General features: G+C 37.5%; 1 protein-coding gene across 1 annotated transcript; it reads right to left on the bottom strand.

Annotated features, from left to right (window-relative positions):
• Nucleotides 1–3,370: 3,370 nt before the first annotated feature.
• OTUD7A (OTU deubiquitinase 7A) lies at nt 3,371–56,825 on the bottom strand. Its single transcript, XM_009978540.2, has 11 exons — nt 56,675–56,825; nt 38,487–38,669; nt 35,292–35,510; nt 26,567–26,668; nt 24,908–25,035; nt 23,709–23,821; nt 15,589–15,716; nt 13,587–13,736; nt 7,091–7,205; nt 6,766–6,850; nt 3,371–4,804 (listed from the first exon to the last, which is right to left on the bottom strand). Exons 1-11 carry the CDS (start codon nt 56,823–56,825, stop codon nt 3,371–3,373), a joined length of 2,808 nt encoding a protein of 935 aa, XP_009976842.1.
• Between the last annotated feature and the right edge of the window lie 15,264 nt (nt 56,826–72,089).

Raw genomic sequence — 72,089 nt, forward strand, 5'->3', positions numbered from 1 at the left:
GTTTCTTTCAGCGCTGGTGAATACAATTCATGAGTAGTTGAGAATGCTCCCTGAAAAAAACAGGTAGAAAATTTCCTCTTATAGCTAGACTCTTCTTTGAATGGGACAATCACTTCTTCAGGAGAAGGCACTCTTTCTGTATGTCTGGACTGTTTAATACCAACTATGGTATCCCCTTCAGACAACTGCCACAAATAGTTCAGAAATGAAAAAAAAAAAAAAAGAATCACAGTTATTACTTATCCAGAAAAAAAGGACAACTACTAGGAAAAGATGGGTGGATTTTAACTAGTAAATTGCCATGTAGGCAACTTATGTTCAATATCAAATGTTAAGGGACAAGAGAATAGTGGGACATTTCAAGACAGTTCTAAAAGAAAACAGCAATATTAAGCAAATTATTTGAAGAGTTTCAAAAAAAAAAAGGATTCTGAGGAAACAGGCACAACTAAAGTGTTTCATCAGTATTTCATATAACAGATATTTTAAAATGAACAATCTAGTAGTGGTAAATGTTTATGGAAATATCTGAGTGATTTGGGAATGATACGGAACGCTGAAGTTTGAGATCCTATACAGACAGCCTATTACTATTCAGAAGAGCAATTATTTTTTCAAAATAATCTAACATACCGGTACAATCTAGTCAATAATTTGGAACAGAGCAATTTGTCCAAATAATGACCAGCTGTAAACGTCTGTCTTTTGTGAGCAGTAGATCTTAAACACATACTATAGAAACAACTAATTGGGGGTTGGAACTAGATGATCTTTGAGGTCCCTTCCAACCCTAACCGTTCTACGATTCTATGATTGCGAACCCCTTTCAAAAATGGGAAACAGCAAATTCTCATGGTAATTGCTTATGTTTACATATGTGCTGTTACTTTTTTCCCCTCATTCAGAAAGATACAACTGACTTAGATACATGGGCTGGTGGAGTTTGCTGCTAATGTAATACTTCTTAAGCACAACTTTATACAGAAACAATTCTCAGAGTATCAAACGCTACTGCTACTCTAATGCTCTAAGAATTCTTAAACATTTACTTATTTTATGAAGTTCTATCCTGACAGTTTTCTTAGTCTCAGCAACAAACACCATCAAGTACGAGATTTGATTTGTTCTAAAATCAGCTATCTTGTTTTAGCATAATCTGCAATCACAGATTTCTTTGGCAATAAGAACTTACATGCAATCACAACAGTTAACCAGAAAAGGACACTGCTTACCAGTGTACACAACTGGAGACATGAGTTTTAGAATGTGCTTACCTTAAGTCACACTGATTTTTAACTTCTCATTACGCACGCCAATATTTCCCTTTTATGAAGAAATGCAAATTCAGTAACATTCAGTGTATACTCAGTATATGGCAAGAAATAAGAAGTACAGGTCTGGATTCATGGAACAGCTAACATGGCAAAGACCATGACATTTTAGGAGTGGCTAACGGACTTAGTTTGAAACTGTCCTTCATATCTCCCATTCAGCAAAAAACTAAACATATGGTCAATTTTAAGTATGTGCTCAGTTCCACAAATTTCAGTGGGACATTAGCAAAAGCTTATGTGCTTTTCCTGAAAGCCAGTACACATCAGCGTGAGCCTGTGTGTCTTGTTTCACAGACTACTCTACACTTGGTTTCAAGGCTAACTAGGATTAACTTCATGCAAGTGAAATGGTGCCACCCACGGCAAGAGTAAAAAATGGGGTACAGCAGAAAAGAATGAGAAACTAAGACTGTTTGGCAAAGAATCTTTCCTGAGTGGGCCAGAAAAGTGCTATTCCATAATGAGTAGGGCAGAACTCATGTTCTGCATCTTCAGGTGGCAGAGTAAGCAGTCTCAAAGGCAGGACTTCATTTATTTGTGGAAAATGAGCTCTTTTTTTTTTTTTAAAAAAAAAAGTAGGTAGGCAGTAAATGAGCCATTGCTTACAAGTGTAAGACTAAAGATCTATTCTTACTACATTATGCCAGTTGATGGTGGAAGGGTGCAAAATCAGCACGTACTATATTCAAGAAAACTTCCTAATGTCATACATCTACTTTAACAGCATTTGCAGTGTCTGCTTTACAGAAATGTTTCTATGAGCAAAGCTTTATTTTCAAAAGTATCACAAATACTTATGTAAACACTTGGGTATCAGACTTGTGCAAATCTGTGCTAGGAGTTGCCATTCATACTTCATGGAGGAATTTTTTATCCATCTCGGAACCTCCTTGCGGGTACATAACTCACTCTAGGAGAAGACTCAGAAATAGGTGGAGCCAATAGTCTTCAAGAAAGGCTCAGAAGTAGTTATGCTTGCAATAACTATCACTTGATAATGTTGAGAAATAAATAAATAAATAATGATTAAGTTCATGCAACGGCTAAGGGAATCAATTGATGCAATACATTTGTTTTGACAAGCAGTTCATTCAGCCAATTGATGCAATATATTTGTTTTGACAAGCAGTTCATTCAGCTCTAAAATGATCCTAAGTTTCCTAGCTGGTTGTCGAGTTTTCCAAATGTAATACAAATTTCATATTTTCATTTTATTTCAACATTTCTCTCAATTTTAACAGCGATGAAAACAGTACTGAAATTTAGATGCCCAAAACTATACTGTCGGGGGTTTTTCTGTGACATAAAGTCTTGCAAGTCATAATGTATTTTTTTATAAAACCTGTTTAAAAATTCAGCACAGATTAAAGTGGCTCAAATCTCCTTTTTTATGGAAATGTGGAAACAACTGGTAAGAACTTTAAATTAGGAAGAGCTACAGCCCTCCCGAATTCAGACCTTTCACTCCTATTTTCCCAGAATCATTCAATTTCAGACTAAAGTGAGTACAAACATTAGTAACGCAATATGCTCCCATGTTAAAAATGTGCAGTATGCAAAATCACTACCCTCCTGAAAAAAAAGGCTATGAAAAATTCAGATTTTACTGAGGAAAAAATACTCTCACAATAGCTATAGAATTTCAAATGTCTGCAAGGCAGATACTACCCTACTACAACACCACACTCCGGTATTATGACTTTCCCCTATCATTCTACTACCTGAGTGATGTCAGTGTAAATTCAGGCACCATTAGTACATTTTTGACCAAACATATACACAGCACTGACAAAGGAGTAAACAACCCTTCAGCTTACCAGTATATGTAAAAAAGACACTGACAAAAATGGAAAATAATAATTTTTTTATGATAAATTAATCCTATTATTTCCTCATTGCCCCGGAAAAGCGAAAAGCTAGACACTATTTACTCATCAATCCTTTATTCTTTTTTTAAGGATTCCTTTTACTGCAATTCAACACTGTTTACTTTGTAAGTAAGAAAATGGTAAAACTAAGTAGTCACGGAAGAATCCTCAATGCCTGTGTCCCTTGCTTTCTCGATCCCTGCGCTTTAACTCTTCTTTGTAGCAGTATGAACAGTAATTTTCAGTCTCAGGACGACCGTAAAAGGAACAGTTCTCCTTCTTACAGCGGTTCTGCTGGATGGAATATATTGGGCAAACTGTGCTTCTGCCTTGTGATTTATCATTGTTCAACCAGGTCTGAGGAGCATCCTCATCAGCGTATTCTAAGCAGTCCCTAATATCGCCAGTATTGAATCCATTTGTGTATGTCTGAGACTTGTGTTCAGTAGGCATGGCGTAGCTCAGCGATTCCACTGTGTTCACTGTACGGATACCGGATATTCGGGCTGGGCTATAGCTTTGAGAAGACAGTGACCTGTTTTGTTGGGGATAGGTGGCACAGGTTTTTAAGGTGCCAACCACTGGCTTGTAGGTATCATCTTGGAAGCTCGATGGCTTGGAGTTGACATCATGCAGATGGATGACACTTTGCCTTTGAACAGGTGGCGTATGGCTATAGTGGGCAGATACTGGAATGGGTCCACTTTTCTTAGCACCATTACTAGGTGAAGAAAATGACCCAGGAGTGGGACTAGTGCGATCTTTAAATTTTAAAACCAGTTGAGTTGTATGGCTTTGAGGCAAGATGGGTGATGCCCTATCCTGAGGAGACGTTTCTAATTTTTCTTTTGAATATGCTTCTGGCTCCAGTTTCCTACTAGACGACCCATTCAGTGCAGCCTTTTTCTCAGCATCCTTTCTTTTCTGTTCCTGCTCTGCGTTGAAACGCTCCTGTGCGCTGGTCAGGTAATAGCCTATCATCTCCTCGTGGAACTGATGCCTGTGACTGGTCAAAAGGAGGCCGGCAAAAATAAACTTTCGTTCCCCCTGCATGGCAGCTCTCAAAATATTTAGGCTGAGTTTCACGTCAGTGCTGTACTTCCACGGGTCAGACTGCTTGTCAGAGAAGGATTTAGTGTTCGTCTTTTCAGTGGGTGAGTTGCTAGCCCTGTCAGTCGGAGATGGAGTGGTCTTTTCAGACGGAGAAGTGCTCGCAGACTGCCCAGATTCCTCTTTGCTCCCTTTTCGAGACTTAGACTTCTTCTCTTTGACTTTCTCTACTGTGTCACCATTTTTTCCATTCCCTGAATTGGCTCTGCTCATTTTACCGTGCACCAGGCCTCCAAGACCACCCATATTCTTTTTCAGTTTAATTCCCAGGGTTTTACTGAGGCTTCCTATTTTATTGGCAACTGAATCCGTCCTGTTTTTGTCTTTATCTTTCCTCTGTTTGTCTTTTTCTTTTTCTTTACTGTTTTTGCCATTATTGCCATTGGAATTACTACAGATGGAATCTCGGTCTGAGTCCATTGAGTCAGCCAGAGACTGAACGTCTTCCCCGGCTGAAGCTGTAGGGGATTCTGGTTGAGCCAAAGGGGCCTGCTATGGAAAAGTAATTATAATTAGATATGGCAAAATCAGTTTCATACAGGGACTTGGTACAAAAGAAAAAAAAAACAAATCCAATATAGATTTTGACATTGATTTTAAAGGTACTTTTTAATTTATGCACTGACATTTGAGACTGGTTTCTTCACCAAATAAAGTATATTTGGCTGTGCTCACTATGTATCTTGCTTGTTCCTAAAGTAGCTTTTGGCCTGTTTCAAGCACATTTGTAGAATGGAGGTCAGTCATTCAGAGGTTCTGTGAAAATCAGAGTCTGAATAATGAAGAGATGTGAGTTAGTGCTCCTGTCTAGGGGAAGGCTGCAGCACAACCTCCCTGCTTGTGCTGGCCAGCATGCAGAGATCAGCCATTCAGTGGGAAGCATCTACAATACAGGCTGCTTCTCAGCTGGGGAAAGACAGAGAGCATGGAAAGAAACGAAAAATATCGTGATGGAAGGGAAAATGAGGCTCTGCTGAAAGCTGAGGGGGATGCAGCACACAAACCTGTATGTAGCAATATTTCAAAACTCATTATGTGCAAAACGCAACTTATTTAAATTGATTTCTTCGTTGCTCAGGTCTCTGGAGCACAAAAATCAAAGGCATGATGCACCAGAGCTAAACATCTTGCCTGAAATATTAAACATTAAACTTCAGCAAGTAGATTGAGGAATATAATGAGGTGTATTCATTCGTACTGGAAATACAGCACAGATAAAACTGGTGTCAGAAGTTTGATTTCCAATATATATTTTAGGTAAGGTGATAAAACATTTTTCTTGAAAATGCAATAACAAGGATCCTAAAACACTTTAAAAAGTGGCTTTGTTCGTTTACTTCTGCAATACTTAATCTTGCTTTCAGGCATCATGAAGATAAAATCTGCTAGAGATAAATACACAAACACTTAACTAACCATAATGATTCAGAGACGGGGGGGCGAAAGCTCTGGAGATGTATAAACTTCCAGTATAGAAATGCATGTTGCTTCTGTCTCTGGGTCCTTCAATGTCCTCTCTCTCTCTGGAATCCCTGAGCACCCCACCACCCAGCTGGGAGCAGAGCTGTTACCCTCATTTGGCAAAGGAGGAAATGAGTGCTAAAGTGGCCTGACCACACACACGTGGCAAGTGTGAAGCAGGGAGAGGTAACCCAGGTCCCACAAGTTTCAGGCTCACAGCTTGCAATTATAGGACTGTTTTGCCTTTCCTTTTTCTGATGTGGTAGCTACCGTTGTAGAAACTGTAGAAAAATGGATTTTTTCCCCTCTTGCAGCTTGTTAAATGCTTTCTCCTTTTGTGTTCTGTTGCTCCTTTCAAATCCCATCTGTGTAGGCTGTCTAAATCACCTCCACCCTCTCCTAGCAACCTTTTGCCTCCAGACTAACCCCTCAATCTATTCAATATAATTTGCAGAGAAATTTGCAGCTGACTAGGTGCCAGCTGGGCATGGTTCTAAAATAGCTTTCTGAAAGAACCAGGCTCCAGTTCAGTGCCAGTCTGTGGCCTTCTGTCAGCCACTCTAAACTGGGAGCTGTCCAGGGGTGCAAACATATTCCAGAAAGAGAAAGGACTTGGGACTGGTGACCTAACAGTGGCATTAGAAGAGCAAGCCAAAGTTCTGAGAAAACAATGGTGAGAACAGGTCTATTTTAAGGTTCTTCTGAACTTCATGGACTACTGAAATAAGTAACAGAAAGTTAAGCTAGAAAATACATTTCAGAACAGAGTATGAGTTACAAAAATATGCAAGTTACTGCGTTATTAAAACAAGTAACTAGAAAAATCTGTAAGCCTGATTGCAAGAACAATGAGCCATGAGTGACCTGTGCCGGCTGCTGGGACACTTCAGTGTTTCCAGGCAGCTGGCCAGTGAGGCAGTCTGCCCTACACAACACCCTGTAGTGCCCAGTATCTCTCATCGTGTTTAAACCGAGGGGGAAGTTTACCTTACCCGTGTCTCAGATGGTATGCGTATCCACGTTACATTCATATAGCTGTGTAGAAGATTAAGCTTTGCCTCAAGAGACAGAATCAAACTAAGGATGAAAAAGAAAGGAACAGTCAAAAACAGTCTGAAAGAAAAAGGAATCCTTAACAGGGAGAAATGTAACAGCAGCCTGAAGTGTGACTGTCAGCTGGAGACCCACCCATGTCTTCTCCCACGTAACTAGAGAACACGAACAAACCCCTGTCTGTTAGCAGTTCTCCCAATACTTCAATCAGGTATGGCTCAAGACGTTTTACTGCTTAACACTGAAGTTACAGAAAGGTCTTACTTGGCCAGTCTGGTGTTATCATTGTCATCTTTTCCCCACTCCCAGTCTTTCCCAGGATCGACCGCAAAGTGCAAAGGCAGTAACTTGTGTTCAGAGTCAGTCAGGGGGATCACCGCTGAAGTAGAGAAGAAACGAGGATTGGGGTGGGGGGAACAAAAACAACAACAGAAGATTTAGCTGTGAAAAACAGCATAACTGGTTGAAGAAGTGGCGCAGAATTTGAGTGTGCTGCAGAACTGCCTCATCCAGAGCACTGCAAATGATTTATACCAGGCTCCATTTCCCTATTTTGACGTTTGTACAACAGAAGAGGAGAGGGAGAGCTTAATACACTGATTGCTCCTGCTGTGAAAGACAGCCACCTGTGGAGGAGGGGAGACCTCTGGGAGAACGACATTGCCATTTTGTAATGCACAATAAACATTTCCTGGAGGCAGAGCCATTAGAATAGCAGAAAGCAATAAAAAGTTGAAATATTCCTGCCTGTCTCTCACACAGATGAACATACTTGTTAATTATGTCTTTCCAGTTTAGTACCTTTTTGTTTTCCAGTGTCAAAGAAACAAAAAATATATTGATAACAGCATTAAGAAACAAAGCAAAACACATTTACGGTGATTTTGGACTCAAACTGTGAATTAACATAATTGGGAAGCATAGATCAATGTATATATGGGTTAAGAGGTCAGTTTGAGGCCATCCTGAGTGTAGTGAAAGACCGTCACTGCTGTTACATCCCAGCATTATCAGCTAGCTGTTTTGGCTCCTCTGTCCTTCCCCCTCTCTGCCAGGGCTCTGCCTTCTGACACATCTTAATGACTCTGCTTTATACTCAGTGTGCAGGGACTGTCTATAATTCATCACCAGCAAGAAACTAAGGGAAAAAGACTGTCAGCTTTAATTAAAGCCAGCAATTTGCTTCCATTTCATTAGAAAAAAAAAAGTAAAAGCTGTTGAGGGACAGGGTGGGATCCTCAGCATGGTGCAGGTCACTGCTGCCTCTCTGACAACCAATCAAGGAATTTCATTTTCTGTACTAGAACCCTTAGGGACTTTGCCTAGGCATTCACTCCAGCAAAGCCAAGGGGAAAAGACACCTGGAGAAATCACTCCAACATCATGGCACTGAATTATTGAAAATTAATTGCACTTACTGGCTATATGCTGTTTATCATCTTTTCTGCAGTTCAGAAAACATACATCATCGAAACAAAGATAGAGCATTTTAATTTAAATATTGTTCCTCACGTAGCAGAATGCAGGCAATTTAATGTGCATTTTAGATTAACACAGTGACGTATTTGGTTCAGATAGTTTGACAACAACTGCAGAAAGCATATACATTTTTTCACCTTTGCAGACTGGAAACAAAAAGGTCAAACCTCTACAAATGTCATGGAAACGTTGCCCCCTACTGCTTATAGTAGGTAATTCTGGAAATATTTTCCCCATTTTAACTGCAAATACAGTATAGAACCGCTGGAAATTCATCAACTTCAGTTGCAGATACCGCTGAAAGATGCAAGCACAGCAATTGGTATCGCAAGAGAATTTTGCTTCTTGAAACTCAGTGTGAGTAAGTAGCAGAGAGCCTAACCCCCCAGTCCAAAATACACTGCAAAGCAAGCTCCTGACGCAGAAATGTACAGTAGAGGTGACGACTGAACACACTTTTTGACACTCACTGATGTAATATGAGGGCTTACCCTGCTGCATCCAATTAAATTATTGCAACAAAGAGGCTGGAATAACTGAGAACACAACTAACCAGCCACGTTTCCCAAGGAAAATACATATTCTGCCAATTAACTGAATTATTAGCAGGTACTGATTGGATTTACAACTGACCTTACAATACAATATATCAAGCATTTAAAGGAAGAAGGCAACTTAGAAAAGAGCAGGATTGTAAGTTTACAACACAGCACTTCCACTTCTGGTAGCACCAAACCTTTGGGGTACAGCCTGGTAGAGAACTGGGAATGTGATCCTGAGGCAGGTGATGTTGGGAAGCCCGGACCAAAGAACTGTGAGAGAGCTGAATCAGTCTCTTTGGGATGTAAACCTCAAGAAGGAAATTTGTGTTTCTTTTCTAAGGACAGCTTGAAACTAACTCATTTTCACATAGCTCTAAAGTAATCATTTTTATAAACAAATTTTAAAGGAATCCTTTTTAAAGTTGGCTGTTTTTACTGATACTGAAAATATACCTATTAAAAATGTTTCGTGATATTCGATTTTATTAAAATCTGAATATCTAAGTGCAAAACAAAGCTTCGAGCTGATTGTCTACAGGATGTCACTGTTGTCTTAATGTACACGTTATGACACGTACTGTCTCCATCTTCACACAGAAATTTGTTAACTGTTATTTTTCAAACTGAGTTCAATGGGCGCTGTATGCTCATTCTAAGGGGTAGTCTGAGGCTGGCATGAAGCACTAACATCTTCATGCAAAAAGTATCTGTTAAAGTAACAGAGTTTTAAAATTCTGTCTTCACTGAAGGAGACTTCCTTTCTCAGAGAATTCTGTTTGATAGCCGGGGTTTCTTGTAGGATTTCTCCACATTCCTGACAGAAAGGTATTTTAATGTTAGGACCACAAGCAGAATCCATCACATCCAAACCCAACAGACTGTAGCATCTTCCTGATGCCCAGTCACATCAGAGTTTGCAACTTTGGTGCAGCAGTTTGGTTATGCTTGGGTTTGGATGCTTTATACCTGAAACCACACTGTTTGGAACACTGTCTTCAAATCCTAATGCCAACAGATGGGATACATCAAAAGTAACAGCAGCTATTTCATCATAGCAGTTTTAAGACGCGCAGTGAGGACTTTCACGTCATTCCTCAGTTGGGCGTATTGCCTCCTGTGCTCTCAAGTCACAGCATTTCCCAGCACTCATCTTTGTGCCTCCAGTGTCATTACTCATCTTCTATAAACATGACACTCGAACTATTTCTGAAAATACTAGTAAAATAAAATGCCGACACAGATACTGACGTACTGCTGTTAAAAACCACTGTCACACTTCTCGTATTTGTTACTGCAAACTGTGGGCAGCCGCGTCACTGCTGGCTGGCTGACAAAGCGCGGGAAGCTGGGAGTTCAGTGAAGCAGTCTTAGGGGCAGTTGAGAACTGGTCTTTGTTTTCCATAAACAAGTTGCAAAATACCTGGATAAATATAGCCTGCATGTATACAAAAGTATTTATAGGTTTTTAATCAGACGTTGTGGATTTCAAAACAAGAGGGCCTTGGTGACCATCACAATGCCAGCTCTGTGCTGGTAAAAAGACGACATGTCAAAATGTGTTTTAAATCCTCTCTAGACAAGAGGATGGTAGCATGTTTTCTCTCTTTATATGCATTTACAACAGTGGTCAAAACGATCTGATAAATGACTATATGCCGAAGCAGAACTTCAGGCATTCACATCAGCACTTATTAGACCACACACACTTCACAAACATAGGACACACTATCTCCTCCATAAGACAGCTTCTCAGCAGCTTAAACACGTATCTATGTACATGCAGCGGTTCAGACAGCTTCAGATGCTGCTCCTGACATCCAGGTACATGGTTAGAGTATAAATACTATGGCTGTAAGTTATGAGTGGCCTGGCTATCAGAGATGCTCCTTTTAAGAAGCTCTAGCCCTAAGCTCTCAGCTGCATTCTGATAGTTCAAAATTTGGCCATGTCCTGTGGCACCTGTGCCATTGTTTTCTGACCCTTAACAATTGTGGTTTTCCCTTCCTCTGTGCCAAAGCTGCCAACATCCCCGTGCTGACAAGGTACAGAAAATAGGCATTATTAGACCATCCTTGTGCCAATCTATTTCCTGTCACTGCATTTGAAGAACAATAGCAATGCTGTGTTAGCTGTTAGACTGCTGCAGTCTCTAACAGCAACCAGCTTGGCAGCTGAAAGCTAAAGCATTCCCTTCATCCCAGAGTTAATGCCAAGTGCTCTCTGCTGCTCCACAGAATTGGAGTCTGTGTATTCAAGGCCCTGCAGTAAAACGTGTAAAATCAGATCATACAAAACAAATACTGTTTTGATTCAACAGCCCTTGTAAATTAACCTGGATGAACTTACACAGGAAAAAAAAGCCTATACTTAACATTACTGATGCTGTGCTGGATATTTGGTAGTTTTTTCTCTCCCAGCATCTTTCCTGTGCAACTACAGGTGTTGGAAAATCCTGCAGAAAGGCAGTTTCTAACCACAAGAAGTATATCTAACGTTAGTGCTAGCACTTGTGGAAGAAATCAAATACGTGACCTTGTTATCCAAGCCAAGATCTTGCAGTGTGTAATTAACAGGAATTAGCTTGTCATACCGGGAATATTTCAGTAGGTGGCACCAAAGTGTATCACGGAACACTTCAACACTTAGTGAGAGGTAGGGTCAGAGCATCTGAAGAGTAGTTTCCCTGTCTTTTGTCAATTCTGTCACTTAGACAAGGCCACAATAGCAAAAGGTTTGGCGGGTGACAGTTGCTCTATCTGCAGCGTTATTGCAGAGATAGTCAAGTTCAGTGCATTCAACCAAATTTTTTATGCACATAGGCTCTTGTAAGACCTGCGATAATGAAGTATTGCATGAAGGCAGACAGACGTGCCTGAAATAAATGAAGTTACCCTCAGTCTAATGATTTTATTCCAATCCCAACTGTTAGAAAGGAAGAAATAGACTCTGCCTACTCCAGAAATTGTCTTGTTTCACCACCAACAGAACTCAGACCTAAAAAGGGTCAAGACCAAAGACATGGAGGCATGTTCTACAACAAGACAACTCTACAATTTGTAACATAGACATATATGCAGGAACTGCAAACTTAAATAGCATGCTGACATTACGGCCCTGGCTGCAGCGTATCATCAGCAACCATCAGCAGTGAAACAGTATCCTTAAAAAGGCTCTAAAAACTCTGTCTTCATTCATATCACATTATTGCATTAAAATCGAATGAATTTGCTTTGCAGACTTTCATTTCTCACAAGGCGTTTCATATCGTACCTCAGTGTACTGCTTTGGAAATGGTTCCTGTGTGAAAAGCGTTTTGCTAACGGCTGCTCTTCTACAGATTGAGGGCTGGAAGGAGCTGCAATGTTACAGCGTATAATGCAAAGGCCAGACCTATTGCCAAGCATCTACCTACAAATCCCTGAAATAGCTGTGTGCCACTGAAGGCTGAATAGTTGGACTGTATTGATTTTCCCATTCAATATCTGGCATCTAGATCCACCTTTTTTTCCATTACTGTCTTATGATTCAGTTTCCTCTTCACCAACACAAAGTTTGCCAATACCACATGTTTGCCAATACTCTACCTTTGTAGAGTGTTTCCTCATGTAAAAAACTCTCCGCACCTTCCAAAAGCGATGACTTAACTAAATGTCAAATTCTTGCATGAAGATCTCTACAACAAAATCTGCTGTTCAAGAGCTTCCTTCTCCCTTTGCATCATTTTAATGAACATCTTTCTCTCTACTTAGCGCAGCTGCAGCATGCTGACTGTCTCATAAGCACAGAAAATGCCTAATACATCCAAAATCAGATGAAATGCACGTAGGGTTAGGGAATTAAATGACAGATATTTATTTGCCTCTAAACTACTCCCTAGAAAGGAGGCCTAAATGAAATACACTCAGAAGATCTCAACAACCAGCACGCATTCCATGTTTACAGGTATATGCATTCACAAGGGATTTAAAAGACCTCTGCAGTGTCATCAGGCAAAAAAAAGGAGGACTCATACCTAACAGCAAAACTCCACTGAATTTTTCTGAAGTCTTGCCATGTTTTTGGCAAAACGCTTTTTCCTTCCCCACAAAAGAAGCGAAGACACCTAGGAGTTCATCTCACAGCTTTCTATTATTAAGCAAACAGGTCTTCCAAATGAGGGCAGTTATAGCTAGCCCCTAGACTACTGATCCTGAAGCTCTTGCCACTCCCAATCCCATATGCAGGAAGCTCAAACTTGACACAGAAATATCTGGTCAGACTTTGTTGTCACTGTTCCGAAGTAAAACAGAAGACAGCAAGATGGTAAGATAAAAACATTTCAACTAAATGTTTTTAACTGAGAAAAGTGCATTTAGCACACTAGAAGAGATATTTTTCCATTACATGAGTTTTCAATAGTAATCTGACTCACACTTAATCTTCTAAACACTTTACTAACTAAAATTAACAAAGGCCTTCAAGAACCCAGAAGCACAGGAGGTAACTATAATTATACCTATTTACATATATGGAACTAATAGAAAAGTTTTAAGTGCCAAAACCAGACAACGATAGCACAAGGATAAGGACTGAAGAGTTCTTGGCTCCCAGTCTTGTGATCAGACAGACTCCTGAGAATACAGCAATAAAATCTAGTGGATATTGTTTCCTTTGTGATAGATAAATACACCTACGGGTAGAAGAAAGTACTTTGTGCATTGTATCAACATGTACCCTTGGGTTGCTGTGTTAAAGCATACCTTGTTCTCTCTGTTGATCTTTCTGTTCCATGGAAACAAGAGCAGAGAAATGGGCCTGATCATAGGCTAGCACAAGAGGTGAGCAATGGCATCTGTTAGGTAGAACTTCAAGTGGCAAATAAATTCCTCCAAATGGTATAGGTGCAAATGCTGCAAAGAAAAATAAGATTTTTTTTTGTCTTAACTAGGTAAAAGAACAGACAATAATGTCAGTTCTATTGTATGTAACAATTGTGCTAACAATGTTTTTAGAGGTCCAGGAGAGCAGCCTGAAGTGGAATAATCAATGCAGAAAACAGTCATAGTATCAGGTAAAATTTCATTAAAAAACCACCAGGAACCACCAGCATACCAAGAACATTAATGAAAACATTCTGCTCTTACATTTATTTTCCTTGCTCTAATCGTTTACTAGTAAAGATATTAATGTCTTACAACAAAATCTCGATGACTCTCACACATGTATGCAGATTTGTACCTTCCTGTAATACTTGTAAGTAGAAGGACATTTTCTAATAATCAGCAGTAAATACACTACCAGTTCTCTTGGTAACATACTCTGCTCATGCCTTGGCTTAACGGATTTCTGCAAGAAACACTACAAACACGTTTATAGTCCACACGCACATGCCATCACACACACCATATATGTATGAATATAAATAATAATGATGAGGAAAGATTGAAAAAATTGTGCAAGAAGAGTTTGAATGGGATGTTGCATCTAGCAAGGGCAAAACTCTTCTGAAAGATTCTACACTTGTTTATATGTAATTATGGGAAACAGCAAGTTTGGGCAGGAAAATTCTCTCAACGTGTTTGCTTCTGACCAATTATTTTTCTTTTTGCTGTGAAATATGAATCCTTATTGCTGAAATATTTCCAAAATGAGCATAAGGAAAAAGTAAACCCAAACAATGCACTGTTTTTAGTAGAGGCTGTTTCTTTGAAGAGGTCTGCTGTCCAGACTTTGGGACAAAGAACAGTACTGGTTTTGAGGCATAAATCTACATTTTGGTAAGTCTACCCAAATTTGACCAAGTTATTAGTCATCTTTGAAAATCTGTGCTTTGTACATACAACAATTAAATGCAGATAACTTGAGGTCCATGAGGCCAGCAGTGAGAAAAATACTGGCATTATTGTGACAGAATCAGGCTGGGTCAAGAAAAAGAAAATATGAGGGTAGGGCAATTTGGGATAGAAAAAGTTATGATGAAACAAAGCAAGAGTGATCAAGTCTGTTGGAACAGATAGCAATCATACAACCATTACTTGTAGTTCACAATTTTAATGGAAACTGAAATCACCCAACATTTTCCTGTGGAAGTAAATTTCTGTAAACTTCATCCTGTGTTTAACATCCTCCTTTAATCAACTGAACATTCCCCTTTAGTTAAGCAACATACTATCCTTAATTAGCATTCTATTAGTTCATGGTAAAAAGTGAGAGAGATTAATTTAATCATTCAAGTCCTGCTCAGACAGCTGTCCAGCTGACTCCACATGTGGATCCAACATTTGTGTGCTCACACGTGCAAGCTGAATAAAACATTCTGGAAACTTTCGAATGAGAGGCTGCAAAGGAGTTAGTTAAAAAAGAAAAAGCCAAGATATACACATTCAAAATTCAATTTTTCAAAGTCAGATTAGATTGATTTATGCAGAGTTTTAAGGGGCACCAATATAACACAGGAAAATTAGAGCCTTGTTAACCTATACCAGTAAGAAATGTATGGTGTTCTGTAATTTGGTGGTTATTAAGTTAATAGTAAATATCTAGGATAAACAGATTTTCAGCAAGACATACATAATTACTCTGTATTTTTTACTTTTATCTAACAGAAATAGATTATTATTCTGCTCTTTTTTTCCTCCCAGAAAAAGGCAGCAGCTATCCCATAACCACTCAGTTACATTACAGCTGAGCCTTTTTGTTTGTGATAGTTTACAACTGATTTGATTTACCCAGGTGCATAGATTTCTAATTGAAAACTCTTACCTTCTCCCCCTGAGTCTCGTAACATTGTGTCTGCTACTACAACAATAGGTCTTCTCAAAATATGGGCTAAGACAAAAACGTGGAACTCTTCTAAGCTCTCATACACTGGATCCTCTGAATTATCCACTCTAGAAGACACAGCATTGAAACTTTTTGAACCAACTTGAATGAACCATTGAAAAGTAGTGAACCAACACACCACAGCAGCTATTTCTTCTTCCTTGTCACTCATATTCCCACTCTTATGAAACACATATTCCAATTATTGAAATAGGTAACATAAGTAATTGTAAAGGAAAATATATATTTGGAAACAAAATAATAGCAACTGAGAAAATGTTTTCACTTACAGACTCCACACTAGTTTAGTAGTCAGCAAAATTCATTACTTTCTGATACTGTTTGGTAGCCTGATGCACATTAAAAAAGGTAATTCTTAGCCAAGCTCCTGGTGTAAATCTGCTTTTGTCACAAAAACCATAATTTCATGTGACACCCTTGACGCACAGACTCTACAATGAAAGGTAAGTGTTTTTCTGGTTCCTCTAAACTAAATACAGGTGAGTTTATCTTGGCAATTTAAGAAAGCGATACCAGCTGGAGTAGGAGAAATTTATCTTCTAAAGTTCTCAACATTTTTATCTGATTATTACCAAAATATGATTTTTTTAAGATGAGGAGGGCTACCTGTGTAAGGAACTGGAGATACATTTTCCTATTGGAAATAGGATTTCCAATGAGATGATTTTCGCCTACTTTCAGACATCCACAATCAGATGTCTAAGCATTTCACCTTGACTGCCTCTACAGGTACCAAAAAAAAATATTAAAAATATACACTTAAAAGCCACTTAAAAATATACACACAGAACACAGCTTCTGTGAGATATGACGAACAAAAGTGAGCGACATAACCTAGGCACACTCTTAAATGAAGGCAGTGATTGCCCTCTTCTTGTTAGGTGTGCAGAGAACTTCCATAATTAACTATCATTGATTTTCATTATATGCAAGAAATAGTAACTGAACATAACTGTACAGCACTATTCTAGAACACGTGGGACAAACACAGAAACCTTCTCACAGGTCTGATGGCATCCAGCCCATCACTGAGGCTTCAATGTTAAGTGTTTCATCCCAACCTAGGAGCACAGCAGGATGGAAATTATTAACAGTAGACTGATGCAGGACACAAATTCTCTGATCAAGCAACGACACACCTCTCCTTCCCTGTATCCCTCCTCCTGTTACCCAAACTCATCAGGAAGTTTTTCCTGATGTTCAGAATAAATTCCTCATTTTGTAATTTCCTCTTATATTCCTCACTTAAATTCTTCTCCATTGTTAGCTGCAACAGCTTTTCAGCATTCGCAGTCCATTACATCACCCTCAGAGCAATTTGTTAGCCAAAAGGAAATCAGAAGAATCATGTTATTGGCAAGAGAACATGCTACAAAGATTTCCAGCTATTTTCTCACGTTAGTATTACCAGACTATTAGTCCTACAGTTTTTCTTCAAATCCTCTAATTATTCCTCATCTCCTAGTTAATGAGGTTCCTAGAAGTGAAAGGCATATTCCAAATGCAGCTGTATCAGAAGGACCTTTATCTCTTTGGTCAGCTGATGTCAAGCCTGACTGGTCAGCCTGACTGCACATGAAGTCCAAAACTCCACTGGGCTTTTTCTACTCTTCAGTATCACATCACCAAGTGGCTTGATTCACTATTTATGATCATATTCACACATTTCAAACCCTTCTCTTCTATTACACATCTGTTTTCCATTGCTCATTTTCAGAGAATCACAGAATGGCTGAGGTTGGAAGGGTCCTCTGAAGGGCACCTTGTCCAACACCCATGTTCAAGTAGGGCCACCTAGAGCCAGTTGCCCAGGACCATGTCCAGACAGCTTCTGAGTATCTCCAAGAAGGAAGACTTCACAGCCTCTCTGGGAAATCTTTTTAATGTTCAATTTTATTTCATCATTGCCAGTCATTCATGTGGGCCATCTTATATTATTTCAGTGCCACTGCTGAGGATTCAGTACGAATTTTCCTAAAGATTAATGAGAATGAAAAATCATCATTAACAAGTATCCATAGCAACCTGCCACCTCCTCTGATCCACTTACCATTCCACTTTTTTCATAGACCTTTATTTATGCTAACTACATGGCCACGAAAATTGTGGACAAAATTATTTTGTCAATATAACATGGAAGCAAAGGAAATTTAAGAAACTGAAATTAATTCCTGTGTTCACGTAAAGTTAATTTTTAAATAATGAAAACCACATATATAATAGCATATGACTCTGCATTGCAGAATCCGGCTCAACCAGGGCACTCTAAGTAATTTCTGTTGCTTGTCATAACAAATTAACAAAAAAGAGGGAAAAAAAATCTCAGTCTATCCTGCAGGACCACTGACACCTCAAATCCAGAGTGGAAACCTACTCAGCACTCCAAAGAGATTCCTTCACCTAAGGAAAATCCAATTTGTACTGCAGCCAGTAATGAAAAAGAACTCAAAAAAGTTGAAGTGGGAAAGTCACCTACCCTGCTGTTCCATCTGACTATCTGCTCTCTGTTCCTCTCTCTTGCCTGTAAACTCTGAGCAAGATCTGTTTTCACATCCTTGGATTTCCTTCTAAACAGCTCCCTATGGCAACCTTGCTTTTCTTTCCTGTACATAGGCTCCAGATTCTCACTTTGTCCAACAGACTCGTAACAGCTATTCCAAGTTTAAATGAAGTTTCAGGATTCATGCAGAGCAAGAGACTAATGCCTGCAGACAGTTGAGATGTACTGAAACAACACATCAAGTATGAAGTTCTTCAACCTGGTGATGAGGTATAAGCATGAGACTAGAATGAAATCCGAGTTTATATCTCAATCTGCTACCATTCCATTTCTGAAACCTCTTCTTTCCCTGCTTAAGAAACCCAAAATTAAAACCAACATACACCACAGCTGCAGCTTACTAGCAAGTACAGATTGCTGCTGTAGATAGGTGTAGGAACGTGTCCGCTGATTTCCTTACACAGTATTTCAGTAATGAGCTTCAACTGAAACACAGAAAATGGCACAGTAGGAACTAAATGATCTTTAAAGTCCTTTCCAATCCAAACCATTCTATGCTTCTATAATTTCCCTCCTTTTCTTCAGGGAAAATTGAATAATAAATGGTATACTGCATTGACTAAGGGAGATACAGAACGTAAATGTTTTGAGTTCCAACTTTTACTTCTTAGTCTTTAAAAATATCAATACTTTTTTCTCAAGCAAAACCAATACACAGGAAGCAGTTTTTTCAAGGCATATAATAAAAGCGAAAACCTAAATCAGCTTTCCCTAGATTATTTTGGTTTGAATGTTATTTTGTATTTAGTTGTGTGAAATGCATGCTTTTGTGTAAAACATCTTCTGTTGCATGTGAGATGCAACCATCTGTCAAATAGGAAACATCTAGAATTCAACAAAAACTTGTTAAATAAGGAAAAACCCTATCACTACATAGGTACTAGTTCTTAATTTTAACATGACACAATTATGATCCCTCTTTTGCCTTGAATTTTATCTTTTTTCTAGAGTCTGTGTGACATCCACTCTTTTCAGATCTGAAGGGCTGTCTGAACTAGCATGTTTGAATCACCGTGGCAATTTGCTTATTTCCAGACTGTGTTTGGCTTAAGTACAACTTACACCAATTGAAAATAGGCCAGATGAAAAGATTTATTAGCATTCAAAAACTTCAGCTAATAAATAAAAGATATACTGTTATAATGAACCTTTCTCTATCTGCACCCTTCAATTACTGCATATACTGAACAGTTAAAAAGGAATAGCACTCCATAACAGACAATCAGATCAAATAAAAATAGTTTTAAAGCAACGTCTTTGTTAAATGATGTAAACTAAATTCTCTACAAGATGAAGGTCTTTGATGGATGCAGTAGTTTTGTACGAAGAATCGTATGTTGAAATACTCTGAATATCTAACCAAGTCAAAACCTCAGAGATTACATGCATTTGAGAGGTATTTCCTGTTTAAATGTCCTGGTTTTCTGCCTTAAATAAAACTCTAATAACATGTGGAAAGATTACAGCAATATTGCCTCCCTTCTTCCCCATTTAAAAATCTCTTGACTTTATTAATAGGATAGTGCCAACAGCATATGAGACAGCTAGCTAGAAGGTGACAGTTCACACTAAATAAGAAACCATCCACTTTCCAAATCAGTATTAGTTGACACGTCAAGACAACAGGGCATTTAGTTTTCAGCTCTACTAGGTTTTCAAGAAGTGAATAACACTGTTATATTCAATCTAGCACTAGAACAGGCTTTGAACAATGGATTGAGAGCAGCCCTGAGGAAAAGGACTTGTGGTGTTGGTTGATGAGAAGCTCAACATGAGCCGGCAATGTGCACTGGCAGCCCAGAAAGCCAACTGCATCCTTCATCAAAAGCAGCGTGGGAGGGAGGTGATTCTGCCCCTCTACTCTGCTCTAGTGACACCCCACCTGGAATACTGCATTCATCTCTGGAGTACCAAACACAAGAAGGACATGGAGCTGTTGGAATGAGTCCAGAGGAGGGCCACGAAGATGATGCAAGGCCTGGAACACCTCTCCTATGAAGACAGAGAGAGTTGGGGCTGTTCAGCCTGGAGAAGAGAAGGCTCCAGGGAAACCTTCTAGCAGACTTCCAGTACTTAAAGGGGGCCTACAAGAAAGCTGGAGAGGGACTTTTGCCAAGGGCGTGTAGTGATAAGACAAGGGGCAATGGCTTTAAACTGAAAGAGGGGAGATTTAGATTAGATCTAAGAAGAAATTTTTCACTCAGAGGTTGGTGAGGCACTGGAACCGGTTGCTCAGAGAAGCTGTAGATGCCCCATCCCTGGAAGTGTTCAAGGCCCAGTTGGACGAGGCTTTGGGCAACCTGGTGTAGTGAAGGGTTTCCCTGCTCGTGGCAGGGGGGTTGGAACTAGATGATCTTTGAGGTCCCTTCCAACCCAAACCATTCTATGATTGTATGAAATCTCTGACTGACAGTAGTCTGCAAAATGAAGGAATGGGTTGGAATTTTCTCTTTAGCAGGATTGCAATAGTTCAGTTCTTAACAAAAACAGAGGATACAAGACATTTTCCTTTTTCAAAGCAGTTGCTTCAATTCAGTACCCCTAGTTTTGCTTGTAAATGGAAATAAATTAAACAATTATGTTAATCTGAAATTTACTTTTTTATGTTTACAGAAAGTTGTGCATATCTGTTTCAAAACAAGAATCTGCTTCATAGTTAATTAGTTTGCTCTGCTTTAGTGCTTGAAGGATTTTGCCTGTTGGAAACAAGAACTTAAGAATCAGGTTTTTCTGTGTTCCCTTTATCTTTTTCTTTTCCCAACTTCCAAGCCTCAGAACGAGAGCGCTCTCAAAGAAGACATCTTTGGAGATTTAGCAATAATTGCTCATCTCCTTTGCATGTAGCTCACATTGAAAAATAACTAAAAGGAACCTGCAGGTGAATGAGGCACCATAAGTCCAGACTTACGATTGTCACTGAGTTCTTTTGAAGCAGATACAACTTCTGAGCTTTAGTTAATTCTGACACCAAAGGAGAATGTCTCATCTACAATTCAAAGACTAATTTGCAAGCTTTTTTAATACATAACCTAACTAAAGAATGTAATATAACCCATCTCAAAAATACTATTTTTACATTCCTTTTCCTTCTCAAGGGCTCTATTTTGAACATGGGTACATTAAACTGAGAAAATAATTAATTCTATCACATTCATTCTGTCTTTGGAGTGATTCTAAAGAGAAATACATATTCACGCGTTTAATAGGCTAAATTTCTTTCCTGATTCTTCTTTCAATATTTTAAGGGAAAAATTAACTGTTGCCTACTTATCTTTACTTCATTTTGATTTGCAAAAAGATAAATGCAAACCATGATGAGAACATTAAAAACAATTTCTAGTAATTCTTTATGTAATAGCGATAGTCCCTGTTTAAGTATCTGGGAACTAAAGGTAAAGAAGGTCGACGGACTGTCAAATACAACATGCGAGGACATCTCTGACTGGTAGATACTGAAACGTCATAGTATGTGAAACGTGTAGAGAATGAAAGAGACAGAAGGAGGGCAAAGAAAATTGGTGGTGAATGGCCAAATTTCATAGAAATATTAACTGAACTGCATTAGAAGACTAAAGCATATCAACAGAAAAGTATCCGCAAACACAGGAAACAAACTAGAGAGTAAACTGAAAACCAATCCCTTTTTTTCAGCCTCAAAATAGAAGAAAATGAGACACATTAGGGCTGACAATTTTCTAAACAATATCCTCCTGCACTAGTAGAATTACCTATCCTCGACATCACAGGGTTAAAAGGAAAATGTAATATTCTTTCAAAGCCCAGAGAACACTTCCTAAAGATTTTATTTCTCTCATTATGTTGTATGCCCTATTTTGTCTATTTACTTATCACCACATGCAATTTTCTCCAGGGGAAACAGTAGCTAGATAAAAACATGCACTGAGTAAGCAAACACTAAATATTTTTAGTGATAAACACTAGATACAAAACCTAAAGCTTCTGCATTCTTAGGGCTGGTCAATAATCCTATACTTTGGGAGCAATTGCACTGGAAGTGAGGGATGCTTTATCATACCAGCTATTTAAAGCAGATTCTGTATGTGCATCAGGGGTATTTAAACGTTGTAGGTACTATTTAATCCCAAACTTTTTCACAAATGTGTTTCTATCAATTTTTTCCAATAGCTTCTAAACATCTAAACTAAATGCATGCTGGCAGTAAGGTAGACAGTACTGGGGTTTTCCCTGCAACCATTAAATTTTCTGGTACTGTTTATAATAAGCTAATTGATAAAAGATTAAACATGCATATGAAGCTGGTCTTCAAGAAAACTCTCCTTCCTTGCTTGCTTGCCTGTTAGCACTGGGTAGTAACTGGCAAACATTGCAACTTTGCAGAGTGTAATTGAAGTACCTGCCATCAGCCATACTCTTACGGAAGCAATCTAGATAAACAGATACGAAATTAAGTAAGAAAAGAATCCTATGCGGTTCTTAGAAATACAGACATATCCTATGCCAAACCTTCCAGCAACTTCAAACTTTATTAGGATAATAGTGAATCAGTTTAACATGAAATAAATCTTTAAATAATTCTTGCATTTGAGAGCATTATTTATGTTACATGGGTTTCATAAAACTTGAATGGTCAAAGAAAGGGCAACTGTTCCTATCTGTGCAATAATAATTATCGTAATTTTTCGTTGAAGTTTTTTTTATAACTCTTCAAAGATTGAAGTAGTACATTGATTTTTCAGAAGGATTTCATGAGACTACAAAGCATAACTCGATATTCTACTTTCTATTTTAAAAGACGCTGCATCCAAATATTTAATCTTTAGCTTTAACATCAAAAATATTACTTTTTTCCCCCTGTATGTTTACGGTTAACAGCATTTTAAAAGTAGAATATGTGAAGAGTTACTTAGTGACTTACCCTCAAAAAAGATTTCTCAAGATTTTCTGTTTGAACTACCAAGCAAAAAGGGACTGAAATAAATGTATGAATATGAGAAGATGGCATTAAAGCTGTGCTAAAGCACAGAAAAGGTGATATCTGGGCACAAATTACTTTCTTCTAGAATGCTGTTAGAAGATGCGATGTTATTCTGTCATTCCATGTTTTAGTGAAAGTATCTGAGCAGTGGCTTTCTGCTAAGTTTTCCTCAAACAAAAAGCTACGTATCTTCAGTGAGACGAGACACTTCACTCCCTTGAAGGTAAATGCTATTGCTAACATGTTTGTTCCAGAAACCAAGAAATTAGGATTTGTGAAATCCAGACTCTGTTGGATGCAAAGTAACCTCAAGTTAGTGCAGTAACTGTACAAGAAAACTTAATCAAAACGCTAAATATTATAATCGGATGCTTAGATAATTATATTCTACCATGCAAAAAAATGGCAACCAGTTGAAAAGGCAGCTTGATGATCCTGTAGACATCTTAATTCATTTCTACTGTATTGTTTTCCTACTGAGAAAAAAAAACACAAAATGATTTTGTTATTCTCCAAACTTACCCACCACCAGTGCCTCCATTTTTGCTGAAGTGTGTACGAGGCTCGCTTGATGCCAGTTTAAGCAGTTCGTTCCACTCCCGTTCCCATTCTTCTTCTGTATACACTAAACCTGACTATGGGAGAGAATGAAATGCTTTCATGATCGTGCTGTCACAAAACGTAAGCAGAGTTCTGCAGCAGTATTTACGACTAACTCATTTTGAGTTTCATACACAAAAAGGTTTAACGTCTTGGATCATTAATGTTTCAACATTTCTATGCAGATGCAAGAGTATTAACTTATTTTAGAAAGATCTAAACCACTAACTGTATACTGGATAACATTTCCAGACATGGGTCTGCTGCTGCTAACACAGTGCTCCACTACTGGAGATCCAGTTATTCATACCCCTGTGAATCCCTTGCAACCACAGTTAGCATGCTTTTCTGCCCATTTCTGGAGATTTGCTTTCTTCCCCACTACATGGAACCAGTAGGAATGCCCTGCTTGGCAGACAGGTGATGCTTTCTCCCTCTGCTCAAGAGCAGAAAGAATATACAAGTGCTTCTGTGCCCCTGTGTTTTCAGGTAGCCTGAGGTAGCTGAGTCAGTCACATTCTCACTGACTGCTGCCAACAAAAAGCAGATTACAAATGAGTCAAACACATTCAAGCACATTTACTTGATCGCATTCAGGATTACTCCTCAAACTGGCTTTTCTAGCCACTCTTTAGGTACAGACATCTTGAGAAAATAATACATGCTGCAGTACAGCTTTTAATCAACAGTCAAACCAAATCTACAGAAGATTTTAGTTAAGAAATGTCTACCCAATATTTGGTCACAGCTCCAAGAATCCCAATTCAGCATTCTGGGGAATCTTTCCTAAATGGGGTTTTCTTTCTTTTGTGGATTTCGTCCACTCATTTTATAATGCTTGTGACAGCTAAATTATACATTTAATTTTGCAGTCCAAAATTTTTTACAGGTTCCAAACTCATGTTAGACCTTTGAAGGCACAAAACTGTGTGTATTTATGCCCACAAAGCTACAAACACATTTGCATTCTGATATAAAAATTCTAAATACGCGTATCGCTTTCCTCATGCAAAATGGAAGTACAAGGAATTTGATAGCAATGAAAACTTTCACATCAAACTTCAGAAGAATGCTTTTGACCCTAAATGGTATTAACAAGACTGTCTTCAGGCCATACAGACCTCCTTATTCTGCTGGGTCTGTTGCCATCTCCATCTTCTTTTCAGTGCTTCCCTTTCAGCTCCACTTCTCATCATAGTATAGAGTGCTTTACGTAAAACAAGGTCCCGGTCATGAAACCCCCACATGCCTGAAGTAGCACAACACGACATTCAGTTTTAAAGAAGCTACAGTAAAATAGAAACAGTAAGTACTAATACAATTAATATTGCTCTATTAGCAAAGGAAACATAGCCTATACATTATTTAAGATTCTCCTTGGCAAATAATTCACTCATTTTTAAGGTTTCCTAATGAAACAGTTAAAATAGATAAGCTAATGAACAACAAGAGGGAATTCTAACAAAGTTTAAACTTTGACTAAGGAATGACTAAGGATTTGAGTTGTTCCAGTGTTTGCTTGCAGGCAACTTCAACTTTGCTGCAAGAAATGGAATTTTCAATGCACAGGCTGGTTTTAGCTGTAGCTGCCAACAGAGCTTGCAGGCACAAGAATGCTAATGACAACTGCAGGCACTTTTGTGAGTCGCAGATGATACCAAGACCCAAAGGCCTCCACTCTTACACAGCACGATGGTAAATTTCCTTTGGCTTCAACATCCAAACAAACAGATGAGCATTCAAGATGACTGGAAGTCTAAAAATACCACCAGCCACAGCTTTTCAAACTCATTTTAAGATAACAAAACATCTTCATGTAGTTGAGAATACTAACCTACAAGAAAAGAGAGCAGAGCTCTCACCAAGGCATGTGCTAATAGACAGCCAAATTTCAGTTACCATATTTTCAGCTACTGGCATTAAATACATTTATTTAAGACTTTGCAAGTCAAAATACTCCAAATATTTGCTGTAAATAATGTGCAATTCCTCCTAATTAAAAATGAAGTGGATAAAGATGAAAGGATCCTTGGAAACTGCAAAAGCTCTTTTCTTACTACTTCTTCGAAAAAGAAGAATCTCTTTAAAATATTAAAAAATCTCAGTGTTTTTTAAAAAGTCACCTATTGGAGTTCTGCTGGTGGAAGATTTTAGCAACTGCAGCAAAAGAAAAAGTTCCCTCATAACAGGTTAGGATGTAGAAGGCATATCAAAGACTTTCAGCTTCACAGGTTTCTATTTATTTGATTTGAAGAAAGGCTTCAAAGACCTTGTATTTACAATTAATTAATCAATTGGAAATTACTTTAATTCACCCCAAACTCTGTTTCCCATATACTTAAACTCTACAAGGAACCAACAGATAATAGCAAGATATTGCATTCTTGAAGACAGCAAGAGAACTGTTTAACCAAAGCCAAAGGAGGAACGCAATTCCTCGCCCACAATGATGACAATCCTGCAGAAGCACCAGGAATTTGCCCGTTCCAGAGCTGTTAGGTTGGGCTCTAAGGAAAACGCCAGTCGCTGCTATTTACGACATATGGTTTTTGATACCGTTCCAATTATACTTCTCTTATAATCTGATGAAACTTTTACCTTCCTCCCTCAAGCATGCCTAAAGCAAACAACACTGAAGTGAAATTTGAAGAATATATTGCTCCAGAACCAGGCTTTTAATGAAAGTCTTTGCATCCCATGTGTTTCTGAGCTTTTGCTGGAGATAGAGAAAAGTGGTAAATATTTTTGGCAGAAGGCTTCAGGTACAGACTCTCCCTTACCTAAAGAGGCAGCATGCAAGAGGCAGTTTCCATCACCCGTTGTAGCCAAGGGAAGAAGACGTTTGCAGCTTGTACACACTGTGGACCACCAGTTTAGTCGTCCTGAAAAGAAAGCATCTATTAAAATGGTGGAGTGGATACTAAGACAGGACGCGTACTGTGCAGAGGCATACAGCGATGATGTGTGATGTTGAAGGTTAATCATGAATATCCATACTTTCTAACAAATAAATTTAAACGTAATGTCAGAAGTGAAAATGGAGAAGATTAAAAATAAGAGGCAGATGAACTTTAACTATTCTCTACATTTATTTGGAATAAGAAGAGAGCAACTTTATTTCATTTGCATCTTCCGTTCTCATATGCTGCATTCAGGGATGGATTTCCAAGGAGTTCATTGCCTAAATACCATTACGAGTCTTGGTATCAGTTCCCAAACATAACAGATTATGTTACAGTAATAAAGTCTCAAAAGACAAAACTTATATGCGAGCGTTAATCAAAATACGTTACTGCCAGGTAAGTTTATTAAGCAAAGTACTATTGTTTCAATTAGATGGATTGCTTCAACAGCTGATTCTCCTCTCATTTACCATAACATAAATCATGATTAGACCTACTAAAAAACAACAGCTACACTACCAGAGAATTAAAATGAAATCAAATGCATAGACCAAGGTGAAGGATAGCATATGGCTTTTCTCTTTGAGAATATTTAGAGAACCACTTATCCATCATTGCTACCTGAAGCATGTTTTACAGATTATAAAACAGAGATGGATTATGAAAAAGACTGACAAGAGGACAGATATTTGATGTATTTAGATGAAACAAATAAAGCCACAAAGAGTATCAGGGCCAAGGCCAACACTGGAAGTATATAATTCCTGGAACACAAGTTGCCACATGGTAGCTTACTGGAGTGTTAAGTCTTGGTCAAATGGTCATGTGAACACTTCCAATATAAAGAAAGAGAACGTGACTAATTGTGTAACAACTCTGGGGATAAAGAAGAGCAGATGATTAATGATGATGACTTGAGCTGGTCTACTTCCCAAGACTTTTGGAAAGTCTGTGGGTAATGCACAATTGAATAACTGAATGAATAATTCAATAGGCAGCCTGTGGTGACTTGATTTCTTTGTTTGTCCTCTTCTGCAGACTATTTCTCCCCGATTCCTTTGCTTGCAAACTGAGAGGAAATAGTATCTATATATTTGTACAGTCAGTCTTGCATTTAAGGTTAAATCCCCAAAACAGAAATAAGTTCAAGCTATGAAAAAACTTTTCTCCATAAATATGATTTCATTACAAAATCATACTGAAGTTTATTTGTAACAACAGGTAATACATATTATGCAAAAAAAATAGTTTAACAATATTTTAACATGTGCCTCCAATTACTTGTTCAGGGACTAAGAACTATGTAATTACATTTCCATTAGTCTGCATGGGTTGAGAGTTACTATACCATAAAGGCAAAGATGCACAGCAGATCAATAACGGAGCACATTTGGTAATCCGCACGTGACTTTAGCAAGTAGTTTGTAAATGCCCAACAGCTCAGGCTAGTCTTACTGAGTTCTAAACTAAATATGCATTAAAGAAGCTTAATTTAAAGCGCTATTGGATAGCCTTTGGGAAAGATAAATCTGAAATAACAAGTTATCACTTTTAGCAGCTCCTGCGTCTGTGGGCTGTGAAATAACAACTTGCCACCTGTTTCTTGCAGAATGTTTTGGCAGTATATGCACCATTAAGTTACACCAAGGTGCAGCTTAAAGCAGTTACAAGACCTAAACCAGATAGACCTTAGGACTTAAGGGAATAACGAGTTGTATTGCTTTGCAGATTAATTAGCAGCTATTGGTAATAAATGTCAAAGTCTGGTGTTTATGAACCTTTTGAATAACAGGAGGTTTCTATGAAAGTGGTCTGCTTTCAAGTAGATTATGCAAAAAATGTTTGTGGGCTTGGCTAGCATCACAAAGCTGACAGATGACTAAAAAATTAGCAGACGTGTATTCAATTAAAAAAAAGGTGCATTTTCATTTTTCAAATATAGTGTTTATAGTGGATCCATTTAGGGAAACAACAGGAAAGTGGAGCTTAAATGAAAACTAGAGATGGTTCTGCCTCAGGCTTATTTCTGTCTGCTTTGATAAGACAATATTTATAGACAAATTAGACCTATGTCTCTCACCCTCTCACTCTGTTGGTCTCTTACTTGATCTTCCTTCTTACTTTCTCACAAAATCTATTTAATCTTAAAAAACATAATTTCAAGAAATTGATCTGTTGTTTTACAGTAGAAATACTCTGAGAATTAATATAGCCATATCCTAGTACATTAAAATTTTATCTTAATTTTAGATCAAAAGCCCTACCCAGGTTTATGATCTAGCAACATACAGAGAGGCAGACAAGCACACAATATTGACCTTTCTTTGCACAGTACTTAAGACTTCAGGTGCAAACGAAATCTAGTATCCTCCATGGCTGAAGATTGCCAACTATTTCTGTATTCTGATATTATCCTAGTCCTGCACTACATAATGCGTATAAGACTTCACCTAACGGAAAGCACATATTGGCTGCCCCGCTCACTTATTTGCGGGGCTCAACAAGAATCAATCAGTATTATCACTGGTTACAGAACCAGATGTGTATCTTGCATTCCACAAAAGAAGGTCAGCTGAATCTCAGAGAAAGTTTTGCAAACTTTAGAAAACAGACATATCACTACATAAGATCTAGCATCTGGTGACTCCCAGGACAAGATGCAAACATCAAAAGCTACCCTGTTGTAAACTCACTACAACTGCAGACATGAATATGAACTGGCTTTATGTGACTGTTAGGTTGAAAAAGTCAGTATTTGAGGAAAATGAAATTAAAAATAGTTTAAAATATGGATTTTAGCCAACAGCATTCATAATGTTGAAGTATTATCAATAGACATTAGAAAGGTTTAAGTGTTATTTTCATAAGGCTCCATATTGTATTACAAGCCAGAGGTGTATTGCTTCTTGCCGCAGCATTTATGGGAGGACATTTCTCAAGAGGATTCTAGATGGCCATATGACCCGAAGGGCTCAAAAAGAAGGCAGCAGAAAACAGAGAATGCTTTTCAAGTATCAACAGGGGCCAGGCTTGGCTTTCGATACCAGCCTCCAATGCCTTATGCGCGGGTACTACAGAGGGTAAGAAAGCATTCAGCATGATGCAAATCCTCTATGCAAAACTTCATTAACAGCGTAAACAAGAAGATAAAAACACACAACAGAAATTCTTCTAATTTATGACTATCCCATAAAGATGCTCATAGAGAGCTGCCCTCCACGTTACTAAGGTCCATCACAAAGGATTCATTGCCCAAATGCGTATAAGGTTGGTGATTCCCATACAAACCAACCAAATGCAAAACAAGTATGAGGTTACATAATACTAAAGAACCTTTGCGGAAACTCTGCATAAATACTTTGCTCTCTCTTCTTTATTTCTAGTCCATATTCTGTGTTTGTTTTTTTTTTTTTCTGGTTTAAGCTACTAATAAATGAAATTGAATTACAGACTTGGGATTTTTCTGGTAGAATTAATTAAAAAGTTACAAGGACTTAGTAAACAGCCACTTAATATAACTCTCTCTTGACAGATGAAAAGGAGATGCTACAAAGGATGAGCCCCCTCTCAAGCTCTGCGTGATTTAGTGTGGTTGAAGTTTCCCTGCAAAGCTGGATTGCATATCACTGCCTCCAAGGCAAGCAGTCAGTTTCTTGCCTGCAACGCCACATGCATTTACTGTATCAAAAATAACTCAGAATTCTTACAGAAAAAATGGAGTACACATGAAGAGAAAACCAAGGATGGTTAAAGATGGGAAAAAGCGTGCAGTGTCATGTGACAGCTTGTACAATTTTACTTCAGATTGAGTGCGATTGTCTTTTGATGCCCTTCACAGTGCTACTAAGAGCACTCTTCATACAGCTAAGTGACCCAGTCTTAGGCCAACTCCTCAAAACCACTGACAGAGCAGACATCCCGCTGAAGAAAAGTCGATCTGCGCACAGTAGGCCTCAATGTCGGGTTTCCTGTGCTTGCGTATGTGTGGCTGAGGGTGAGAGTTCTGATGGTTTTTCTTTTATTTGTGGTTGGGCATTCTGGAGGTCTTTCCCATGCAGATTCTGTAGCTTTTAATAAACAATATTCACGTTACCAGTTTTTCTTCTATGGAAGCACTAAAAATACGCTAGCTGCTTATTTTCATGAAACTTGTAGAAGCTTACTCACAAATGTGTTTAAAATTGGCAGAGTTAAATTTAAAAAATGAACAGTGGTACAATCTTAAGAGACAGCTTGCTGACACGAGCTCAGTTTCCTTAAGAAACTAGGCTAAAACCAGCCTTTCCTTCATTTCTCCAGCACATCGTATTTCCAGAATCCACCTCTCATCCCTCCCACAAGACGAGCGAGTCACAAACTGACGTTTTCAACTTCCAAAGCAAGTCTAATTCTGGACACCCCATGTATTCTCAAAAGCAGTGGGTCACACTAAACGTTCACCAACTCCCCTCTGGAATCCAACAGCAATAACTGCTCTGGGGTGTGCACAGGACTGACTGGCCAAAAGTCAACAGAGGATCACCCAGCCCACTCAGAATAGTCAGACTATTGGCAAGAGGTGCAGGAACCTCAAATCCAGATTTCAGCAGAGCTACTTCTACACTTCCATATTTCTTAGCTAGTCATGTAAGAGGATTTGTTCGTTTATTTTCAGTTTTAGTCCTTTCACACAATAAATGTGCACTTGCAAGTATTGACATGAAGAAGATTACAAGAACGGATTTTTCTACATGGGCCTATATTAATCATTCAGTGACTGCTTATTTTTTAAAATAAATGAATAAAAGCATTTACCAATACATTTTCTGTACTTCAAAGAAAGGACCTTCTTGCAGGAGCTCTCTCTTTTAGTTTAGATGATGAAATCAGCTTTGCAGTAGCATCTGCAAGGCTGTTCATATTTACTGATGTCCTTGAAATGTAATGTTGAGCATGTAGAAATAAGTAGAACTGAGCAATCACGTAAATGTTTCTCTTTTAGACTGATGCATAAGCAACATCAACTCTGTCACAGAAGCTACTGACCAGAATGCAAATGAAAGATCCTAAAAATAAGATGGCACAGAAATAGATGACTAGGCCTAACTGGCTGCAGAGAACTGACACTGAGTTCAGTTATCTGCAGGCAACTGCAGATCCAGTATTACTGGTTTTCTTCATATGTTTCTTTCATAACCTGAGACAGACATTTTTCTATGACATGATTGCGTTTCATCCTACTCTGTGATACAAAATTTGTCATCCATATTAGAACTGAATTACACAAGCATGCATTTCAGTGCTTGGAAATTACTACAGTTATCGTGTGATTATAATGGTTGCTATCTGCATGTACTGTATGAAAATCTGTTAAAAATTCTGGGATAAGAAAATGTTTCTAGAACCTGAAAAGGCCTCAATTTTTCTTTAACAAAGCTTAATTTTTAACAGTTTGAAATCAAAGATTTCCAGAGTTTTGGTGGATTTGGTTTTGGGGATGTGAAGCTCAGGCTTAAAAAACGTATTATTGTTTACTTTGCCTGTAGCTATATAAAAAGCTTCACAGAAAAGAGAAATCTGAGCACAGAAAGAAAAGTGTAGGAAAGCAATATTCTTGAAGGTTCATACAGTTAATTTTTAATTTTTGTATTGAGTTATATTTCAGCACTGCAATAGTAACTTTTTTTTGTTAGAAACACTGTGTTAGACCAGCCATTCTAGCCCTTGCTATGGTTTTCTGAACTCATCAGTACAGCAGAAGAAGTGTTTGTAATATCTCTCTCTGTGTCAGCCTACACATTAACGATGCATGGGGGAACACATCTATGTAACAAAAATCAACTTGCTGCAGCAAAACATTTACAATTTTAAAATTCCTTTCGCACAGGCTTCATTTGATATTATCAGTATCTGAGCCATCCTCCATCAAAGAACTACACTGGCTACTGCAAGAGCACTCCGAAATCAGTCTGCACATTACCTACAAGCTGACCTCATTCCAATTCAGGCAATAATGAACAGCTGAATTTATAAGATGCACAAAACCTCAAAATGCTTTTATGAATGTGGTGAATTCTATTCTCTAAGACAAATATTCAGAAAGCAATCACACAAAGAGCAGAAGATGCTCTCTGCTGCTGCAGAGAGTGAGTAAATTTTAACTGTCTTTATCTGAGTCTTTCATTTATATCTCACACAGCATTTCTGAGAAAATCGAGAGTTTTGCTCCGAGTTTCTATACAGGTAGGATGTAACATGAACATCCTTTCACATATAGATGTAACAGTAGCAGGTGCCTAAGCGTATAAAAAGAGAATATAAAAACCTTACAGGCTTTTATAGACATCCAGCTCATACAGCCACTTCAGACAACACATGTGACAGTCTTAATACTCATTTTGCTCTCCCAATCTACGCTTTTTAAGTGGTAGAGTTGCTCTATGTTCATAACAAAGTTCCTTCTCCTTTTGCCTTATCAGCTTTTTTTTTTTTCCTCCTTTCTCTTGAAATTCATGCCCTTAAACCCAAGCACACACCTCTCTCTCTTCCTTTAACAATACCCCTAACCTCAGCTACAGAAGCTACTGTACTTTGTGGGGTTTGGTTTTGTTTGAAATAGATTTAAGCCCTTTGCAAGAAATGCACCTCATCTGTTAATTTTTATATGTCATTGATCAATCCATGGTCAAATTGGGGTCTGTTGGTAGGAGACAATAAAATGTTTAATACTAAGTGACTTTCGTATTAATTCACTCTTTCTGTGTTTCACTGTTTCTAAAATAGGCAGGAAATAAAAGGAAACTGAATATGTCTTAAATAGAGACAAAAGGTCAGTTTATATAAAGTCTTACATGATTTTCACGAACATTCACTGTTTGATCTGTTTAACTTACATGAACCGAAGAACTCTTTCCCAGGAAGTTCCAGTCTATTTGAATGAAATGCTCACATAAGTAAACTAAGTCTACGTAGGCTACGAGAATACCTGGGATTAAAACCACAAGCACTTCAAATGGTCAAAACACCCTTCTTTCCAGAATGCAAAAGGCTCTGGGGAGGAAGGGACTTTTCAAGTGTGAGTCAAGTTATTGCCCTGATTAATGTAACGTGAAGAAAAGAAGAAATTATTTTCAGAGAGATTTGAGAACGGAATGCTAAGAGGCAGAAAATTCAGTAGTTTCTGCAGCCATATTTCAAATTCAAAGCCAGTCAGCTGTGTAAGAATTAGAATATGTCAGCTCTAAATCCACATATTCCCTGATTTTAAGATCAGAAAACCACTGCAATCCTCTAGTTTGTATTCTTGCCTTAAGTGACTCTAAAGGCAATAATTCCACTGAACTGGGTAGGTCAACAATGATACAGCAGCAAGGTATTTTCCCATAGCCCTATGGAATCTGGGGTGTTTGGCAGAGGTGCCAGAGGAAGAGTCATCTTGTTTTTCCCCTGTCCTTATTGTGTTAACTGGTTCCTCAAGAAACTAGATATATTTTCCTGAGAGGTGACTGCCAGTTTTCATACTTTATAGCTACCTGGTAGCATTCCTGCATTATTTTATACTGCTATTTTTTCCAGAAGGCGGCCTTCTGAATACTATTTGGGTTTTGGTTTTGTTTTGTTGGTTTTTTTCCTAAAGTATTTACTGTTTGATGCTATTATCTAAGTATGTCCTGCTTTTCAAATACCAAAGTCCAAAAATGAGCACATGACAATACATAAGTACTGAGTGTGACACCAGATTAGCAGAGCTCCTGCCTAAATACTACGATGCAGTGCCCTGATCAGTAACAAGCAACGGTTTATCAGCTGGAACACACACAGTGTGACTATGCACTGAGTTTTGAGAATGAACTCTCAGATGACTACATAGTGTTACACAAGCCACTACAGCAATCAACAGAAAAAACAATTGGCTATTCAATATTCCACAGGCAGCCATGAATTCCGATTTTATAACTCCTTTATATCATTAGGGTTGGTGCACTTCAGCACATAGATGTGTTCATTTCATGGTTCATTAACATACTTGCTATTTCAAAAGGCAGATACTAATTTTAAATACATTTCTCCGTATCTTTCAAAACTGAGTTAAAACTTTAAAATACTAATAAATGTGAATTAAAATTAATTTTTGATTTCTTCACTTTTTTTCCCATGGCAATAACAACGTATAACTTTAAAATTATTTAGTTTCTTATTACAAAAATAATAATTAATACATAAAACGTATTTAAAACCTATTTTCTCAAGCTGCAACAGAACTTGAAGATGTTTCCTTTGTTAGTCCTTGCAATGTAATGTTCTCACAAGAACTGGAAGTACCACCCCGCTCTGACCATCCAGACCTACGTCCTTTTCTATTGCATGACTTCCCTATCAGTCCTCCTTTCCTTCCTCCCTCAATTTCTTTGTTTTATGAAGCAGATTTGACAGTTTTCGCTATAATGTTTTAAAAGAAATGGAGGATGAGGTTTTGTGTCATTTTGGAAAAAGCGCAGTATTCGCTTTTACTCTGGCACTTATTTCCCGTGCAGGATGCACGAGCTCCAGAAACGAAGCATGATTAGAACCGTCAGTCCAACACCAGATTGCCCAGCTGCTGACATCTGAAGCATTTACCCACCTGCTTGCTCCAAAGCGACCATTGTTGCCTGCTCAATTAAGTCACGTTCAATGAAGCTTCTGAAATCTTCACTGTACACACTAAGGTCTGGTAGTTGGAATGTGTAGATGGGCATCTCCAAAGGAAACTGTTCATTGCTGCACTCATTTGCTACATGTGATCGAGCGAGGGAGACTATGGCCGAGCTGGCATGAGAAATACCTCTGGAAAGACGCTTTTCTGCAGAGAAACCAAAGATACATTATAGCCTATAAGACTACATAAAAGATCAGTCAACATCAAGTCTGGCAAACGCCCATTCATTTCACTTAGCGATTTATTCTACTTCTTGTTTGATACCTTTTTTAGGTTATTTTGCTACTGGAGAAGACTGCTTAGTTCTTACTATGGATCCCTATGGCAAGTCATAGGAACTTCACTCTCCTTCTAGCAAAATAGACAGACAGTAAATGTAACGAGATATGAAAGACAAGTTTTTCTATATAAAAAAAAATAATGCGTTTAAGTTTCCAAAGATGCATCAGAAGTAACACTTACTGGAAGACAATGATAATCAATTCACAACTTGAACTCTTAATTTAAGCTGACTTCTTGTGAATCAGAAAATCCAGCATTCTACAATCATTTCATATCGAATATGCCATACAGTTTTAATCTCAGAACAATATACCTGAAAGCAATTTTAACATCATTATGCTGCATTTAAGACAAACTCAGGTTTGATGCATACGCATTTTCTAAAATCCTGATCCAAAAAACAATACATAGTTCAAAAAGAATGATGAAATTAACAACCCTGGTACAAAAGAATGCAATATTTTATCAAAACAACCATGAGGTTAATACCTTATAATTTATTGGATTTATCTGTGGACAAATGCTACATAAGGAACAGTAAAGGGTCATTAAAAGAATATAAGCATTAGAACATTAAGAAAGGGATAAAATATCACTATCACATCATTTCACTTTACTATATGGCCTCAGTTCTGATACCAGCAAATAGGCAATGGAAACACTCTTCAAGTGCTTAAACCATGAATCATTCAGTCAAAACTGATATTTTCCCCGTTTAGTTTCTGCCCTGTGCTCCTGTTTATATTTTTAAAAACTGAAATGAATGTTTTGTAGCTGCTTAAAATTTATGTTCGTCAAATGTTACTAGTCTTCTCTCTCCAAAGTTTAACATTCAGCATAAAGTTTTTCTGCATCTGAGAAGTGGCACTCCTCAGAACCACGGTACCACTGCCTCTCTGTGCTTCAAACAGACTGACCTCAGGTCTTCTACTGAGTTGCCCTCTCTCTAGCCATCCTTCACAATGGGGACCATCTTAAATTAATACTAGAAGGTCACCTGGGCATTTTACTGAGTTGACACCGGGTTTATGGAGTTTCTTACAGTTTTGAATATGCAGAAAGCTTCCTGATGGGATTTACGTAATGTTAAGTTAGATAATATTTTCATTGATTTTCCTTGGAAATGGGTACCTTCTGGTACCGGAAGCTTTTGTAAAAAACTATTTAGTGCAACTTCACCTCTGTAGCTTCATAACTAATACCATGAACTAGCCTTTAGTAATCAACTCTCAAACATGTACAATGCTATGTTAAAATAAAAGAAGTTCTTGTACTTCTGTGCCTCCAGAAATTAACAAAGAAACTTACTTAAATGCAGCTTATCACTTAAGCTAATAGTGTTTTTAAAACATCTCAAACTGATTAATGGTTATTAAAAAATTAATTTTCCTGGAGTTTGTGAATTTTTGTTTCTCTAATGGATCAAAGTTTTTCTAATTTTAGAGCTAAATTGCACTCCCTAAAATATCCTAAATTGGAGGGAGGGGTAGAATGTTTGATTACATTTGCATTTCTTTCTTCGTCCTGTACATTTCAGCTAAATCACTTTTAAACAGGGGAATGGAAGTACAGGACAGCATCTCCATTTGACATCCCCTTGCTACCACTCCATTGGCCCTTCCCTCCTCCCTGAATATCCTCCTCACTCCAGTTTCACGTTTCAGTCAAAGACAGTTATCTGGTCATGAAGTTAGTTAAGCATTGGATTGGTAGCAAAGTTACTGTCAGTCCAGGCGCTTAAAGCCAGACTTACCCCACACTACCTACCACATCCACTAAAATACCAAATATCAATTTCAGTGTAAACTGGGCAGTTTAAGATGGAATTTTAGAGTGAGCTATATCCTAATGAGGATGAAGGGACACGGTTTTATCAACTACAGTGTGCTACTCTTCCTCCCTCTATTTGTATTCAGTGTTTTAAGGTGTCATAAGAAGCACTACAGTTCCTTTTCTTTCGATGGAAGTTACCAATTTTTAAAAAGCTTTACTGACATTCTTAGGTACTGATGCTATTTCCTGTTTAATAAGAGGGAAGAGCCAGCAGGAGAAGAGAAGACTTTTTTTTCAGTCTAATGACTGCATAGAAAGCCATCACCAAGCTAATGCTATTATCTCCCTACATGACAAGTCGTCAGACCTGTAGATTTGGTTTAGTGCAAACTACAGTTCCTTGATAAATTAATATCTAAAAAAAAATGCATTCCAACAGTCAGAGAGAGACAGATCTGAAATAAAACTTATAAAAGTTCTGCAAAGAAAGTGAATTCTAATGCTTAACATCCTGTACTGAAAATCAACTGCTAGAGATAGTTGACTCATTTTTCTTAAGGTTTCAATTTCTAATTGGTGCAGGATAGGAGGTTGTCCTTTCTTCTGTGGAATCATAAAAGAACCAAATTTTAAAGCTGAAAGTTATTCATAGATTTCATACACCCTAATCACATACTGTGAGTAAGAACGCTAAGACTGAAATACAGAAAATTTTTTTTAACCTTCTTTTGGTCTCAGTAAGTGTAGAAAACTACATACAATAGTGGTCTGTGACACCCTCTAATTAATGCCTTTTATATGTACCACAGGACTGCTTGGGGACAACTTATTTTTGTACTTTAATCACACATTAAAAAAAAATAACTTGCAGAACTGAGGCAAAGCTCACGACAACTGAAACATGTGAAACGCAGGGTTCAGCAGCAGCTCTGTGAATCCCATCGCAATGACACAGTTCACAGGCTGACGGCAAATGGCTTCCAACTCCCTGCAGACAAGCACAACTCACAAGCAGACAAGCTAGAAAGCTGCTTGTCCACAAAAGCCCTGGAGAATAGCTCTTACCTTGAGCAATGTCATCCTGCCTTTGCAAGCAGGGCCGCTCAGCCTTCGTCACCTGGGGAGGCTGCTCTGGCTCCTGCTGCTTGTAGTATTTGCCCTCATTGAACACCTGTGGCAGGTTGGCGGTGTGTACCTGCCGGAGCTGCTCATAGTCATTCAAAGCTGCTGTCAAGTCCCAATTTTTGCCTGCCAAACAGCAAAAGGACATTCTGCTCACATCTGTATGTGACCAGATTGATAACCTGGAAACCATCTTCATATGCACTTAAAATATAAACTTAAACAGAGCAATCACTCTTACTTTTTAAAGCATCAGCAAGGAAACAGAGACTCGTTGCATAAAACATTTTCAACCACTCCTCCCTCAACAAAAATGCACAGTTGATAAACCTCTTTAAAGTACACAGCAAATGGACAAAGACAGAAATATTTTTCTTTCTTTTTTTTTTTTAAATTTATATTTTAGTTGGTTTTTTATTCTAATTGGAGAAGACTCAGGAAAGCTCTTGTCCAACCTCCTGCTCAAAGCAGGGTCAGCTATAAGATCAGACTAGATTGCTCAGGGCTTTATTCAGTTTGCTCATTAAAATGCCAAGGACAGAGACTGTAAAACCTCCCTGAGCAAATTGTTCCCACATTTGACTGTCTTCCTGGGACCTATGTCCACTCTGAATGTCTATCGTTTCAACTTATACCCACTGCCCCCTGTCCTCCTGTCACACACCGCTGTGAAGAGCTCAGCCCCAACTCCTTCATAGCCTTCTTACTGGCACTAGAAGGCTGCTGTTAGATCTCCTCAAAGCCTCCCCATTTCCAGCCTGAACAAGCCCAGCTCCCTCAGTCTCTCCTCACAGGACTTGTGCTCCAGCCCCCAACAACCTTTGTAGCTTTCCCCTGAACTCGATCCAATTTATAGCTGTCTTCCTTGGACTGGGGGCAGGGGGCAAAATTAGACACAGTGTTATAGGTGCCTGATTAGTGCTGAGTAGAGATCATTTCCCTCAATCTATGGGCTATGGTCCTGTTGCTGGCTTCCCTAGCTGTTAGGGAGCATGGCTGGTTCATGTGCAGCTTGCTGGCTACCAAGACCTCCAGGGCTTTTTCTGCCAAGCTGTCCTCCAGCCTGTATCACTACAGGGGGTTCTTCCTGTCCAGGTGCAGAACTCCATGTTCATCCTTTTTAAATTTTATCAGTTTCTGGCTGGTCAATTCCCTCAACCTGTCTAGAGTCCCCTGAATGGCAGCTCTGCCCTTGAAGACATCAACCATTCCCCCCCAGTTGGTGTCGTCTACTAACTTTACGCTGCCTCACTGATAAAGACTTTAAACAGGCATAGACCTCTGAGGTACAGCATCTGTTACCAGCTTCCAGCTAGAAAGCTATCCATTAACCACTACCATCAAAGCTAGATTTGAGCTTGACCATCAAACCAGTTATTTTCCCATCTAGTTGTCCACCCATCCAGACTGTAACATCTTAACTTGAGCATAGCAATACTGTGGGAAAGAGTGTCAAAAGCCTTGCTAATGTTGAGGTAAAAGGTATCCACTGCTCTCCTCTCCTCCACAAATCCAGACATTGCATCCTACAAGGCAATCGAAGCCAGGAATTCCCTTGCTCAGATTCCAATCAAATGGCTCCAGAAAATGGAAATTTAAGATGAACATTAAATGCCACATGATTTAATATAAAATAATGAGAGGCAGTAATAATTCTCATCTGTACAGCTGTATTAATAATAAGTAATAATTAGCCACAATGATGGAAAGACATTACTGCTAGTGTCACAGCACAAAAGAGCGAGAAACTTTCTTATCTTTCTATTTGCAGAGCAGCTAGAATGCAAATGCAAAATACTTTAGGTCCCTTTATTTTATATATCAGAAAGAACTTGCGCTCTCAGAGATTTTAAAAGTCTTTCAGAAAGCAGCTACTATAGGACAGTGTTTTGTAACAAAACGTGCAGTGAGAGTGTTCAGTCAGTGTGGTTGTACGTCTGTGCGAGTTGCTCATGGAGCCTGCCAACACAGAATCCTCTAAAATATTTTCTTCCAAGCTCCCACTTCATCATATTGCTATGAGCAGCGATAACAGAATGCAGGCTAATATCCAGAGGTAAAGACGTTTGTTTAGTACAGACGGTGAAAAGGTACTTGTTACTCTCAAAACATAATTAGGAAAAACACATTGAGATGTTTGTATATGATTTTCAAAACAGTCCTGCTAAGTTACAACACATAGATGTCCTAGCATTCTCCAAGTGCTTGTTTTTAATTGGAAAATTCCGAATATTTAATAGCAAGAAAAAAACTCCACTAATAATATGAGACTTCACAGCATTCCCTGAGCACTTTTTCTGGGAATTCAAAAGTAACCTGATTGTGACTAATATACGATTTACTACATGATAAAAGGTTGTCACTTCATGTACTTTGAGAAGCTACATTACCTGAGTAGCAGTTAAATATAACTTATTTGCTTACATAAAGTAGAATAAGCTAAAAATAGTACAAAACAGCTTTATACAGAAAAAAGAAAGTCTTTTATTGTTACAGTAATTTCTGTGAAGAACAAAAACCTAATGGAAGTAGGAAAAAATACGCACAAACAGCTGTTCCCTACAGGGTTAGGCTAAATTATCTCAGGTTTTGAAGTACTGAACAAAATTGTGAAAGGAGAATTGATATGATCGAGCAAGAATGTTATACGCATCCTAAGTAGTCCATAATATAAACCACCATGTCAGTGATATGGAATCATTATATATGTTATGCTGTAATCTTCTATTAGAAAGCGTGTAGGACAAAACGTATATTCTGTGAAAATTGTCAGAGATCCTAGAACAAGCACTTGAGTTATTCCCAGCACGTTTTTTTCTAAAAATCCCATGTAGATTCAATGGCTACAATCCAGTCAGAGCTCTGCTCTAACTATATATCTCTTCTGAGTATTGGCAATGCTACAAGCCCAGTGTTACGGGACTCCCAGCAGCAACCCGGTTTTCAATACAGATCCCTGAGTAACAGACCTATACTAACGCAACACAGACAGCATTTCTTTAGTGTCAGGGCATTCCATACAGTCACCTGCTCAAGATATATTTGTGTTTAGGTTCTGAAATCTAACAAAAATCACTGTGCATGTGTTGTAAATGACTGCTGTGTCACAGGGCTTTGACATATGTAATAGAAAAGCAGAAAATCAGTAGACTAACAGAAATCCCGTTGTCCTTAATTTTAGGACAAATACAATCATCCAATATAAAAGCTCTATCATAAAAATTACAGTCAGCCTTCAGAAACTGGGCTTACAGTGTGTGCCATTTAAAATCTAAATCGCATAGTGACTCTTGAGTTATGCTCCATGGTACAATTAGTAAATCAAGTAATACAGACTTGAAACTATATATAAAATAAAGTTTCTGTATCTAAATGCATCTTATATAGAAATATTTTATTTTCAAATCTCTCCATCTCCCTGGAGTTGTCCCCATTTCCTGAACAAAAGCACCAATCAGCAACAAAGCCTTAAACTTCAGAGAACTAACATGGGAAACGATTATTGGACTCACTTTCCCCAAATTTGCTGGAGCCTCCAAGCATCAGAAGGCAAGAAAAAAATTCAACAAAATTAGAGAATATATTAATCACCTTTCCATCTTCATCAAATAGTGTTTTTCAATGCTAGTCACTGTAACTGATTAGCATAAGTGTTTTCAGTTGCTGTCTGTACTGGAAACATGTAAGCTTGCCCCCTTTGCCATGACTGCTTCTCCTTTTGGCTTATATTTTCACAAGCATTTACAAATAAGAGACGTTTTGATTTTCCCATTGACCATAAAAAAGAAGAGAATCATCAGTTTGGGAGGATTACAGAGAAAATTTGTAAGTTAAAGTAGAGAAAACTACAGGCAGCAAAGAGAATTAGGGGAAAGAAAGAGAGGAAATAAGAACAGAGGCATTTATAAAAGACAATGTGCGAAGAAATACAAATAAATCCAAAAATTTAATGCAGTGTAAAATAAAAAAAAGTAAACAGATCTAAAAAAAAAAAAAAAAGAGTGTGATGCGATTTGGACCACTGCAGAAGCAATGGACAAACTGAGAATAAACCAGAAAGGTTATTAAATTCAGAGCTGTCCAGCACAGAGGATCTGGACAAGGATTTCTAGTATTGTGACATGGCAGGCAAGAAAGCTTCAGATGGAATTTACTCAAGAAACTTGTGGGGCTCATGAATAAAGCTAACTCTGTCTAGCTCTCTTTCTTTTAACTTTGCATACCAAAAGCTTTTGAATTTCTAAAGCTGCATCTTATTACATTTCAAACTGAGATTTGAAAGAAGGAAAAAAAAAAAAAAATCTGAGCTCTGCTGGGTCAGAAAGGACAAAAATAAATTCATGTAACATCAAAATCAAACATATGCCCCCAAAGCCTCTTGGGGTAGGTCCCCCCTTTCCAGTCTCACTCCTTGTCCAACAAGTTTCAGCAGCCCTCTGGTTTGGAGCAGACTCACACAGTGCCTCTGGGGCCCCAGGGCCTACCCTTTCTATTATCTAAGTTCCATTTGTACGTCTGTTCTTCTCTGAAACCTTCCAGACCCTGCTCCTCACAAAAGTCCCTGCTCTGTCACATCTTTTTTATTTTCTTTAATTGTCGTCTCCTGCACAGGCCTTCAACAGAAACGAACAATCTTTCCTATCCCACAGCAGTTACACCTGGCATAGGCACTAGCACATCCTCCATCACATGGTTGAAGTAGAGACAACAGGTAATTCATCTATTTTGAACAGTTTCGTCAACTAAATAGCATCAAGACAGATGCTTTGTTGCAGTCTAAAGGACAAAAACCCACAAGACTATTTTTCAGATTGTCTGCTACTTGGTTGTTGGTTTTTTTTCACTGTTACATAACTGATGCACCCTACTGTTCACTGACTGCTAACTTGTTTCTATGACATATTACTGAATTTAAAAAAGGTATTTCACAGGCAAAATAATGTTATTTCAGTACACACAATCACATCAGCTGGCAAGTCATCAGTAGCATCGTATCAGTTAGTAGCAACTGAATTTTTCCAAAGCAGCACTGACACAGCGGGTTTACATGAAAGGCTTTGAGTTTCTAATGGTCAAAGAACATCAGTCAGTAGAAAGATGGAGCAACACAAAGATGGTTAGAAAACACAGGTAGTGAATCATGATCAAGATGCTGGAATCAAATTAACTCACTAACTCAACAGAAAGAATACTCTTACGGAGCAATTATTTCCAGAACAGCTGCACGTGCTGTGTGAGTCAGAAGGTGTAAAATTTAACAGGACTGAAAGGTCTCTCCTTTAAAACCAAGTGTTTCTAGTGTGAAGGAACAACAACACAACAACAAAAAAAGCTGCAGCTGAGTAAGGAATGGAGGATACACTCTGATTGAGGGCTGGTACTGACGTTTTAACGTCAGAGACAGCAGGCATCTACATGAAAGGGAAATTAAAAAATAAACTCAGTTACACTGTGAAGCTTCTGTCCTAAATAATAGTTGCTTGAATAACAACAGGAGGCATTGTCAGCCTGAATTAAAAACAAAGACTTAGATAAAACAATATATAATTTAAGAAGCCACTTATCCATTTTTGCCTTACCATCTCAATCTGGATTAGTAAAGGGTTAAAAAATATTTTTATATTTAGCCTTGATTACTAATGTTTTCCTGTTGAGGCACACTAGCAAGAAAACCAGCCCAGGGACAAGACTGGGAATTAGATGGACAAACTACGGAGCAAATAGGTTAGTCAGAAATTCAGAATAAAACACTGATTTTCCTCAGACTCTGCAGCAAGGAAATTGGGTGCATGCCAACAAAGAGGTCAAACCAACACAGAACAAACTTCGCAGGGCAAGAAATATTCCTGTAGTTATTTTTTTGCTTATCTGGTTCTGCCTCAAGCTGCATGTAGGCTGCACCATCCCGCACACGGGATCTCTGCACTGTGTACATACACATGGTATAGCGCTATAACAAATGTGAAAAATTTACATAATTACTTTTTCCTGAGTGGAGCCAAAAATATTATACTATCAGACAGCCAAGGGTTTGTTTGCCCATATGTTATTTTAAAACCTCACCACTTTGTTGAGTTTTTAATAAACTAATACCTTGCACAGTTGTTTTTTTATAAAAACCAACAATACAACTATATAGTGCTCTTTATTGAACGCTCTCTTGGGAAAGTTTCAGGGTGACCCTCTGGCAAAGTCCTGATTTCTTTCTTTTAATAGATATATTTCCAATTCACTCCACATTTTAATAAGCTGATCAGCTTGAAAGCTGAAATCTGAAAGCAGAAGAGCACTAGAAACTTCAGACTTGTGCTTTAAACCATTTGCTTCAAGACTTTCACATATTGTAATGTTTTAGAGGAGAAATACACTCTGCCTTCATAAAGGCAGTATGGGTAGCACCACTCAGGTTTTATCATAGTTTTCACAGTGCTTAGACAGCTGCATTCACCCTGTTTTTTCTGGGGAATAAGAGTCCAACCTTTTTTTAACCTAGTCTTTCTGTAGTCAAGTCTTTAACCTGATTATGCTGTGAGGAGAACGTGACTTCTTAACGCTCTGCAGCACATGAGTAATCTTTGCTTCCTAAAGCAAATAGGTTAGTCAGAAACATGTTAAGCACATGATTTGTCAGATCACAACTTGTACTCTCCAATAACAAAAAATCAGGCACCCATTAAGCAGCCCACGCTAGTTGTACTGATACTAGATTTTATGGTTTTCAGGCAGGTAATATTCAGGCAGCCCGAAGCAACATGCTATTATTTAGTTTTTTGCTTTTTATTATTTTGGCTAAACCTAGCTTAGCAGGGTTGTAACAGTTAATAAATCTATTGTCTTTCACTTCTTAAAACAGATAAAACTAGAGGACATTTCTCATTAATCAGTAGGAATAGCAAGCATGCAGCTATAAAGCACTCCCCCTGCCAAGCTTTCAACTATCCACCTACTCCAATATGTTAAAAAGAACATTTGAAAGGTCATCGGCAATTTTTGATTTACTGATAGACAGAATGCTAGAAAGGACACAATTTGAGATGGGGAACTAGGAAAGATCAAAATAGTAAGGACATTTTAAAAGGGGCAGAAAATTCTGTCTAAAGCAAACCAGACCAAAAGCATATAAGAAAAAGGATGCAGAAGGGGAAGGTTAGACAGAATTAAACAAACCACTACGCAGCCTGTGTTTACAGTTCATGAATGGATGGTGCATATATCTAAGAAGCAGAAGCAATAAAAATATCCAGTAAGAATTAATGTGAAACTTTCACAAAACAATAAAGGAAAAAAAGAAGCCAAAATACTAAAAGCAACTTGAACAAGATTACAGAATTATGTATTTTGGAAAATAAAAATGAGGTCTACAGAAGCACAAACAGACGACGAACTGGACCAAGAAACTAAGCTGAAAGGAAGAGAGAAAACATTTTTCAATGTGACAACTACAAGAAAGTAAAAAAAAAGGTATTTTGGTGAGATGGCAGTAAAACTAAAACGGACAGACCTTTCGGCATTTTTAACCATTCTAATCTGGAACAATATATGCCTATCTACTTCAAATTTAATTTTTGTTTTGTTGTTAAAGAAATTCACACTTGAATGTAATATTATTTACAAAACACTTTTTTTAAAAAGAGAGAGACTACTGAAGAACCAATACCATCAATGTAATTTTCAAGGGTTTTGCCATCTGTTCTTAAACATTTTACTATCATTATCTGTATTTTTTACTAGCTAATTGGAAAAAATTACATCCCACTATTATTAAAGCTAATGCAAAGTTTCTGCAGGAAAAAAACTGTCCCTATTAAAAAAAAAAAAATAATCAACAAAGAGTCCCTACCCACAGAACAGGAAAAGCCTTGCTTGCAGACAAAAGTTTGGCTTGCAGACAAAACTTTTGTTTTCAGTACCATCCCAATAATTGTAACTCCTTCAAATCTACTTCAGAGACTCAAATACTCTGTGATGGCATACAGAAAGGCGTTCTTGGCATAGCAGCTGTCCCACAAATACAAAGCATCAGCTCTTAGGTGGGGGACATGCCATCTCCCCTTTTAGCTCCTTTAATGGAATCAGCATTTTACATGAGACTGTACTGTGGATCAGTAACAAATCAATGAAACAGACACAGGAATTTTCAGCAGGAAGGCTTGATTCACGTAGTCCTTCCCCTTATGAGGGTGAAAACTACCTGTAAGGATGTACAATCTCAGTGTTTTATAAATGACCAGACACAAATCCAGCATTTGCCAGGCTGTATAACATACAGGGCTCTTTTCCCATCTACATTCTTCTGTGCCATCTTGCAGCTTAGATTTCAGGCAGTCATGCATGTTAAAAAGTACAACAATATGAATCTTTACATTGTGGCACCTTCCTTCCAAGAACACAGGAAAGAAATCTCAGCTGAAAGTGCAGGCTGCAAGGCTGAGACAAATGAGAAACACTCAGAGTTTTACAGTTAGGTCGGAACAAGACAAGCCCTCACAATGTTTCATAGCATAAATCTAGTAACAACTGTTATCATCCTGACTCACAAGTCCCCAGCTTGACCCAACAGAATACAGCCACTACGGACAACACAAATAGAGAGGGCACGAAGCTAACTTTCAGGTAGAGAAGGATAACCAACCTGAGGAAGGCACTGAAAATCAAGACACGATCTATGAAATGGAAGTGTAAGTTCAATTTGAAGCCAATACAGGAAGTAACACTGCAGGCTAATGCATTTATGACGATATCTTGCTAATACACTGGGATTCATGCTTTTGTGTAGCTTTACATTTAGATGAAATCATTTGAAATAATCAGGTCCCCAAGAGCTCTACATTAAGGGCTCCTCATGAACAAGGATGTACTCAAGACAGACCAACTTATGGCCAACAGCAGCAAAAGTACAATTTTTGTTCTTTTGGGGTTATATGGGTATTCAATTGCACAGGAGAATTCAAAAACGCCTGAAGGTTGTGAACTGATTTAGCTCTCCCAAAACAGAGGAAAGCCTTTGAAATTCTTCCTTTTCCTATCAACCTCAGCTCTTTCCTGTCTAGGTTTAAAGTTAAATACTGCACTCCTGATACCCTGTATATTTGGGAAATGGAAATGTTCACATTTTCCACAACAGAAACTCAAAGCTGAGCACGGTTAATGTATTTTGTCATTGACAGGGATTCTCCCTGCATACCTGTGTATCCTCTTGGGAGGATGATGTTTTGCGAGATGCTGTTGGTTGAGAGGATTCATAATTGTCAATAATTATATGAAATCTTCAATTTTATTTAGGACCAGAAGGGAGCATTATTGCCTTTATACAACTAGGGATGTTGTTCAATCATTCTACTATCTTGTCCAAATTTTCGCAGGAGCCCTTATTTAAATGTCTCAGCTGAACCTGACTAACTTCTATATTTCTATCTTTTTAACGCAGCACATGTTTATAGTTCTATGTGCTGGTGAAGTTACAATTAACTGTTCTGAACTAGAAGAGTTCTGACGTTTCACCCTCACCATTTCATAGGACTTTTTTTCCATAGGACACTCTCCAAATATTTGAAATTGTGATTACAGACACAAGGTAATCAACTAGCTAGTGATTCCACTTTTAACTACAAAAGCTTTTTTGCTTCTTCAGTTCTTACTAAGTGATAATTCTAAGAGCTCTTTCACTGGATACAAGCTATCTACTAAACCTAGGAGCTTTAGGAGACTCTGCTAGAAAGGCATGTGGAGAAATGATAAGAAGCTTCTGCCTTTCGAGATTATTGATTGATCGTTAGTTTTCACCAACATAAAACACACCTCATTCTGTGTCACTAGGCCAGTGCATAATGATTAATTTTTCAATACATATATACACAGATATTTATATATAAAAAGATATTTTTTATATATATTTAAATCCTCCAAACTTGACAGTCTGTTAAGATATGAAGTCTACCATCAGCTTCTTTCCCATGTAAGGAAGTCTGTTCTTACAAACCAATCACTAATAAAGCAATCCACAAGTTCAGTATAAATGCAGTCACTTCTTCCTATTTGGCATGATGTAGACTAACAAATATTAACAGGCATAAGTTAAGAAGAGGAACTCAAGATCAGCTTTATTCCTTCTGAAAAACTTATATGCAAAACTAGGACAAAATTAGACCATAGGTTTTAAAACAAGGTTTAATTTTAGTCCATGTTCTCAAAGGAAAATAACGTAGGGAGGACATTTTGTTAACATTTGCCTCATATTCTCCCAGAATGCAAAGTCACTCAAAGCTGAACAGACAGCTGGAAATGACAATTTTGATCTCCGTGTAACGAGACATTGGTAGCAGCTCAGCTTCCTCCTCCCTTTGCCAAGCCTTCCATAAGAGAACTAAAAAAGGAGTTGTCTGAGGGAGAGGAGAATAAGAGACTATTTTTGGAGAGTTAGCTTTGTACACTCAGCCACATAACAGTACTGTAAATTTCTCTCTCTCTCTCTCCATTAATTACATGCTTTTCTTTGAATTCTGCTTGTACACACTATTCTTTGAGTAGATGTCTATCTACTACATCTCTGCCTTCTTCCACAGGGTCAGTCTCTTACTGCATACATTTCAGGAATGGAAAGCAGATCTCCTGATTTCTGAGTTAATGGTGAACTACATATACCTCGATTAAGTTCTACATAAAGCTGAAAACAGACAGCAATTACTTTTCTATCATAGTGAAATACTATCTCATTTATAAATGAAACATTTATAAATGAAATATTTATACAAGTAAAAGGGCAGTCTTTCAGTTAAATGTATTATTTTTGATGCCGTTTGGATTCTTCATGTTTTAATTAAATTTTTATTATTATTATTATTGCCAGTGAATTTCTCAAATCCTCCAGTTCTTGATGCTTGTCTATACCATCAGCATTTTAAAATACTTCATCCTATGCCTTCCCCCTACATTCAAGTGGTCATTGCCTGCCCACCTGCTGCTTCCTGAAAACTGAGCTCTTTTCTAACTGATTTATTAGTAATCTCCACGTTTATCCACACCTACAGCCCTGGCACTGTAAACCAAATACAACATAACTTGTTTTAAAGATTAAACTATTTTCTTTAAAGTTTTATTTCTGCCTTAGGCCACATTTTAAGAAAGTCATACGTAACAACTCATCTGAAGAGAAATCAGTTCTCTACCATGCAATCTATCTGTTTATGCTTAAGTCTTTCCACTGACTTCAAGGTGCCTTTGGGTCTGGCTGCCATTAACAAGCATGCATCTACCAAGATGACGTCTGGAGAGTCTTGCAGCTGATTTCATGTTTTCTTGTGACACTAATCTAACACGTATTCTCATTCAGTCCTGCACAAAGCAGCAACACATGTCCACCAGCATGGGCTGCTTTTCAAACTATTTTGCTGAGATTGTTTCTTACACCTGGCTCACATTTATTGTCAAATTGCTCTGTCAATATTAACCACTTGAGTGTGTGCTTTTATTTTAGCATGGTTTTAAGTATAGCTACAATTTTGCGTGCGTTTGCTTGTTTTTTCCCGTTATTCTCAAAATTAAGTGAGGGCTGAAATCCAAATCTCTAGGTAATTAATGGAAATCGTGTAGCATCGAGATGGTCCTACCTTAGCACATTTTAATTCCATCAAACTAAAAGTAAGGCAAAAAGCAATACTAAACCTTCCATTCAGCTCTTCTCACCTCCTGCTATGTTCACCTTGTTCTCATGTCCAGAACATCTCCAGTTTTTCTATTACAGGTCAGGGAAAAGGGGCTGGGGATCTGTATAAAATTTATTATAATACTAATGTTACGCTTTTTTCACTTATTTTGCACAGCAATTGCTAGGTTAGTTTTAAAGTGAAAAATAAAATTATCTAAGAAAGTTTGGAAATGAGCTCATTTTAGACTCTCTTTAGTGCTTTAAATTTAGAAATTTATGATCTGTTCACTTTTTTTGAAAATTGAGGCACTGACCAACAACAAATAAGAGAATAATGGCAAATGCTTCCTAGAACAATCAGACTTAATCTCAGAAAAAGTCTTTACTGAATGCATAGCATAAAACTGAAGTTATAAAAACCCTATAAGTGGCATATACAGGACTCAAGAGGTCAGGTCACGAAGAGCAAATGAAATAACACTTTAAAGTTCTCCAGCAGAATTGTAGAGGTTCATGCTGTCTTTATTTCCACAAGGGGACTGATAAACAACTGTTCCAGCCAGTGATTTCTCAAGAATTAGCAATCGCTGCCAAAACAATAGGTACCTCCTTCCCTTGCACTTGACTATGTGGATGCAATTAATTTGTGGAACGAAAAAACTACTGAGGGGTTTTTTTGAGCTTCTTTTGACATTCAAAGAAATTGGAACTGATCTAATTTTAAGAAAAACAGTAGTAAAGACCAGCAAAGGTTGAGATATATGGATGCTGACTCTTTCTGTAAAGGAGCAGTTTAAAAACTATTTTGGAAATAGTACCTTCATAAGCTTATCAGGAAAAGTAAATAAACTTGAAAGAACACGTATTAGTGAACAGGAAAACAGTCAACATGGAATCTGAAAAGTTGGTTAGCAAATATGCAAAGCAAAAATAATCTTAAAACAGAGACCCAGTGAAGTTTCAAAAAATATAATACCTACTCTACATAATCTTACATACAGACGTATGCTTTCAGTTCTTGGGAGCACACAAACAAGGTGAAAACCTCAAAGTGCTGAACAATATGTCAGAGAGATATGAAATCAAACAGATGAAAGACTTGGGAAGTAAACATCGAAAAATTAAAGTGAAGCTAGAAAATAACATTTCTAAGAAACAAATGGTTTAGCAAGTATACAATCTTCTTAACCATAATTGGCAGAGCTAATGAAACATAGTTTCAATTTATGAATATTAATTTCAATCTAAAATAGTTGTATATAGAAGTCCAATATTAGAGTTTTATACCAGATAGCCATGAAAACGTTTTAAGTTGCTTTTGTTTTCACAAATATGACAGCACAAGGCAAGAGCATGCTCTTGGCCTTTATTAGAATTAAAAAGATTTCAGATCACTGATTTCTATTCTTTTTAACTGGAATCAAGGGGGAAAATGGAAAGTATGATAAAATTTTTCACATACTTTTTTCTTTTTTTTAATCCATTCATACATCCACATTAAACTATTCCATAAATTACTCCTGTGTTGCACTAGACTCATCAAGAGAAAATGCTGGCTATTAAAATCAATACTGAACACAATTATTTTCAAAGAATGCAACTACTAGCACTTAAGCAGAATTATTTTCACAGATATTTATCAGTGTACGAGGAACATATCTATGAATGAGATTAAAGGCTGGGTATATATTTTCAGCACTCAAAAGCTAAACAATTAACCACTGACAAATAAAAGGGAGAGAAAATGAGTATCAAAAGTAGAGAGACCTGAAATAGTGATATTGGTGACCTGTACAATCAAACAGCACCAGAAGAGCATCTCCCAGGTAATAAAGATTGAGTAGAACAGATGACCTCATTCTGACGTGGAGTTTTGCTACTATCTTAAACATTCAAGTGGACTCTAATAGAATATTCTGCTTTTCTGGAGTTCCTATTTTCAAAAATGAGGCTAATCTAATGAAAACACTGAATTCTTCCACTTAATGAAACGACTCTTCTACAATAATACAGAATGAAATGTGTTCTTCTATGTCCCAAACTGTGTCCTTGTTGAAAGACAGTATCTCACTGTCTTTCAACCACCTAGTTTCCCATAGCTAGTATTCCTCATGAAAGACAGGATAATAATACCAACAACCATAAGTTTAAAAATAGAGGGCATTTTGGAAGAATATACAGGGGAAAAGAATTGGTAATCATCTTGTCCTAGCACACAAGATTCAATGTGAGATTTGAATGCAATTTTTAGAAGTGTTTTTAAACTTAGGGAAAATACACAGGTTCACACTATGCTCTAGTTCAAAATAAAGTCTTTGTCTCAAGAAATTATGTGAAAGGTTGTTAGAGTAAGATTTACAGTAACGAGACGGGTCTTGTTTTCAGGCAGGTAGATTGAATAAATCTGTTGTGGTTTGTTTTGGAAGAGAGACAAACTTCTACAGTCTTTCTTTCTCCTGAATGAAAGTGCACAGAGACAAGATCTCAGGTCTGCAGGCCTGTAGCAGATGTTTTTGATACAAAGCGATTTGCTTCAAGCATATCTGATTCGTGAACCACTACACTGTGTAATGTCAGACCCAGTTTCCGTGTTCCCTGAGTCAAATGCTACTCAGAGAGCCAAACAACTGTCACAGTCATTCTCTCCACTCTATAATTTGCTGACATATGTGGTGCTCATATATTCTCCTCAACCCATGTTTTTATTTATCTGGTACAGTCAGCAAATAGCTTTTGGCGTCCTTTTATTTGCATATGGACACACTCATCATTCTTTGGTTGACTTGTAATTGTTCACATAAAAACATCAGGATTTATGATATCTTGGAGATGCCATGAACTTGAGGACGCTTATCTGTGGATGTGCAGTCTCTCAAAAGGTAATTTGTGCTGGGTGTTTACTTTAAAGTCTCTGCAAGCTTAGAGTCAAAGATGTAAATAGCTATCAACCAAATGTCCTCCCTGGAGTCTTAAACAAGGATGAACATTGCAAAGTCTTGTAATCATAACCAAGCTGAAAGAACTATGCTTCTCGTTTTAATAATTCAGCTGTAATAGTAGCTAAGAATTTTAGCTGGGCTGGTAGAAAGCTGTTCTTTCAGCTGGAAAGAATGGTGGAAGCAGTCTGGGTGGTCTAGCACAGCATTCAGACAAAGAAAGCAAGAAGTGCCACATAGAGGAAGAAAAAGCCCTTCTTTAAAAAGTACAGAGAGGTACCAAGAACAAGCAACCGAAAACAAGCATGAAGCGTTCCATGCACAATATGCTGCCAGCAACTAACAGAGCAGACAGAACACTGCAGCTTCTGATGGAAGACAGATTCTGATGTGGAGACCGATCATCTGGAGAATTCAGCCCAGAAATAGCTCACTCAGCTATTGCTCAGGCATGCAGGCACAGTGTGGGCATAAGAAAAAAATTTATACTAGTACAAAGGAGGGTAGATGAAAGCCTCCTGAATTGTGAGAGATAAGATGCTGTTTGGGTTAGCTGTACATAATCCCGACAAAAGGATTTTTCTCATGATCTCAGCTACCTTGGGTTCTCATCCTAGAAGTGGGCATGCAGTTATTAGGGTGCTCAAAAGTAAGAAACAAAAAAAGCTAGGGGCAGAAATAGGAGAGAAGAGTATTCACGTTTTAAAGCTACAAAGTCATTCTAAGCTCTCACTAAACTGAGTTACTAAGCATCCACAGCACATCAGAGAGTGGAATAAACTTTGTTTACTCATATGACTATATCTCTAATGAATGTATATGAGTGGTAAGGTAAACGATTTTGTGCTGTCAAAGCCTCTGCTTGAAAACAATGAATAATCTATACTTCACAAAACACCAGTTTGATATAACTCTATACGATAAATCTAACTTTCTTTGCTACGCTTAATTATTATTTAACACAAATGGTGTACGTTTCCAAAATAAATCCAGCCATAAATGTCGCCACTGTTATATTGAACAGTTGGGAAAAGGCCTTAGTTTTGAAATATTCATATACAGTTTAATGAAAAAAAATCACGGAATCAATGATAACACATAGCTCTATGACGTATCAGATTGTCATCTCAAGTTTCAAAAGTTTTCTTTAACAGCAGAAATGGGCTGTTTATAAATCTCCCAGACTATCAGAATAAACTGTAATGTAGGGGACGTTCTTTACAACACTCAGTAAACCTGAAGCATGGTGGCCGAGGAGAACACCGCATGTTGTGCACAATACTGTCCTGCGGCATCCACAAGACAAAGCAAAACAATTAATATATTAAAATAATTGGATAAGTAAGCAGAAACTGGTTTCCTTGATTGTCTACAGGACATTGAAATTCAAGAAATTTCCCCCAAAAGATAAACAAAGTAACAATATTAGAATGGCTCTGAAAAAGATGCATACTCTCTCTAGAAGTATGATATGAACATTCAGTCTGAGCAAGTTATAAAAACAGAATCTGTGAGCAGATCAGAAAGAGAAAAGGCTATGAGATCCTAGAAGAACAGACCAAAATTTGTGATTACATGGAAATGAGGGTCTATACAAGCAAGCTTTTTTGGCTCAAAGTTCTACGACAGCCATTTTGGGGCTACAAACTACAATCAAATCTTGGAATTTCTCAAAAATATTTGTCCATGCTTGTTTTCAAATTTTGAATTGAAAATATTATACAGACATCATCATTCCAAGACCAGGTGCAATCCATTTGCTATGGCCTTGTGCACCATGGCGTGCGGAGTTGCTCTTCTGAATATTGTTTATCTTTAAGCAATTACTTCATAGTTTTCAGTGCTGCTTACAGAGTCAAGAGCATCTACACACTGTGACAACTACAAAAGACAGTCATAATGGTGTAAGGGTGACAGTCCCTTCTGTGTCTTTTTTAAACAAATGGGAAACCACGGGATGAATTACAGCACAAGATATGGTCTTTGTTAGAAGCTGTCACACCAAATGCAGCTCCAACTCCATGTGAGGAAATGTTGCTGTGAGCACATCTTGTCCAGAACTAGCAACAATCCCTTTTATTTTCGTAAATACCTGTTTAGGAGGAAATAATTTGAGCTAGATGCATATGTCTATTAGCCAGTTCTGAATAATCAAATTGCTTATTACTTATTTCTTTGTTAATATGTATGGTGTGAATTTATTCATCTACAGAAATGATAAGTACAACATAGAAAAATACTATTCTGTATTTATTTGGAAGCATTATCCTTTATAGCAAGGAAAAAGTATAGAAAGGAAAACAAGATAAGTGACTCTTCTGAACCACCTCTGATATGCAGGAACTCTCTTTCAAATTTTGGCAGTGCTCTATCAGCACAACAACTGACAACCTGTCCTGATATTGCTGAGAAAAAACTTCTCATTGTTTTTCAGAAAGACCAACACACAGAGACAGGCTCTAGGCTAGAAGGACGGGTTGATCAAATCAGTCAGACAAAACAGAGGTCTCAAATATAGCAAGCCAACGAGGATATTCATAGCTAGGAATTCTAAGGTTTTATTGCATGTAACACAGGTGACGGTCAACACTGCAAAACTGTGTGCACCTCCGTGTTAATAATATATTATTCCTCATTACTGAAAAACCCAGAGCAATAAAAGAACTTATGGCAAAATTTAAAGCTTCCAGCGTACATATGATAAAGTGAAATTGCTCTTGCAAGAAGAATGTATACTTCTAAGTCTGCTGTGTCTATTCATTAGTTACTTTGATTTAACACACGATTTCTTAAAGTATATTAAGATTTTAAAAAAAAAAAAAAACAAAACAACCTTTCAGGGAAAAAGTCCAGCATGCATGTATCAAGCCCACAGAACCGCATTGCAATTTACATAGATATCAGCTACTCATTTCTAACTTCTAATCTTCAGAATTGTTGTTAGCCCACATCAGAAGAAATTAACAAAAGCATTACAAAATGCCTTCAAATATTAGAGATGTCTTTCCACTTTTACGCTTATAAACTTGAAACAACTGCAATAAAATAAAGACCCAGTTAATTCTTCTGATATGGCTTCTTAGATGTTTTTCAACCTAGCCATTTGATTCCTGTACCATAAAGTTCAGGTATGCATATTAATCACTGGGGCCCAAAAAGATCTCAGGTTTCTCTCTCACTTTAGACTAAGTTCATTTCAGACTAAACTTAGCAGCTTTGCACAGTGAGCCAAAACATTTACAACTACTTTCAGGCAGCTGAAAATTACAAAATTCAGCTAAAGCCCCTCCCCTCTGCCCCTAACACATATACTTTTAAGGTATGACTGTTAACAACCTAAAATACAGCAATCTAACACTAAGAACTTTTTTAAGCCTTTGCTGAAAACACCTACCTTCGTATAATCTGTGGTCAGTTTATTACAAGAGTTGACTTACTAGTCAAAATACTAAGAAACATCTGTTTCTGTAGATCAGAGTTTTCTTTCTATGACCGGTTCTTGCTTTATGCAAGCAGTCAACACAGGAAATACTTGTGTCCTGAAAGCTTACCTTCCAGTAAGTCTCTTGCCAGACCTGGTTCTGCCCCTGTGGACCGAACAAAGTCTGACAGGACTGCATCCATATCAAGAGTCATGTGATCATTCAGAGATGCTGCCAGACATGCAGCAGTAGCAGGACTCGCTGGTTGGCTAGAAGGCATCCATCTGCCAAGGAAAAAGAGAAACAGAATTTTAGAATATACTCCAAAGTGGTAAACCATGTTTTTCCTCTCTTCCCCAAACAAGAACATTAAAAATGTTGAAGCATTCGAGTTACAACACATCAAAATAAACAGCATTTGTCATCCATCTCTGCCTTAACCTAGAAGCTGTTGATCACTCACACTGAAAGGTTTTCTCTTTCTTAACAATTCACATTTTTCTTATGTGCAGCTTGTAAACAATTCTGCAGTTTGAAGACTTCAGGCCAGCTAAACACAGGCATTGCTCATTCAAAGTACAATCACCATATCATTGGCACTGCTCATATACTGAATGTAGCAAATATTTAAATGTTTGGGTAGCCTAGAGATCTTTTGCCTTGCTTCCTAATACTAACATATACACAACAGAGTTTAGTATTTGTTATTTTATTTACCTTGTCAATACTACTTTTGTAATTTATAGTTTCTCCACTACACATCCTTTTTTTTTTTTTTCTTTTTGTCATTGCTATGCAGTGCTTACACAGCCTCAAGGCTTTCTCTGTTTCCTACTCTGCCCTACCCTCCCCAGGTGAGTAGTCTGGGGGTGGACAAGAGGCTGGGAGGGGGGACAGCAAGGACAGCTGACCTCAAATGACCAAAGAGATATTCCAGGCCACATAACATCATGCTTAGCAGTAAAACTGGAGGAGGGTCTTTCCAAAGAAGCCACTGCTTAAAGACTGTCTGAGCATCACTCTGCTTATGAGAGGCAGTGAGGGATTGTCTTTGCATTACATGATTTTTTTTTTACCCCTCTTTCCTTCACTTTAATCAAACTGCCCCTACACTGTACCATTGTATGTTTTATACTACTTCTACGTTTATGCTTTTATACTGTTTATACAACCATATCATTATGTTGGGGCTGCATTAGAATAGGAGAGGAGGTGATCCTTTCCCGTCTATTCAGCTCCACTGAGACTCATCTGGAGTGTTTATGTCCATTTCTGGCTCCCCAACACAAGACAGACATGGACATAATGGAGCAAGTACAGTGAAGAACCACAAACTGCACATCTGGATCATCACTGGACAAGGGCAACGCTTCTAAAATGTAATGTAATGAAGACATAGTAACAAAAGCAAAGTGGGAAATATTGAGGAGGCTAGTTAAAGAAAAAATGCAGACACTTCAGGAAGAGAACTACCTTAATGGATTATGGCCAAATTTGGCATCTAAGCTTTGTTGCAACTGAATCTGTTTCAATGCAAATGCAGAACAAAACCGCTGCTTTTACTGAAAAAAAAAAAAAAACCCTCATACATAGATCGACTGTACTAAACAGCACTAACACCCATACAAAAAGATCACATGAAACCAAACACAATTAATTTCTTTAGTAACTAGGAGAAAGAATGAAATAAATCTTAACCAATAGGATCAAAATATATGAATCAAGCTTACAGAACTCGCTGCAGGTGAATGATACAAAGCATTAGTGAATTTCAGATAACAATGAAAAGTGACTCAGTAGTATAATGACTGCTAATTTAAAATGCACCAGCTGGGCACTCAAGCACAGTCACTATGTGTGGGGGCTAGACTGCTCATAAATTTGGAAAACTGAAGTGCCTATCAGTCTGAAAAAGTCAATTCATGAGTTGTCTCAGTACCAGCATTATTTCAGTATTTTCAACAGTAGTATTGAAAAAGATATCCTTCTAACCACAGAAGACAAGATCAATCTCTTTCTGCATTTATGCCATCACCCTTCACCTTAGAATTGCCTCTTGATTACATGATCATCAGAACCCATACAGTAACTATGTCAAACATTGAATTCTTAACTCATCCCAGGAAATGTTACATATGCTGCCTAACGAAGATCTTTTCTACAAGAGAGGTTCTTTCCGGTAATGCAGAAAGTTCTCTGTCTGTATATAGAAAACGGGTAATATCTGTGCGTTGACAGCTGACAAAAACACAGCTCATGCAACAGAGCCAGAGATAAGGCTAGCCATTGTTTTACTGAAAAACAATAATTTTAAATGAAATATTATCCAGGTTCCATTATATAACGATAAATAGTTGTACAAGTAGAAACATCTGCCTTTTGTTGAGTGCCAAGGAAGCACCCCAACTCAGAACTTCCAAATCCATGACAGTGTGAGGAAAATGTTTTCTAGTTGAACATTCCGTCTATACTTGTGCACTATGCTACACAATTCTCTAAGCTCTGGGTCCTGCAACTGTGCTTAAAACACCTGCACAAAAATATCCATGATATTTAATTCTTCCTGCTACTCCCATCAGACCTAAGTTAACATAGATTAGTACTGTTTATTCAGACAGATGCATCTGAAAAGACGGAAGAATCAATGAGGAAATAATGCTGAAACATGATAATGAAAGTCAAAAATGAAAGAAAACAGAACAAACTCACCACTGACTATCTGAAGTAACACTGGTTCATTGTGTTGGATTACTTTAAAAATGAAGTAAAATCTAAAGGACTGTGCTGACTGAAGCTGGACTCCTGCACAGATTCTGAGCAAGCTCCAAATTCCAACAGTGCTGAATTATGCACATCCAAAGCTGCAAGAGACAACTAAAATCTCTGCTACACACGCAACTGGGGAGCAACCTGCTGTGGAAACCTCAAATTCCTGCTATACTGGTAAGGCCTCAGAAAGACCCTGAAACTTTATAAACCAAATGTGGTGCTACCAAACTCACAAATATTAACAGTTTCCGTAAAAAGAAACAGCCACATGAAAAACAACAACAAAAAAATGCCCCAAAGACCTCATCCTCAAAAAAAACCTCTCTCCAAAACTCAAATACTAGGTTTCCTACTATAGCGGTATTTTACTAACTGTTAGTACTAACTATGTACTAACTATTTTTCCTTTTTTTCATGCAGCAAACATCACACCTCTACCCCATTTTGTAGCCATAATTATCACAGGTGGCAGGTGGTACGGCTGTTACTTGTACTACCTCACCCTGAAAAAAAACCTTTACAAAAAGCCTGCGTTATGCATGCTTTACACTCCGAAAGCAAGAAGCAGAGTTGGTACAATCCTCCCCATACACATTTGAACCAGCACTACTTTCTTTCCCCAGGAGGAGTTGTTTTCTCAGCTCTACAGAAATTAGAGGGGAAAAAAAAAACCTACAAATGAAAGCCCCCCTCAAAAATCTTTAAAAACTAATATATTTGCCAGAAAACTACTATTAGCTGTGAAAATGCACCCAGATGGAATAGTAAAAACTACTAAGCAAGAAAAGAAAAATTGTAAAGAAGGAGGCAATGACTCAGAAGCCAGATGGCTACCACGCTTACTGTTCTCACCAGATGAACATGGTCTCTCCTCACCTACAGAACCACCACCTTTGCTCCGGATGGCTACTCCGAGTATTAGCACAACTTACACTTTAAATACACACACTTGGAGAACATCTAACGCAATCATCTGTATTGCACCCACCTGTCAATAAGCATCACTCCTCTTGTGGTTAACAGTACAGACACACATATATCCATATACACTTGCTGTTCTCCTTTCGAACGTGTCACACATGATACAGAAACAGCCCTCTGAACTGAAGGTAAATGGAAACATCTTGACCCTCAAAACACAATTAAGACCTTGGTTTTCACTCGCTTTCTAGCCAAATTTCACAGAATCACAGAATGTTAGGGATTGGAAGGGACCTCAAAGGATCATCTAGTCCAATCCCCCTGCCTGAGCAGGACCACCTAGATCAGATCACACAAGAATGTGTCCAGGCAGGTTTTGAACATCTCCAGAGAAGGAGACTCCACAACCTCTCTGGGCAGCCTGTTCTAAATTTCTTCCCTAAATAATTTCTTATTTATACAATGCAAATACAAGAAGCAGTGAAAGGGGATACTTTGTTGTACATTGTAAGACAAAGCATTTAAAAGTATCTAAAGAAGAGATATTGATTGCTTCTAAATGCTAATATAGGTTAATAGACTTGAAATCAATTTAATACAATCTCAGTTATATTTGATCTTTTAAGTACCTCTCTCTTAAAACTGAGCCATACCTGGAAGTAAACGTTCTTCATCTGAATCTAAATTTGACTTCTTCAAAATCAAATAGCTACATCCAGTTAAACAATACGAAGACATTTTTTTCCAAATAGGTGGAAAAAGATGCATAGGACTAACTAAGGAAGTAAAACCAAGTATGTTAAAACAAAACCCATGCCTCCAGAATATAAATATCTGATAAAACATAAGTAAGGAACGGAAAGAAAACTGCACAAACAGTGCATAGTGGAGAAATCTTCAGGAAGACATAATGATTAAACTGCAACTTAGATCTTTCACTTCCATGATTTTCAAAGGAAGGATGAAACAAGCACTATCAATAATATGCCCAGTCTCAGTGCTCTAGAAAGCCAGTGAAAAGACACTCACTGATTGCATTAAACCAGTTCTCTCCCACACTTTTTTAATTTCCCTGCAGGGTGACAAGGCTAAATTCCTATTAACATTACTGATTCCTCTCAGCTGGTTTGGCAGTACACAGGCTAAGTGCAGTCCATTCATGTTGAATGTTCATGCTGCTTGTGGTTTTGGTTGTGAAGGCAGAAAGACATGGTTTGTGCGCAGCTCCAGACTTTCAAAGTAATTCTTTCTGATATGCCATGTTCGATGCAGAATATCATTAAATAGAACCAATGCACCAAATAAGATCATTTCTTCTTAGTAAAACATTCAATTTTTTTGAGCTTAGGCTGTGTTATTTCTCATTCTTTTCTGCATGCAAAATGTACTTACTTACAGTTTGACAGAGACTTAAATTTTTTAGTAAGCCAGAGAGGTTTTTACTTGGTTACTACATTTCTAAAGCTACTCCACTCTTCATTAGATAACAATTTGCCAAATGTTCACATACAAGATAAAAACTATTAAGGGAAAAACTGTAATTAAACAATCAAGTACATTAGAGAAGATTTGTTTAGAAGAGGAACATCAGCTTTAAGGGAGCTGGTAGCTAAGGTAGGCACTCAGCTTTTCAGATTCCCTAGTAGGAATACCATGTATATGTGAGAGTAGTCAATTGTTCAGAGCATTTGTTGCCCAGGTAAAAGGTGATTAAATATTAAGATACAGGACTGATCTGAAATACAGATAGATAGTGCTCTGCCCAGAGTAGCTGAAAGGAATGACATTGAATTTCTAATTTTTTTGCACCAATGAAGACATAATCTTGTGAATACTGTGGTTTGCTTACAGGAAAATGACCTTATTCAAAACATGAAAAACTTTTCTCTACCCTTAATTTTGGTTAACTTCAACATTATTTAACACACTACAACCTCAATTCAGTAAGCTTTTTGTATTCAGAGTAATACTTCAATCATGCTTTGTTTCAGTGTTCCCCTGAATAGCTGGGGACTTTTATCTCTATGTTTAGATAAATATATTTTTGTTTCTGTACAGATATAGTCAGGTCTGCATCCAAGATACAGTTGGAAAAAATCAGAAACAATTACTTATAGAAACATATTTCTGTTTTCCAGTATTTAAAGTGGAACTAGACCATAAAAACAAAAGACAAATGTTGGCAAAGCGTCTTCTGAAATACTAGGAGCAAGTTCAATAACTTATGTTTCAGAGAGACCACTTCAGACTGAAACAGGTGAAATGAAAATCTACACATCATCAGAAGCTAAGCGTTTTATCTCAGGACAAGTCAGCAAAAGAGCCAATGAAACAAGGTTGAGAACTGGATTGAGACTGCTCTTCATAAATACACCAAGCCACAAGTAAACATAGTCTGGAAATAAAGACAGGGCTCCCAGTGACAGAACTACTGGGAACGATCTTTCCTTAGAAGGTGGGGAGAAAATACTGAGTTATTTTAAAAAATAGAGTTACCTAAGTACATGTGAAGTACAGTACCATACCCTGCACTGACAGGAAACCAGACTTCAAAAACCAGGCAGTTTTCTTGCAGTCTTGTGGTCTGTTTTTTAACACTACCAAATAAGCTCAGTTTCTAGGAAACCCTTTCAGAGGTTATTCTCACTGGGCAATGGAATAAGATGGTTGTCATTGCAACATTAAAACAATTTCTATATGACAAAAATCTATATTGAACCTTTTCCCTTTCTCTCTATAATTTCCACTTAGAAAATTATATAATGATTTACACACGCATAGGAATTTGCTTACTTCTGTAATAGGACATAGACATATGCATGGGGCTTACATACAGATGCAAAGAAAATATTAGAGATTTAAAAGTGAGATTATTCCTGAAAATGACTTTATACAGCAATTTACATTGGTGAAAAACCACATCTGGAATTCACAGCAGTATTTTATAACCCTTTGGAAAATATGTTCATTATAAAATGTGAATTCTCATGTAAGATAATAAGATGACATTTAGTGACCAATACAATTGTGGGCCATCTACCTTCTCAGGTATAAAACATTAGAGTTATAACAATAAAGAAGAAAAAGAAAAGCTCCAATCAGGCCTTATTACTAAGGTTTTGTCTACACAATGGAACTCAGGAAATTCAACCCAAATTAGTTAAACTGGATTTGTCCATGTCCATCAAATTCCTTTGCAAACACTTTCATCTGAGAATAAAACATGGCCTTAATTTTGTTTGCCACAAAATCATCTTGCCTTCAAAGTGAGTTAATCTGGATTCACTGGAGGCCACTTTAATTATGAATGGGAGAGTGCACAGAGACTTGGTGGGATCTACGCTGCGCTCTTTAAATTCCCATGTTTAGATGACTTGCATCAATTTTCCTCAGTATCTTGTGTAGACAAGCTCTGAACTGATATATTAGACACCGAAGTGAGAAAAATAGAGAACGAGGGAACCTATGCTGAAGAATCCTTAGTCAACACACTAAAAACCCATGCGAACCATCGAAGAAGAGCTATTATCCAAGAGAAGATAGAATTGTTCAACTATTTTAAGTTCAGTTCTAGGAAGAATACTGCCAAAGTTCAAAGACCAACTGAGAGGTGTTTTAAAATGGCACCTACATTCCAGTTTTCAGAAATACTACTTATTTAAAATGTCTACTATTTGTTTATTTGAATTACCTGAAGATAGAACTATCAATAAAGGACACCACTAAATCATCTTTTGAGGCAATTTATTTAATAATCAGAGGTTATAACCTCTTATTGGAGGCTAAGACAAAATAAAGTAGAAAAGAAAAATTGAAAAGATCACACTGCGTTTAAAAGCTATGGCACGCTCCCACTGAAGAAACATCATGGAAAGCTAGAAACACTCAATACCTTAAAATGCCTGAGTCCCCATAAAACGCTTCGAAACTCCTAGTCACTGAAAACAACTGAGAGGTCTTTTACTTGCACTCCACCACTGGCGGCAGCCCAGCACAAAGCACAGCATCAGTCCTATGTCAGATGCACCTGCAGGAGGATTAATTCACCTGCTCAGCTGTTCTGCTGGAACATTTTTAAAACTGTATTTTCATGGAGCTTCAGAGAGTTTTCGTAACACTATTGTTCTTACTCAAAAATAATTACATTATCATAGGGAAAAAATGTCACAGATAAATGAGAAGTCCACAGAAACAGGAGTCCAGAACTGAAATAAACTGACAAGCAGGAGGCAGAGCCTTTCCAGGTAAGGATCCTCTACATCCCTTCATCAGCATTATTTCAGAATAAAACACCACCATTGTTATGTGTTTTCTTTCATACAGGACAACAGATAAAGAGAATGAACGTAAGGCAATTACAGTGTTTCCCATGTCAATAAAATAAGGGATACAGTGTGTGTTAACACCTCATAGTGTGTTAATTGTATTCTGGCAAAAAGCAGCAGTGCAAGACATAAATGTAACGCCACCGATAAAATTGGCATTTCCTTAAAACAAAAATTTTCATTTTAAAACAAGCTCGAGTATCAGTTATTCTTTTATCTGAGAGAGTGATAAAGTAGTAAGTAGTGTTATATTGTACTGGAAATATAACAATTAGAGTTCTAATATTGATTTGAGTCCTCTTAAATGCACAGCTTCATTAAGTAGCGTGCATCTCTTCCACAAGAATACATCTCTACAGAAGCACTATGAAGAATCTAGATTTTTGCTTCATTCAGAATTTTTTCCTTTCTTTTTTCCCTCCTCATTTATGAATTTTTCCTGACACTGCAAGATGATATTGTTTCCAAATATTGAACTTACTCCTCCAAATGTCATCCTTCTTTCAAATGAAGAAGGTATGCTGGCCAAAACTCTAATCTTAACACAGTTTTCTCTCACAAAGATATATATCATGCATTCCACATGCACAAAATTTACTTCAGTATGTAAAAAGCAAGATGTCTGAATAACCATTACTGGAGATATATACATATATATATATATATATAAAAAATGATAAGTTTCATTAATTTTTCCAAGTTTGTGTTGTATTAAAAATGAAACACTTGGGCCTACAGTCACCACAAAACTCGTGCAGCTCAACAACCAACACAATGAAGACCCACTTAAACACTTGCTGTTTCTGTGTTTTGAGTTATGTAGCCTCCTATTTCTACATTGCAAATTCTACAATTAATTGTCATAGCAACAGGAGTCTAAGTCTTCATTTACAATGGAGCCAGTCTTTTCAATCATGTTATTCATGCATAACCCCAGAGCTTCTGATGTGCAATGTATTGCAGTCAACTTTTAACTGGGGATGTGGGGAGAGGAACACAACACCCAGGTATGACACATTGGCATGCAGTGGTCAGGATGCAGCTCAACCTCAGCCCCTGCTTTACAGTAAGTTACTTTTTCCTATACTTCCATTTAAGAATAAACAGTTGCTGCTGAAAAGCCAGACTGCTAAGATTAGCTCTCCTGATAAGGCTGCTTATTCTTGAGCTGTAAATAGACACAAAGCTGATTAAAGCTACCTTTAAGCAAGTTTTTAATTTGGCTTACTTACGACAGACTTTAAATAAGAGTTCCTTGAGACATATGTCAGATGGGCATTATGCTGCTGGTTTTTGGTGAGGAAAATAATCCATTTTTGCCACAGTAGAAGGTATGAATAAGCAAAATTTTGTCCCCTGAGAAATCTGGAAAAAAAAGCAGTATATTAATCATTGTACTTATTCTATGCTATTTGAATAATAACAACTGGCAAAAATCAACTTTACCCTTGACCTTAGGAGCCTAATGGATACTGCTGTCAATGCACATAAATTACCATATATAATAATTTGCATTAAGAAGATTACTTTGGCTCAAGCCAGACAATTAAGGAAAAAAAAAACCCACACATATGAAAATATCCTTATGGCTACCCTACATGAAAATGGTAATTCACACTTAAAAATTCCTCTAATAGTTCTCTTAAGATTCATTAAATACAACTTTGGAAGTTTTTCTTCTCATAAGCTATCAAAAACTAAGGCAACGAACTAGTGAAGAATTACCCAGAAGACTCAATTAGGACAGCCATTTTCTTTCATGGAGAAAAGGTACAAACATATGAAGAAAGAAAGAACATTACTATATTTCATGGTGTTGATCTATTTTTTAAAGGAAACAGCATTTCTCTTCACATCTAATCTAATGCTATCTCTTAAGTATAAGACCTGTTGCTTGCAAATACATAATTCAACTACTATAAGCTTCACTTAACTATTTTAAAAGGCACTTAAAATCAGTTTTACTGTTTCTGTGTTTTTTTTCCTAATCCATTCACAAAACTCATACGCTTACAACTAAGCTCTGCCTCATCAAAATCAAGATTTAACAAATACCTGCCTACATCTTTTCATCATAGAAAACATTCCTTCTGATAATGCTTTTAAACAGGCAGAAATATAACAAAGTCCAAAACTTTTATGAATTCGTGAGAATTACGATGTGAAAACAGAACATTCTATTATTTCTCATTAATTCCTAGAATACATGTGGAAATAACCAAATCTCAGTAGATAATAGTCCTTATGCAAAAAATCCCAGTTGTCTGTGTAACAACTCAACTGTAACATGAGGTATTTGTGAGCTAATACATAGTACTTAATAAGATTCCTTGCTTTTTTTTTCCTTCACCATGATGTATTTTCATGCAAGAACTATGCATCTGACCAAATAATCATCTTCAATTCCTTATTAGACCTTACTTACTTGTGGGTGTCTGTACCACATCACAGACACCCTCATACAGAAGAAGATTAATAAAGTTCAGAATAACATAAAAAGAATCATTTCATACATTGTAAGGGAAATATAAGCAGCAGTCAAATCGCATTTGTCTACGACCCTCATCTTTATCACTCTCACAGAATTTAAAAAAAAGCCCTAACTGTATAACCCTCATCAACTTACAGAGGTAACTTTTAATAGCTCTAACACTTTCAAAGACACTTCAACTGCAAGGGATAGAAATAACCATCAAGTGTGAATATGCCTCAACATTTCCATGTATATCACATCAACAAACTGAAATATCTACACTATAAAACTCCTATTAGCTATGGGGAAATAATTTTTTTTTTAAAAATCTATTACGCAGCCTTCAAAATCAAATAGTGATGTTTCTGCTAAGAGACATAACATCACTGCACTGGAAATAATGAAGTGGCCAAGGTATATTCCTTTTTTCAGCTATATATTAACAAAAAACGATTTAAACATTTTTATAGTTTTGTTCAATGCATCAGCTGCACAGAAAAATAAAACCTTTCCATCCAACACTTCACTTTCTTCAGTTGAAAGAAGACTTAATATATGTGCTTGCAGTACAAGCATTTTTTTAGCAAATCACAACATACCATTTAAAGTACGCTAAAAATTATTCCATTTAGTTTGCTGTTGTAAATCATAGAAAGGTTTGGGTTGGAAGGGAACTCAAAGATCATCTAGTTCCAACCCCCCAACCATGGGCAGGGACACCCTCCACTACACCAGGTTGCTCAAAGCCTCATCCAACCTGGCCTTGAACACTTCCAGGGATGCGGCATCCACTTCTCTCAGCAACCTGTTCCAGTGCCTCACCACCCTCAGAGTGAAAAATTTCTTCCTTATATCTAATAAGATTTCTTCCTTGTATCTAAATAAGTGATCTAAAAGTTTACCATGGATACTACGATTGTTAGGGCACAAGGAAATGCATGTAGCTCAGTCCTTTTTGGCATTTCTCAGGCATACGCTGCAGCTTCAAGACTTTGCAAGTTCTTCCTTACTCTTCCTTACAAATGGCCTTTCACCTGACTACATATGGGAGGTTTTAATCATAATCTGGGTAGGAATCGAACATTTAAGGCTAACTGTGGATCTTAAGAACTTAATTTTTGTTATTATGAATAGTCCTTTTTCTGAAGGAGCCTTCTACCTTCTCTTTACCCACTGACTACAGAGTAAGCACAGGCTAAGGTTAGTTGCTGCGAATACTCAGTTCAAGATCAACCTGAAATACTGCTTTTCTGTCTGTTGTATCCTCCTGTACAGTGGGCCAGTAAACCAAAGAATGCTCCACATATGACCTCAACTTGGTCCATGACAAATTATACAGAGATATAAATATACAGAGGAAAATTATCATTAGCTGTCAAAAGGTTCAGGGTGTAGAGTAATCTCAGCTTCAATTCGTCTTTAATTTTGGGGACGAATTTTGAATTTATCTTTTTACATTTGCATGGTCCCTGCAATAACTTCTGTGTGAAGTTAGCAAAGAAAATGAGGAAACACAGATTAAAGATGCTACATATATATTTCAAATCAAACAACTTGATCTCAAACAGGTCTTTTGAGAGTAAGAAGGAGTCTTCGCAAAATCAAGTGAGCCCACATGGTAGAGAATTTCTTCATTAAGAATTAATATCCACATTAACTTTTTCAGTTTTTTCCTTATTTTTGTCTGACATTTCAAAGTAAACATGACAAGAAGCTGAAGAAGCTTCCTCCATTCAGTTTTTATAAGTACCTGAATTCTCTTCTGAGACTCTCACACAATCCTTCTCCTAAAATCAAAAGGGAACACATTTTCTACTTCTGACACACGACTGAAATATTTTTTACAATCTTCTCAGCAGCTTAGGACCAGCTGCACAATGCTGAAAACCTTCTTTGCTAATATCCTGTTGCACTTGGACCAGCGTCTCCCCACAAAGCCTCAAGTGTATACTCCCATTATTTTGGTTTCATGCATGCAATATGAAGTAGTTTTAGGACAAGACAAAAGCATTATCTTTTATAACATTAGCTTTATGCAGCAAAACAGAACTGGTGATTTCCCCCAACTTTTTGACTCCCATCCTCATTTCTGTGAAACATGAAGTACCTCAGTTAGCGCGTTCAGTTTGGAAAACTAAACTAAAAAAGAATAGATGGCTTAATTATTTTTCCTACTAAAAACTATGCTTTAATGCCATCTCTAAGATTTTTAGAACAACTGGAGATACAAAGAAAATAAAGATATGAGACACAGAATCCAGAATGATTCATTTCACAACATTCTGAAGACGCATAATTTAAGTGTAGCAACTGTGTGTTTCACTTAAACTACATAAGTATTTGAGAGTCTGCGAAGAACTCATTCGGAAAACTGAAAACCAGGCATCAGACAAATCTAGCCAGAAAGCAGTTCTCCTCCCATTTGAATAGCATGGAACAATATTATCACAGATGCAGTATTAAAGACCATTAAACAACTCAATAGCTATGGTGGTGACTGTGCAGTCACAGCTTGTCATGTAGCTGATCAGAACCTGAATTTTGAACTCTTCCTCAGCTCAGGGTGTCATGCTGTAGGAAAGTCATACAGTGAAGGTCATGCATTGCATTTTATACTGAGAAAGAATTGAAATATGACTATGATCACTGATAACAGATACTAACCTGTTTTAAGTACTCTGAAAATACTCATTCCTACAGTCACTACAGCAGGATTAAAGCACCGTTCTTATAAATCACGTTCAATTGTTGGAATCTCTGCTTATGTTAAGAATCAGCAAGTTAGTAACAAGGTTAGGGAAAAACACCATGTTTTTTCAATTACGGGTTATTTCTAAAACTTTCTGCCACAGTAGGGGAGGACGGGAAGGGGTAAGCACGTTATTTTCAATGCCAACTCAACAGATCACTTTTTGTGGTGGAAAGAGAAAAACGTGATGAGTTTTGTTCAGCTGTCTAAGCAGAAAAGTACCAACTCTGATTTAAGTCCTGAAGAAATTGTTGAGAGGCATTCTACTGCAGTTGAAAAGATCTCTCTCTTGAATCCTAGAGAAAATTATAGATATTTGTACCAAGTGAAGCACAATGTCAAACACCTTGCAACAGGCTGAACACGTCAGGTTTGGCCTACGTGAAAGAATTCTATTAATACCCAAAACTTTTCTTACAGAGGACTGGGGATTTCTCTGTGACCAACAATCACATGCAGCTACCATTGCACTGGATAAAAAGCGTGCCTGATGGTATAAGTTCATTTGCTTGGAGGACTGCTGTAACTGACAAAATCAAATGAGGGCTGACTTACAAATCAGTACCTACGGAAGGCGGATTTGCAGTGCTGTCTCTGACAGTAAACTTCCTGCAGAGGCAAAGTTTCAGATTGTCTGATTCTGGCCATTTTTTTCAGCTAAAAGTCCTGTTGAGGAACCGGTCTTGGCAGGACAAGGGAACGGAGTTCCCCATTGCCAGGCCACGTCACACAGTACATCTAGGTTTACTTCCACGTCACTGATTTCAATATGATCTGTTCTAAAACTGACTGAAACTTATCCGAGTGGTGTTTGGTAGCCTCTGAGGATGTTAGCAGCTTTAGTCCAGTTCATTTGAGGAGCATATATTAATTTACATGATGCTGTCAAATGTCAGTATAGAAATGATTAGAGAAGACAAGATATATGCTAAATGCATTTTTCAAAACTTGTCAGAGACCCCTCAAACTCCAATTAGAGATATCTTAGGAGGAACAACAAGGAGAGGTGAAAACAATTTTCTTCACTGAAATAACAAAAGAGCAAGCTTGGTTATTTGTGCCTTTGTTCTAGCTTATTAAAGTTGTAGTTTGTTTTTTTTCCCCCTCAAACGACAATACAAACATGTAGATTTTTTTTTAAAATAAGGCAAACGTAGTACTGTACTTTGATAATTCTCTGCAGTTTTCTTGCAACACAAAAAAAAAACCAGATTCCAACTCATTTTCAGACTTATATCTATTAGCAAACTACAAATTTCACTTCACTTTCAAGCAAAATGTCTAGTGTTTAGTGTGAAATTATCTAGTATTAAGAATGCCTGTTCATCAAAACTTAAAGAAAATTTAAGATGCTCTAGCAGCAAGAAAATCCCTCTTTCATTTAGTCAACTCAATTTGGTAACATTCTGTAAGTTTTATCTCACCACAAATAAGCTGTAGCTACCTCTACAGTTATAAAAAAATATTTTCTCTTTGCATTTACAATCTTTCCTGTAATTCAGGCAAAATAATAATAATAAAAAACCAGGAAAGGCTCAGGCTCAATGAAGAGAACTGGAAGCTGATGAATCAAGTGTTATAAGAAAATATGCAGAAGAATTGTATACAAAAAAAACAAACATTAGCAACTAACAGATACTCAAAGTTTGATGTTAAAATAGCGCAGCCAGATTTTTGACAGCTTTTGAACAGTTCTGACCAGCTTCAACAGGATTAATGGATATTTAACATCTCTAAGAAGTAAGACCATTAGTATTAATTGCCACTGTCGTCATCATCTATTATTACATTCTACGAAAAGCAGGACACAGTCGGAGTTAAATATCAGTGTGCAAAACAGGAAGTTTAGAAAGCAAAAATGTAAATTGCTATTGATTGCAAAATAACCATGGGGGTGGGGGAATAAAACCTCTCACCATACTCAATATTAATGTCTACAGGCAACAGCTAAAGAAAGTAATAACAGTGCCTGTTTTTTTTAACTTATGTTCCAAATTCAGATATGAAAACAACACCTGTAAACTAAACGTAAAACCATCTCTTCTGAAACAAACTGCTTATCATTGACTACTAGACAGAAAAAAGAGGAGAAATACAAACGAATTTGTATTCTCCTTGAGCCTTCGTCGACAAACGTGATGACAACACCACTCTAAGGAATTAGAACATGTTTTGTAGACCTTGCTGCAAGCATCAGCACATAAATATCTTTCAGTTCAATCTTCTGCAGAAGGAATTATTTATATATTTTTAAAACACCTCAAACACATGGATTTCAGAAATATCTGTCTTTTTCTCTGCTTTTTG

The sequence above is a fragment of the Tauraco erythrolophus genome, chromosome 14 (genome assembly GCF_009769465.1).
Source record: "Tauraco erythrolophus isolate bTauEry1 chromosome 14, bTauEry1.pri, whole genome shotgun sequence".
In the NCBI taxonomy this organism is placed as follows: Eukaryota; Metazoa; Chordata; class Aves; order Musophagiformes; family Musophagidae; genus Tauraco; species Tauraco erythrolophus.

Excerpts from the sequence above, each read along its gene's own strand:
- OTUD7A (XM_009978540.2), bottom strand. The coding sequence starts at position 56,825 with ATGCCTTCTAGCCAACCAGCGAGTCCTGCTACTGCTGCATGTCTGGCA. Across the intron at positions 23,822-24,907 it reads AGACCCAGCAGAATAAGGAG|TCAGGTTTAGTGTATACAGA; the intron begins GTCTGTATGGCC and ends TCTCTCCCATAG. Across the intron at positions 13,737-15,588 it reads ACGAGACTCAGGGGGAGAAG|CATTTGCACCTATACCATTT; the intron begins GTAAGAGTTTTC and ends TTTTCTTTGCAG.